We start from the raw sequence: 72,089 nt of genomic DNA on the forward strand, positions 1-72,089 counted from the left end.
TCTTCTCCAGATCCATTTCTAACACTATACAATGCAATATGTATCCCTCAGTTAGAATATGCTTCTGTTGCTGGAACGGCATCTCCAAATCTAGTAGTGAAGTATTAGGCAAAAGTGTCCGCGTGTACGAGATTTCGGCGCACGTTAAAGATACCCAATGTGTCAAAATTAATCCCGAGCCCTCCACTACGGCGCGCCTCATCGCCTACGTTGCGTCGGCGCGTTAAACCCTAGAATCAATCAATCAGTCGTGAAATATTAGAACGTGCACAGTCATCACAATCACAGTTTTCATCCTGATTCTGACTTACCCATAGTTCCTTCCATCCCTTCCTTGAACTGCAGACGTATGCGTGCCGATCTTACATTTCTTCACAAAATTGTTCATGGTGACCTTTCTTGCGCAGACCTGCTTAAATGTTTAGAGCTTAGTGTTCCACAAAGGCCTACCAGGTCGCATCGCCCTGTCTTGACCGCTGCGCGCAACTCCAATCATTCTCCTGTGCGCAGAATACAGAATTGTTACAACCGCTTCTCTGAACGCCTTGACATCTTTCAAAGTTCCTTTACAATTTACCGTACTGCGCTGTTGAATACGGTATGTTAAACATCTATGATATCTCTGTCGTTCGTTTTCTTTTTTTTTCCTGGCTGGGATTTGGTTTCTCTGGGGTTCTGTTTAACCAATTGATAGTGGCGTATTTTTTAAAATGTTTACTTATCATGTTTGCCTTATCATTTGTCTCTATACTGTTGTCATCGTTTTTGTCGTTTTACTGTCAAACTTTGTTCTCTGCTTGTTGTGTGGTCTTTACAATAAGCTGACAGAAAGGCATCTTTTTTCTTTTTTACCTGTACCCAGGCAACGCCTGTGCTTTATTTCTGTCATTTTCACTACTTCAATTTGTGTGTGTCTTGTCGCTTGTTTGTTTCTTGCAATATGTTTCTTGTATTTTGTTTTATGTAACTATCCCTGCGCCAGCACTCAGGCCTCTCGCTATTCCTGGGCACGTAAGTAAACATGATTGATTATTATTATTATTATTATTATTATTATTATTATTATTATTATTATTATAGTCCCGCAGCATGGCGCCCAGCCGGGATGCATGCTTGCTCTGCTCCTGCCCTTTTTTTCGGAAAACAACAGTTCTATCGCTGCGAAAGCTGTGTAAAACGTGTGCATGCAAAGTGTGTGACCTGGCCGGATGACCAACTGGAACTTTTGAGGGCTGGATCGCGCCCATTTTGCTGCAATTTGTGCGATTTGACCAAGTCGGGCGCTAAGCCTAGCGACGATATGGAGGTATCCCCGACGGAAACGTGTTCTCCGCAGCATAGCGCTTGACCGGTTCCTCTCTCTCCCCTCCGGATAACCTTTGTGGTGAGATTGCCGGTCTCCGCCGTCTTCTCCTCGACGCGCTCGAGGGAATTTCCTTTTTGAGCGACAAAGTGTCGCAAATGCGAGAAGAAAATGAGCGCCTCCAAAAAAACCATTCCCGCGGAGCCGAACAGCAGGCTCGAATCGTCGCCTCCCTCCGCTCCGAGGTTCGTTTTTACGTGAGGAGCTGGCCCGCCGTGTGACCCCGACGGTTGTTCCATTTGAAGCTTCTGTGATCCCCTCAACCTCCGACAACCCCTCGCCCTCCGACACGCCTCGAGACACCGAGACCAGTCCTGTTTGCCGGCGGCCGCTTTTCTGATGGAGGCGAAAAGCAAAAACGCCCGTGTGTTCGATATTTCGGCGCACGTTAAAGATCCCCAGGTGGTCAAAATTAATTCGGAGCCCTCCACTACGGCGCGCATCATCGCCTGCGTTGCGTCGGTGCGTTAAAGGGACACTGAAGTGATGTGTAAACAATGCGGGATTACGAGCGCAAATTGTAGTCCGGAGTCCCTACGCCCTGTTTCGACCACTCTGAGCGCGTTTACGCGAATTTATTTAGTAGAAAAATCAATTCGAAAATGCTGTCCTCCTCTCTGCACTCTCGCCCATTTTCTTTGGCGTTTTCGTGTGACGTCAGCAGGAGAGGAGCTGGCAATTGGATGCGCTACTGCACGGCTCGCCGATCTTCCGCGACCGAGTCATTCGGCCCAACGTTTAGTCCGCCGGCCGCCGCCGGGTCATGGAAATTCGCTCGATCAGTTGAAACTAAGCCACAACACGTTGGTGAATGGAAGAATGTGCCTTTCTTTACTTCGTTAGTTTGTACTCTGTATCTAGCTCCAAGTCAAGGTCGCTTCACACAAGCGCTGCACAAGCGCACATGCGACGCTTCGCTGACTGGTACGCCAGTAGGAAAATATAAGGCCTCTTGAAGGGGTGGAAGAGTCAGCGAAGTCAATATAGGTACTAAGGAAATAAAATCAACTGATATTTTTACCGTACAGCGTAAACTAGGGTGCGGGAAGCACTTTTTTTGCGCTGGGCGAACACGCACAGCGGTTAGCAGCACGACTACGCATCTGCGAACGCTTTTCCGTCTAAGAAATGCAATTGCTAGACGTGAGCTATTGTGAAAACTCGGGGGACGCTTAGTGCACGAGCACAATAGAACAAATAGTCACCTAAGCTGCTTGAAATACTAAAACTAAATAAAAATGTAAACTGGTTATACATTATATACCTTACATTTCCCTCACCGGAACTCTTCTCGCCCGCGCGAGAAAAGGTTCAGGCCCTGCATAGAGTTTTTGCAACATTTGTGTGGGGCTCTCAATGGGAACCTATGCGCAGGGACAACTTGTTTCTTCCTTTAAAGGCAGGGGGTGTTGGGCTCATGCATTTGTTTGTGCACCAACTTGTGTCTCGTTTTTTCTTCTACAAATTGGTTGATCACCCACTTTTACTGACTGTACTTCAGCAGCGCATAAGTTTCCATTTGCCTTTTTTGCTTGTATCTACGGGCGAGGTCAATACGAAGCCTCCATGGGGATTTCTCAAAGAGGTCGTGGAGTCATTTAACTTTCTTACCGCGCGGTTTTCCTTGGAATATCTGTTCAGCATGTCAAGGAAAACTATGACGAACACTCTTATTGAAAGTCTATTCCCGGTGCCTGTTTATCGCCAGCCTTACTTAGGCCACCAGAAAAGCAATGTTTTAAAACGCGTAATGAGCATGTGTATCCCGCCAAATGCAAAGACATTTTTCTTCAAGCTTCATTCTTCCACACTCCAAGTTAAGACATGGCTGCGCGAAAAAGGAATGTCTATTCCTTGGTCGGACAATTGTCGCCTCTGTAATCAACCAGAGACAATTGATCATTGTTTTGTGTTGTGCCGGGACGCTGTGTTCTTCTGGGACGTTTTGCAGCGGACACTAAAAAAGGACATCGACATCACCCCGTACACCATTCGCTTCCTGCCATTTGAAGATGTTAATCGGGTGCCATATGACGTTTTCGTTCTCCTAGGATTGTTTAGCTTGTGGAAGTGCCGTATGACTGATCGGCATGCGGAACCCCCTAGGCCGACCAAGTGCATTTTTCGGGAACAGGCGGCGTTGGTGCGGAGCGTTTATGCTGCGCAGAGTGATCCACCAGAGTGGCTGCCTCTTTTGGATGCATGCGTTTGCTTGCCTGAGTTTTGATCTTTGTTCGACTGTCTGTTAGTGCTTAAATTGTGTGTTAAGTGTCTCGTCTTTTGAAGTTTTCTAACATTTCCATGCATTAAAGATAAAAAAAAAAAAAAAAGTGGCCGTTTGGTCTGGAGCGCTAGGTATATGGTCACAACTGTTTTGCCCGTACAGGTTCTAATCCCCGCGGGTACAAGCTTTTTTTTTTTTTTATACGGTAACTTTTCCTTTTTCGCCGATGTTTTCTATACTGACTTCACCTTTTTTTGGGCCGCAACGTTCACTGCTCCACGAACTAGTCCGCGGAACTCGCGCAGCCTGGCACTGGCGCGCTAGCGAGTACTCGTTGGCGTGCTGTTGCCATAGCACTGACTGCTTGCGGGCAGTGGGCACAGGCCAGAATCAACAGACCCTTGGCCTGGTGCGAACACGCTTTTTACTATACAGGCATGAGTGAGGCAAGCTCCAAATATGGGGGAAAAGCGCATGCATTTGTGCGTCTGCGGGGACGCGGAGGGCGTTCATGCACTGCGTAGGCCTCGGCTAGTGAATGCTACGATTCCAAGCCGTCCTGGGAGGCTTATCTTATGCATTTTACAGCCGAAAACATGGCAGAAGCGCGGTACTACGATTACTGGGATATTGAGAATGCCCATCCAACGACGCCAGCGGATGTCAAACATGTTGTTTTACAGAACCGAAACCGAAACCGAAACTTGTTTGATTGCTAACCTTGGGCACCGTCCAATCACGGCGCCCCCTCCTCTCAACGTCACAGCTTAGTTGGTGCGGCCGCCGCAAACCGCGCATGGTAGTTTTTCTTCTTTCGCGCTTTGTAAAATAAATTACCGATTTGTCAACCGAATAAACGATGAAAAGTGTGCTAATTTGAGCGAGTCTACACAGTGCAAGCAAAAACGGGAGCTTGACAAATTCACTTCAGTGTCCCTTTAAACCCTACAATCAATCAATCAGTCCCGTTTGCCCTACGCCGCCAGCTCGGCAATCCCCTTCGGAGCAACGCGTTGACGATCCTGCGCGACCCCCTTTGACAACAATTGCCACAAAGGGTGAAAAGAATACAAAGAAGGGAAACAGGCCTGCATTCCTTGGAGCCATGGAGTCGTGTGCATTGTCGTTGGTTGAGCGGCCGCAGCGTCAAAGGGCACTATTTGCTTCAAAGTTGAGCCCTGACACTGCCACTGCTGACCTCAAGAAGCACATCAAATCTCAAAATATTTGTCCCCTTTCTTGCCGGCGGCTGAAAACAAAATATTTGTCGTACTCCTCGTTCTACGTCATGGTTGATGAAGAAAACATGAAGCGTCTGATCGACCCCTCAATGTGGCCGCGTGGCTGCATTTTCAAGCCATTCCGTGGGATTCCACATGATGATATTCTCCATCCTTCAGAGTCTGTAATTGACAGTGCAGGTGTGTAATTTGGACATCTTTTACCCAAACGCTCATGGTCTACGAACTAAGCCAACTGACTTTTTCGCTAATGTTATTTCGTCTTCGTTTCCTGTCATTGTGATTACCGAAACTTGGCTGTGCAATGAGATTCCCTCATCAGACTATTTTCCATCAAGTTACAACACCTTCCGCAGTGATCGTGACTTCAGTGCAACCAAACAAAAAGGTGGTGGCGTACTTATGGCTGTAGATAATTCTCTGAGATCTGTTCGCCGAAGTGACATTGAAACTGTTCCTGAATCAATATGGGTCGAAATTAGCCTTGATCGCTGCGAAAAATTGTTGATTGGGTCCTTCTATGTACCGCGTTGCATTACCCCAATCTCTTTTAATGACATCATCTCTTCCATTGAAAATGTCATAGCTTCACATTGGAAGCGCAGGATTGTTGTTATTGGTGATTTTATTACCCCTGGTATCGACTAGAGAACACTTAAATATTCTCATTACCATCAATACATAGAGAATAAGTGCGGCCTGCTATTAGATTTTCTTGCTTTTAATTCCCTTCAACAACATAATTCTATTGCCAATCCTTGCGGTAACATATTAGATCTGTGTATTTCGAACAATCAGCCTATTGAAGTGTCACTCTCTGGCGTTTTTCTTGTTCGTCCCGATAAATTTCACCCACCACTTAAACTAACACTCTCTCTGTCAGGAGAAAAGCAGAGCTTTCAAAATAACATCAACAAATCGCCCAGATTTGCTTTCAAAAAAGGTGACTGCGTTGGCTTACACCGTGACTTATCCTCCATTGACTGGTCTATGGTAACTGAAAAAACCAATGTTGATGACCAAGTAGATCAGCTTACGGAACTTATCTTAAGCAGTATGCGCAAATATATTTCACAATATACTCCTAAACTCCATACATATCCCCCCTGGTTCTCGTCTGAACTTATAAGTGCCCTAAAGCATAAAGATCGCCCACACAGAAAGCTTAAAATCACTCCATCTCTCGAGCGCAAGGAAGATTTCCGATGCTTTCGAACTCTCTGTAAACGCTTATATAAACGGAATCACAGTTCATATATTGCACACTTAGAAAAAAGCGCCTCTGACAGGCCGGCTGAGTTCTGGAAATATGTGTCATGAAGTGCCCGTGGACGAAGAGGAAGAGGGAGACCGAGCGCGCAGCTGCAACGAGTGCGTGCAGAAAAATCGAACCAGGCCGGTGATCAGGGGACGCCTGTGACGCGCTGGGCTTGAGAGCGCGGCCCTGTGATTGTTTCGGGGAAGACCCGGAGCGCAACCGCTGCTGTTCCCGAGAGCCGTCCGCCGCGGATCCCGACAACCCGTGGGCTGGCCGTGCCTGGAGCTGGTGAAGCGCTGGGCGAGAGAGCGCGGGTCCGGATTCACCTGGAGGTGGAACCCTCCGCTCACACCCGCTGCTACGCCCTCGAGCCGTGACTCATCGGAAAGGTCGACGATGCCTGCCCGACGTCCCGCGCCTGGTTACGACGAGGCCTAGAACCGGTCATCGAGCCAGCCTCGCCGTGCCGTCCTCGTCGACTCCGCGCGCATCGGGACTTCAACACCTCGAGGGGCTGCGACAAAACCCCGTAGGACGTTTACTTTCGTTATTGCGGACATTTCCGTTTGCCTCTTGCCTTTTTTAACGCTGATATCTTTCGTCTCGCGTAGTTGCTTTCGTGCCCTAACTTCTGCTTGTTTCGTGTCATGCATAAAGCAACGTTACTTGCGCACGCACTGGCCACTGACTCGTGACTTTCACGCCAATCCTTGGCCCATTCATTACAAAAAGTGGCGAGCCTGCCAGGATTTCTTAACATCTGCTGAAAGGAGTCAGTGAGCCACGAGTGTGCCTGTAACGTTAGCTGCAACAGCATGGATCTTGAGAAGTTAATGGCAATGGGGACTCAGCTGGGACTCTCGGGACAAGAGCTTAGGGCGTGGATAGAGAGCGAACGGGCTGAGCAACGCGCCGCTAGAGCCGCCGAGAGGGAAGCCAGCCGAGAAACCGCTGAAAGAGCGAAAGAAGCTGCGGAAAGAGCGAAAGATGCTGCAGAAAGGGAGAAGGAGTTGCTACTGCTAAGGATCCGACTCCAAGAGGGTGGTGGTACCAGCCAACCAAATGTCGCCGCGGGAGGGGAAGTTGTTGCAACTCCGCCTGCGATTAACCCGCAGAAACTTCTTCCTCTATTCGATGAGAAACGCGACGACCTGCACGCGTACCTGCAAAGGTTTGAGCGCGTGGCAACCGGGCAGCAGAGGCCTCAGGACAAATGGGCCCTAGCTGTAAGCATGTGCTTGAGCGGGGAAGCGGGGAAGCGGGGAGCAGCGCTGTCCTGTCTAACTCTCGTTCTTTTTTGTGCCGTGTTTTCGCGCGCTGGATTGTCAATCATGAAGCTCTGACTATCATAGGCCGTATGACCGCCGAAGAGTCCCTTGATTACGTCAAGGTCAAACGGGCGTTGCTGCAGCGGTTTCGGTTCACAGCCCAAGGTTACCAAGAAAAGTTCAGGAAGGCGAGGGCTGAGGATGGCAAAACAGGGAAACAACTAGCGGCGAGGCTTACCGGTTATTTTGATCACTGGATCGAGATGGCGAATGTGCAAAAAACATTCGATGCTCTTCGCGATCAAATGATCGGCGAACAATTCATCCGCTGCAGCCATCCCAAGCTCGTCATCTTCCTGAAGAAGCGAGAGTGTAAGACGCTGAACGACCTGGCCGAGGCTACAGATCGTTTCCTAGAGGCGCAAAACCTCTCGAACCTTGGAAAGGTGTCCGAAGACGACCGCGATACAACGGAAGTCGTAATCGAATCGCGGAAGCAAGCGCCACCGAAATGCTTTGTGTGCAACCGCCCAGGACACCGTGCACAAGAGTGCCGTTACTCCATGAAAGAACCGGCAAGATGCGCTACTTGTGGTCGCCACGGGCATAAAACTGAGCACTGCGGACATGGATTAAGGGGAACAGAGCAGGTTGGTGCTTGTGCCCTCACTGAGCCCCGGGAAGCTGAACAGCAGTGCATCAAGCTCGACGACCCGCACGATGAGAATCCTGCTATCAAGTATTCGTGTGGCATCGTAAAGGAACATTCTTGCCTAGGGAAAGGAATGCCGGTAGTCAAAGGAAGACTATTCGGAAAGCCCGTCACCATTTTGAGAGACACTGGTAGCAATACCGTTCTTGTCCGACGAGACTTGGTCGCAGAAAACCAGTTAACGGGAAAAACTACCCGATTACTGCTCTTGGACAGGACAGTCAAGAAGCTCCCGGACGCCAACATCTACGTCGAAACCCCGTACTTTGTGGGCGAGGTTACCGCAGCATTCACTGAGTCGCCACCGTTTCACAAAAGCTTGCCCAGTTACCGGTCGACGAGCCTGAAAGACTTAAACGCGGCCCGAAAACCGAACTTCCGCAGAGCAGTCAAAGGAGAAGGCAAGACCATCCCAGCACAACCCAATGCTTCATGAACTCAAGGGCAGCGACCTGACCGCAAGCGACACCGTCGGCGCGGAGATGAAGCGATCGGCTGCAGCAGAGTCATCGATAGCCAGTCAGAGGGTCGCCCGCACGAAACCTCTGGCGAATACAAGGGCATCGACAATCCGGGGGCTGACTACACGAGTGGAGTTTAATCCTCGCCTGTCCCCCTCTCTTTTGTATATAGTGTGTGCTATTCAGTGGTTTTTGACGCGTAATTGTGGTCCTACATTGGTTTAGTGGATTTTTCTATACCCTTCGTGCGTGTTCTGTGCGGTGAAGTGTGCCGGTAGGACTGACTGAGCTCTTGTGGACTGTGCGCAAGACCTTTTCCACCGCTACTGCGAACTTTTTCCAACTCCACCCTGCCTTTTTAACTTTTAGAATAGTTGTTGCTCCCCAACAACTTTCTTAGACCCGGGGTCATTGTCATGAAGTGCCCGTGGACGAAGAGGAAGAGGAGACCGAGCGCGCAGCTGCAACGAGTGCGTGCAGAAAAATCGAACCAGGCCGGTGATCAGGGGACGCCTGTGACGCGCTGGGCTTGAGAGCGCGGCCCTGTGATCGTTTCGGGGAAGACCCGGAGCGCAACCGCTGCTGTTCCCGAGAGCCGTCCGCCGCGGATCCCGACAACCCGTGGGCTGGCCGTGCTTGGAGCTGGTGACGCGCTGGGCGAGAGAGCACGGGTCCGGATTCACCTGGAGGTGGAACCCTCCGCTCACACCTGCTGCTACGCCCTCGAGCCGTGACTCATCGGAAAGGTCGACGATGCCTGCCCGACGTCCCGCGCCTGGTTAGGATGAGGCCTAGAACCGGTCATCGAGCCAGCCTCGCCGTGCCGTCCTCGTCGACTCCGCGCGCATCGGGACTTCAACACCTCGAGGGGCTGCGACAAAACCCCGTAGGACGTTTACTTTCTTTATTGCGGACATTTACGTTAGCCTCTTGCCTTTTTTAACGCTATCTTTCGTCTCACGTAGTTGCTTTCGTGCCCTAACTTCTGCTTGTTTCGTGTCATGCATAAAGCAACGTTACTTGCACACGCACTGGCCACTGACTCGTGACTTTGTGGGGATCCTGACGCCCAGGCCGTTGCGCGATCACTGGGTTTGTGCCATCACGCGGCGCTTTTCCCCTCTCTCCTCCGAAATTCCGGCTCGTCTTGGCGCCTCTGTGTAGAGCCGAGCCGTCTCTCAAAGTCTTGCGTGAGGTGAAGCCTGCAGAGACCGTTGCGGCGATAAAACACTGTCACGCAGCGGGCGCTCCGCCCTGGTAGCGGACCTCATTGGTCCGTTTGAACGATGCCCGAACCCGACTCTCGCCGGGGACGCGAACGCGCGCCCTGCGCGGGGGCCCGTTCGGGGAGACGCTTCCAGGACGCCGAAGGCGTTGGCCGAAGGTATGTGACGCTTTCTTTACCAGCCCGCTGCCTGCAACCCTGTTGCGCCGGCGAAAGCCCACCAGCCCTTCCGGCTGCGGCCCGTGCCTAAGGCTGCTCCTGTTGCCCCTACGCTTGCATATAGTAAGGCCGTACCTACCACTCGACGAACACGCCGTGCGGTACGCGCCTGTGAGCGAATGGGCCCCGTCTCCCTCGCTGCTGCGAGCCGATCCGGCCAGCACGGCGATGCGCGCGCGCACAACGTGCGAGCACCCCGGAATTTGCCCTGACAGAAGAGCCCACTGGCTCTGCGCCGACGAAACGTGCGCACTTGCGCGTGGCGCCCCATCGCCCTTTCACCTAACGGGAAGTACGCACCTGTACTGTAAATTATGTAATTGGGTCTGTAAAATATGTGGCTAGAATGTTAGTATAAAATAAACGTCTTCCCTCCGTACCCTGGGCATATTCCTTTGTCGCCCCTTTCTCCACCTGCCCAACAGAGGCGGTGTTAAGTTGGCGCGACGGCGTTTCAGTATCGCGAGCGTGCTCAAATAGCTCGAACCCGCGGTGGTTCCTCGCAGTGTGCATGAATGCCTGCCTTGTGCAATGCTAGGGTTATGCATATTGTGAGGTAGAGAGAGACCACAACTTTCACGCCAATCCTTGGCCCATTCATTACAGTATGTACGCAAACGGTCTAACAAAAGTGAAGAGCCTTTAATACTACTGGACTCCAATGGAACAGAACTACAAGCCGTCGCTGACTGTTTTGCCACGCAGTTCTCTTCCGTCTATAAAGCCTCTGACTCTAGCACTACTATCGAACAACATTTGGAAATCAACACACCCAATGCTCTGTCGCTAGATGAAAATCTCATCAGCGAATGCATTAAGCGCTTGAAACCATCCTTATCATGTGGTCCAGATGGTATCCCCTCAGCCATACTAAAAGCTTATAGCAGTATATTGATCCCAGTACTGACTAGCATATTTAATAACTGTCTGATTACTTCCACATTTCCAAGCATGTGGAAAATTGCTCGTGTTTTTCCAGTATTTAGGTCTGGCTCTAAAACTGATGTCTCGAATTATCGACCGATTTCTCTTCTCTGTGCCATGTCAAAGATTTTAAGTGCGAATGCACTTTATAAGCGACCCCGAACATTCCGCCGTCCGCATAGCAACAGCTGCGGGTGCGCGCGCTTTTCGTCTTCCTTAGCAACGGGGGGAGATGGGCGCGCGCTGCCAGGCCGCTGACATGGCACATACCCACGTGGGAGATTGGCCAGGAATAAGTGCGAATGCACTTCTTAAGCGAGCCTGAATCGTCGCGCTCGCATAGCGCCTCCTCTCCCCCCTCGCCTACTCTCCTAAAGCCCCTTTATTACTCTCCAGCTCGCAACACCCTCTCTCGGCGCGCCAGCCAGGCCACTACACTATATAAAAAAAAACAGCATCCGGCGCCAGGTTACGATCTGCGGACTTTGCGGCCGCAGCGCGACGCTCTACCGACTAAGCCACGGACGCGACGTTGTTATCAGTGTTAGTAACGCGCCTTATATCTTTAACGCATTCAAACTACGTCGTGAGCGGCGTGCGTTGGCGACTCAGCGGCGTTATAGCGGCTTGATAACTGCGTGGTGTACACGTGATACTACAAACCCGCTAGTTCTGCATTCTCTCACGTGACTGCGCCTCCTCTCCGTTCACTCCGGTCGGCGCTTCGCAGCTGCGGTGCGCTGCGGTGCGGTGCGCTCCTCCTCTCGAACATACACGTTAATTCACCAAGATTTCCGCAGAGGGACAAACGAGGCGTGTTAAGCCGAACGTGATCACGAGGGGGTGTTAATGTAACTAACGGGCAAAATGCCACCAAACTTCAACAAACTCCCCCTCATAGCATCACCCCGTGCTTCGCACTTCCTCATACTCCCCTTCGGGGAAATGCGGGGGAATTTTTTTTGAATTTGGCCCTTCACCACATACTGTCTTTTAATGTGAAAAACTCATTGAATAATAATCAACATGGATTTGTCCCGGGCCGCTCAACCGTCACTAATCTTGCCAGTTTCATGACGCAAATATCTACACCTCTATTCCAGAGAAGACAGGTCGACACCATTTACTGTGACCTCAGCAAAGCGTTCGATGTAGTCAGTCACTCAATGCTTATGGTCAAACTTGCTCATTTTGATGTTGACACCGCTGTTGTGAATCTATTGCATAGCTACCTTCGTGACAGATCATGTTATGTTGCCGTCAATGGCCAAACGTCCTCCTTTTACAAAGTGACCAGTGGTGTACCTCAGGGTTCGGTATTAGGCACACTCTTCTTTTTAATGTATGTTAACGACGTTTCTTCTGCCATTCGCAATTCTTCTTTCCTTTTGTATGCAGATGATATAAAGATATTTAGGGAAATTCATTCATTTAACGACTGTCGCTTGTTGCAGTCTGATTTGTGTTCATTTTCAGAATGGTGTAAAAACAATAATCTTTCTCTCAATATTTTAAAGACGAAAGTCATGAGTTTCACTCGCAAATCATCTAGTGTATCTTTTTTATACTCTGTCAATTCTGTGTCTTTATGTAGGGTTTGTGAGATCAATGGTCCCGGCGTTCTCTTTGATAGCACCTTGCCTTTTTCAGCTCATACTGAGCGTGTTGCTATGCGGGGTCTTCGTTCTCTCGGCTGTGTTTGTAGAATATCGAGATAATTCAATTCTCCTATGCCACTCCGCAAATTGTACACCGCAATATGTCTTCCTCAACTTGAGTATGGGTCTATGATCTTCAATGGCATCTCTAATTCCTTAAGTAACGTAGTTGAGCGTGTCCAGAAAAACGTTCTAAGTGTTTACAACCATCGCTTCGCTAAAAATGACTCTGGTTCGTGTTCAAACACCGTTGAACTATTGTCACTGCCTTCACTTCGCCGCCGGCGAAATCGCGCCGATCTCTTCTTTCACGGTACTCGTTCACGGTACTATATCCTGTCCTATACTGATCAATAGTATTAATTTTCGGATTCCGCGGAAGCAAACAAGAGAGAGCAGGCCGTTTCTTGCAACTACCCGCCTCTCTCAGCACTCAACCCTCAACAGGATACAAAGTCTTTATAATTTTTATTTTCTTGACCTCGGTGTTTTTGATGGGTCACAGTTATCGTTTTCCTCCAAGGTTTCTACCGTTAAAGATAACATCACATGTGCGATTTGTCCTATCCTTCTCTTTTAGTTTATCTGGCGCATTGTTGTATGTATGTATGTATGTATGTATGTATGTATGTATGTATGTATGTATGTATGTATGTATGTATATTATCTGACTTTTCGTCATTATCATTAGCTATTTCTCATACTGTGTTAATCTACTTTTGTCCTGTCGTCCTAATATTTCTGTGCGCATTGTGTCTGATAGTTTTCTTCTGAACAGTCATCTTGTTCTATTGTGTTATTCTTAGTTTTTTTGTTTCTTTTTTTTTTGTGCGCCAGCATTAAGACCTCTCGGTTGTTCCTGGGCACGTTAAATAAATGATTGATTGATTGATTATTATTATTATATTATTAATATATTAGGCTGATTGAGACAGCGCTTCACAAGGTCTTATCAACTTATGTACAAAACGTCCTTCTACATAACCAGCATGGTTTTATATCGGGAAGGTCGACAACAACATATCTCGCCTGCTTCATGGAGCAGGCCTCCGCAGCAGTTTCAGAGAGGGGCCAGTTGGACGTTGTATACTGCGACCTGAGCAAGGCATTCGATGTTGTCTGCATCTCGTTGTTACTTAATAAGCTATTACTGTCTGGTATTGATGCACCACTCGTGGCATTGTTGTGGAGTTATCTACACAATCGGTTTTGCTATGTGAGTGTTAACGGCAAGAAGTCCGCTATGTACAGGACAACAAGTGGTGTGCACCAAGGCCTTGTGTTGGGCCCTCTGTTGTTTTCTATTTTATGAACGATGTGTCAGCTGCAATCAAGAAGTCTTCGTTCCTAACCTCTCCTGACGACATCGAAATATTCAAACGTATTGAGTTGAGTCCGCCCAGGACTGTGTTTACCTCAACAAAGATGTGTCCTCGTTCTCTAAATGGTATTCAACCCGCCGCGGTGGCTCAGTGGCTAATTCCCGGCCGCGGCGGCCGCTTTTCTGAAGGAGGCGAAAAGCAAAAACGCCCGTGTGTACGAGATTTCGGCCCACGTTAAAGATCCCCAGGTGGTCAAAATTAATCCAGAGCCCTCCACTACGGCGCGCCTCATCGCCTGCGCTGCGTCGGCGCGTTAAAATCCTACAATCAATCAATCAATCTAAAAGTTATTCAGAGAATAGATTAAATCTTAATCCAAAGAAAACAAAGGTCATCTCTTATAGCCGAAAAACAAACATTCTTTACTTTCCTTACACCGCTGACGGCGGCCCCCTGTCTAGAGTTGTTAGTATCAGAGACCTTGGAGTGCTCTTTGACAGCGGCTTAACTTTCTCGCCCCATGTCGATCAACTTACTTGGCGGGCTCTTCGCACTCTTGGTGCTGTATGCAGATTTTCACAGGACTTTCGGTCTCCTAATTCATTCCTGAAACTATTCGAAACACTTTGTATTCCTCAACGAGAATATGCCTCTGTCGTGTGGAATGGAACCCGTCATTCTAAGAGCAAACGTGTAGAGCGTGTTCACACCAAATTTCAATCAATATACAGGCATTGTTTTTCCTCTACGCCTCCCGAAACTGCCTTAGCAGTATCCAGATCCCCATTACCTGTCTATCTGAGTTGTCGGAGAACCCGCTTAGATCTTCGTTTTCTATATAAACTGCTTCACGGTATTATCTCCAGCCAGGAACTACTTGCACTGGTCAACCTTCGTGTTTCGCAAAAAACAACAAGGTTTATCCCCCCTTTCTATAATGTTACAGCACTCAACACCAATGCACTCAAGCATTCAACACCCCCTCCAAAGAGTGCAGCGTCTCTATAACTGTCACTCTGGGAAACTTGATATATTTCAACATCCCCTTCGGGAGTTTGTGACTGGGTTGTTAGCTGCGATACAATAATTCTTTTCGGCACAGTTTTTTTGTTTATGTCGTTTTTCTCTGTACAATGTCTTCATAGTTCTTCTTTCTTGTTTGTAAGTCCTATATGTTCGTGACTTTGTGGCTGTAATTGCTTCATTGACTTGTCATATATTATGGCATGCTACTTGCCGTCCATCGCACCCGATTTATTTTGCCTCGGGGTGCCACAGTGATGTGTCTGGTACTTTTCATCTTCTGTTGCTGTAATTTAATAGATCAGTTCCTGTATTTTGTTCATACATTCATTTGTAATTGAAACTTAATATTTTCGCGTATATCTTGGAATATGTGTTTATGTCTGCTTGCTTCACCCAACTGCTGTGACCATTGCTCCACATACTTTTGCCATTGATCCACCATTACAGTTTCTCAATCGTCTAATGTTGTTTGGAATACCTTTTTATTGTCCTTTGGGTTTATTTTTATTGCTTTTTTTATTCGCTCGTCCTTCTCGTTGAATGTTTATATTGTGAGCTTCTGCTGTATATTAGTGCCGCATTTTGTCTTCCGAAGTGCTCCAGAACCAAGGCCTCGGCTGTTCCTGGGCACTCTAATAAGCATTGATTGATTGATTGATTGATTGATTGATTGATTGATTGATTGATTGATTGATTGATTATCATTTTGAGATGCCGTTAAAAACTACCTCTGCAAACAACCTTGATACAAGAGAGACAAAACCGGCGGGTCCTCAATAATTATTTTTCATAGCTTTCTCTGGGTAGAGTGATATGTTTTGCGTTTTTGAATGCTTGTTGGGCCTTCAAAGCATTCAGGCATCCTAAGAATAACTCCTCTAGCTTTTTATCATAAGGGTTGCGCAATGCATCACTGATCGGCTGTAATACGTTGTCACATGCAGCTTTGTCTTTTTTCATTCTTCCCAGAGCTACTGCCACCTCAGCTGTAGTTGGCATAGCAGTGAGCTGTCAGCTATTTTGCCAATACATCTTTACACTTTTGGCAATCTACAATTCTTCTGCATTTTTCTCATTCTATATCCCGTTCTCTTTCCTCTCCCTTCCTTTCTGTTATCCCGCCTTCCTTATCATTCATTCCCCTCTCGTCCTTCTAATTCCCTATCTTCCCCAGGATCCTCCTTCCCCCTCCTCCTATTCTTCCCTCATGCCCTTCTCACACTTCCTTCTAAACCCTCACCCTCCCAAATTTTTTTTGCCCCAACAGGCCCGGGGAATGTTTTGTCAGACAGTAGAAAATGGCCTAAGTCAATACGGAGTGCGGTCGTGGGCGCGAAACCGCGATATGCCCTGTAACTGATGTCCCTGTAATAAAATTCACGAGACGTCATTAATTGAGAATGGAGCCCCAGCCTTACATTTGCGAAGCGGGAACCATAACTACTGATTTGGAAGGACGATGGCGGGGTTGTGAATGCCCATTTTTTACGCTATAGAATGTCAAGCTGGTAGCGTATTTATTATTAAGCGCGGTGTTTTCAAAGTGTTTTCAAAGTGAAACGTTTTTTCCCATTTATTACAAATTCAGTAGCCGGGCTGGCGTTCTTTCCTCCAATCAAAAGGGCTATCCATTACGCATAACTGCTGCCGTTGGCTTAAAAAGCGCTGCGCGCACGACGATTAAAAAAAGTTATAGCGCGACTTACACAACCACAGTAAAGAAGGACAACGGGACAAGCGCTAACTTGTAACTAACATTTATTGAGGCATCGTCTCATATTTATACATGTATTATCAGAAACATGCGAACTTTGGTACACTACATGGAACGCACCAAACAGAGGGCATGATCAAAGTGGCGTTTTCAAAAACTCAAACTTGCTGGCACGCAAAAGCCCAGAAGTATCCCCGACGCACTCGCCCCTTTCTGCGTAATATAAAACGCTTCCAAGAGCTCCAACGTCACTGTATTATCACTCCGGCCGAGAATTCCAATCTAGTGAAAAAAATGTCTCCATTTTTCCGAAGGACTGACAGGCCTGCAATCTTCGCAACGCGCGGGTAAATGCGCGCGCGTATTATTGTTTAGAGAAGAACTGTGCTCGCGTGCCCGGACATTCACAAATCGGCCCGTCTGGCCGATGTAGGCCTCCCCGGATGAAAGCGGTATCTCGCCAGCGCGCACGAACACGCCCTTACGGCTCCACGGTAGCCCACGAAAAACCCAAAATTACCCAGAAAAAGTCTACGTGATTTCACCAAGGATCGTAATCTTGAGCTGGATGTGAGATAGCCACAAAAAATTCGTACGAAATATTTGGACATAGAATGCTTTGAATTTAAACCGGCCGATTCGAGAAACGTTCGGCTGCAATTGTTGTGCATTTATCGAAATGAAACAAAAGACCTTATTGCTACGTACATACACCTCGCATGCCATTTCTGGTAATGCCAAAAATTCACCATTCGTTCCTGTTTCTAACAACGAAGAACGCCCTTAAACAGTATTAAAGGCGAATAATTTCTATGTTAAGGGTCCTATTACGTTGATATGCGAGCGTGTTGGAGTATTCTATGTTGACGATGACTTCCAAGTTTGTTTTCTCAAGCAAACGGGAAGGGTTTCAGTTCTTGAGCCCGTTTTAATGAAGTAAGACAATTGGAATGAACTGAAAAGAGTTGCTGTTGCACTTCAAGCGGGGGCGTCGAACGACGTCAAAGCCGGTTTTCGAGAGCAGCTGCAAACCTAAGCTTTGCCAGGAACACTATGCAGGGTTCCCATTCCTCACAGGCGCCTTATCATCTACTCGGCGGTTTGGATGCTTGTTTTGTGGTTTCGAACGAATAATCAGCTCTACGTTGTATGTCTGATTTCAAAGAAACATATGCCGTTTGCCTTCAACTGCTAACCTGGGTTTTTTGCTTACAACAACGACACGAATGTCGGCGTTTGATTCTTTTCGATTCATTGGTGCTTTATTCATCACAAAGAACAACATACAATTGGCGTATACAGGAGGAGGTCCCGAAGTCAAAGACTGCAGGGGGACCTCCTATAATACAGGCATCAACAAGTAAATGTTTTAACAAACAGTGTTTACAGTATTATGTTGAAACATACAAAACATATATTACAAAACTGAGATTGCACAATTAAAGTAAAAAACCAAACAAAACACATGATAAAAGCAAACACGATGAACTCAAATTGACTGAAGATGAGCACGTAAGCTATCCTTCAAGGAGAAAATAGTTGAAGCCCTTTTTGCCAGGTGAGGCAAACTGTTCCATTTGTAAACAGTAGAAAAATGCACAGCTTGCTTACCGTAATAAGCTTGAGCTTTAGGAAGTAAAACATTGTTATGTAGGGCAAAACGAATGCACCTCTAAGTGGAAGCTGGTTAGCCGGGATAATTTCGATAGGAAGCCTACGGCTGAAGAATTTAAATATTATGATGCAAAGAGAATACTTCACCAAATTAGAAACCGATAAAATGTTATGCACACGAAGCAACGGTAAAGAACTGCAACGGAAAGGACTATGAGTAATGATTTGTATGGCTCGATTCTGGCTATGTTGCAAGGGGTACAGGTGCGTCGGGTATGTTTTGCCCAAAGACGATATACAATAAGTAATGTGAATATGAATGAAAGCATAGTACAATGAAGTTAGAGTCTTCAACAAAAAATATGGACAAACCTTAATTAATGTTCGTATTTCATATGCTGCTTTTTTTGTTAACAAAGATATGTGTTTTTGGAGATGTTTATCAAGCTCAACGCCTAAAAATGTGCCGCAGTCGGAGCAAAGAAGTTGAGTACCATTTAGGCAGATCGAAGAGTTTTCCGGGATTATTTTGTGTTGAGATCCAAAATAATAAATCGAGATTTGGACTAGTTAATCGTTAATATGTTTTCCCGACACCATGCAGCTAAATTATTACTATCAGCATTAAGCATCAGAATTAGCAATTCTAAATTCATATCAGTTGTAAAGATAGTGGTATCGTCAGCATAAAGTACACCAGTAGAAAATTTAAGGCATTGCGGAAGATCATTGTAAAGATTGAGAATAAAAGAGGACCAAGAAGAGATCCCTATGGTAAGCCTATATCCGTTAATTTGAATTCGGAGTAAGTACCAGAAATGCATACAGTTTGTTTCCTATCGAATAAATAACTTATTATTAGGGTTAGGTCAGGGCCGGTAATTCCATTTGCAATTAATTTTTTAAACAATATGTAATGGTTCAGAGAGTCGAAAGCCTTGGACAGGTCAATAAACAGTGTACCAATCAGATAACCCGAACAAATGGCTTCTTTAAATTTTTCAGTCAGAAATATTAAGGCAAGTTCAGTGGAATACAAAGCCCTGAACCCGAACTGATTCGGCCGTAGTATGCCAAGTTTTTATATATAACTTCTTTGCCTGAGAACAAGTAGCTTTTCGATATTTTGCTAAAGAAAGATAATGCGGCTATGGGGCGGTAGTTTGATATGTGAAGTCTGTCCCCTTTCTTAAACACCGGTGTTCGCTTGGCGTTTTTTAAACCGGCTGGCAATACACCAGTCTTAAAGATAAGATTCCCAATGTGGGCGAATTCTTCAGAGACGAGATGCGCAATCAACTTCAAGCAATATGAAGGCTTGAAGTTGTCTAATACCGGACCCTCGGTCATTTAAATTGTGGATAACCTATGCACTTCTTCAGGCGAAGTGGGTAAAAGAAAAAAACTGTAAGGCAAACGTTGAAAATGCCCCAGCAAACCACGTTACGTCGTGCAGATAACCCGGAGACGTCAGCAATCGACATTGCAGATTCCCAGGAGATGTACCGTTGGGGTCGGCGTTACATATATTCAACGTTGCTACAACTGCAAAAAAACCCATCTAAATCACACGAAGGATAACGTAAAATAGACGTATCATGGCACTTTTATATTCTTTTTACGGGACGTTACCTTAGTGGTACGTCTTATGGATATTCTAGTGGTAAGCGTGCAAGACGTATATAGTTGTCTGTTCTACATTGGTTTTCTGTCGCTGGCACAATTAGTTGGTTATATTCATGACTTGTGTACGTTAGTATGATATTGTTGAGATGAACCTGTATGCCTGAAATTTACATTCTTTATACATTATTTGGGAGTTTGGCCAGCCCCCTTTCCGAGGTTGCCTACGTGTTGTGGGGATTTATACTTCGAATACATGTCTTACTAGCTAATCAGCACTTCTTTGCTGTTACTTGTCACCTGGTTTCTAGGTTAATGTGTTTGTAATTATGAAGTGCTGCATACTGCATGAAGTCTCATATGTGAAGTTCCAAGCTGACCACACACTCTCGCAGAAGCACACGAAGCACAGCTCTAAACAAGAAATGTCGCATCGAAAACAAGAGGCAGTAAGTAGCAGCAAACCAGTCATGATCAGCACAAGCGCCCTGGACACTAAGGCAACCACAGTAGCGTCATCGAATTGTACCATACAGCACGGCTGTACAGGCCTCGTGCGAATAAACTATCACAGAAACAATTCAAAAATCAAACTAATTAAAATGACAGTCTCCCATCCTATCTGTAAGTACCTGCAGCTGGGTAGTAAGAACGCTTTCAGAGTACACATAAAACACAAGAGTTCAGGTAAAACAGTTTATATTGATTTCCAAATTATGTAATATGCTTTCGCAACACAACCACTTTAATTTTCATTCCTATCTGCCCCTGGCCCACAGGGTACAACTTGTACAATTACAAGAATAGTACAAATATTCATGACTATAAATAAGTCACACACAGCAGAAAGGTTGACCAAAATAGGAAGAAAAGCAAACATGTAAACCCAGGATACAAACACAAGATAGTTATGCAACTTGAAATATCCCACATTAAAAAAATTGGGTGAAAAACAACGCAAGAAAAGTGTTCAAACAAAGAAATGATTGAATGGTTGTTATAAAAACACAGCAAATTTACGAAACTAAATAGTTCACATCTAGTGAAAAGTTGTGGAACAATAAAACAAAAGTTCCTAGGAAACACAAAAGTGGTGTTGAGTGGTGGTTGTGAGTGCCATATAAAGTTAAGCTGCCTTAAACAAACCAATATCTAGGGAAATGGTTATGATCTATAGAAAAGGTGTGTATAAAGAAATGACTGTACGGCGGTTACAAGAGCAGTAGCAATTTACGTGATGAAATGATTCACACTTAGTGAAATGGCAGGACAACAATAAAACAACAAAAACTTTAGAGACAACTTATTGAATTCTGGTTAGGAAAACAAAAAGTTACTCTATTTCAATATTTCACACAAAGTGATATGATTTCGGAACAAACGAAGAAACGGGGAACACGGAAATGATTGAATATTATTTAAAAGAAGACAGATTTACATGACTACGTGATTCACACCAAGTGATACGCTCACAGAACAATAACACAAAATAAAAACGCATGGAAGCACGGAAATAATTCAATGGTGGTTCAATGGTGCATGCCTCCGTCATCAGTTATGGCAGGGATTCTTGAACAGTTTGCTTTCTTCATTGTGGTGCCAAAAACTGCGAAAATAGTTGCAGACCGGATGGTTGGAAAGTGAGTAAAAATGTCATGGTCCAAAGGCTGAAAGAAATTCAATACCGCTTCTAGGAATAAAAACTAAGAAGCCGAAGGTTGTCGACAAAGCTGATATTTGCGCAGGATGTGACTGACAACAAATATCTGGGCCCTATACAGTGTCTGGTGAAAGAATTTGATGTCTGTAACTACACGAAGATATCTAGATACACACAATGCAGGATGCCACTCGCAGGTGGAAAAAAGCGTGTTTCCTGTTTCCCAAACCAGGAGAAGTCCTGCGCCAAGTTGAGCGTCAACAGTAGCTTGAGCAGGCGCCTTGTGCAGACTGTTGCAGTAGCACCTCCCTTGGAAGCCAGTTCATCAATCTAGGCATGGGTACAGGAAAATCTGTGTTGTTATTACAGCTTTTTAAGACTGGTATAATACAGAATGGCCGCCTACCATTGTCCCTGAAAAAGACCGTGTGTGACAGCTGCATCCTACCGATACTCGCCTACGGGGCAGAAACTTCCAGGCTAACTAAAAGGGTCTAACTTAAATTAAGGACGACCTAGCAGGCAATAGAACGCTAGAAGATGGGTGTAACATTAAGGGAGAGGAAGAGAGCGGAGTGGATATAATTTAATGTCAGCACTGGCACTACTAAGGCAACCTTAACACTAAATATGACAGCTAATGTGAGGTACCACTATATATAAGAACTATATTTCGTGAACCATTTGAGGACATTTTAGCCCAACTACAGCTCCCATCTGAACTTGCAAAATATTTTTCTGTGTCTATCCTAACCGCTTGGTGAATTGATGTGACAATATACACACGGATGAAGCCATGTCCACAAAATGTGGCAAAAGGAAACATGCACAAACCCGGACAGCGTCACTGCCATGGACATATACTTCCTGCATCAGAATGGCGAGGTGGGCTAGTTGGAATATATGCATAACTAAACCTTCAAAAAGCACATCACTGAAAAAGTCTTCATGTTGTCCTGTTCGCTTGTCCTGCTAGGCCTACATTTTTAGTTGAAGTATACGTTGTACAGCAGGAAGCATCGAAGTAGTGCAAGACATTTTTACAGCACAATCACATTCACACATAGTCTAAGTTGCACCAGTCAGCAGCCTGCAACATGGAAGTTATTGGCAAACGACAGGCCCGGCAACAGAAGCATACTCTGCCATAAACCTGCGAAATCCCAAATGCTGTGTTACTCTGATCACCAAGGTGTGTTACACACTAAATTCATTAAGCTGAAAATTCTATAAGTGACAGAAATTTAACAGCCGTTTATGAATATTTTTACTAGATTCTGAACGGTTAATTTACGTTTGCGATGCAGCAGTAAGAGCACGAAGCACAACCAGCGCTGCTCATACTACTGTACCAGTTACGACATGCGTGTAGTTCTGACGTTAAAAATAAATGCGGGCTTCAGGCACGTTGTTCATTGCAACATTTCACGACCCAACTGAGCGTTCTAAAAGAGTGAATACTCAATCTAAACGCGAAAAAAGCATCCAGATGGCATTTTAATCTAATGCTGTAGACTCGAAATTCACTCGATTTATTATTTTGTTTTATTGCTACACGCACGGCAATCATTCAATTTATTGTGCACGTTTTTTAACCGAAAACTATTATGACGAAAAAAACGGCATCTGCAGAAACGAAACAAAAAACAATATCACGCTAAAAGTACACAATGTGCGTGTAACCTATACACGCTTATATTCGCACACTCCCCTATATTCGCACACGCACTTATATTCACACTCTCCAGCTTCACTTATTTCATTTCATATCAAAACATTCGCCTAGCAAAATAGGACAGAACACAAACACTTCACCAAACACCGGGCTAGAAATCGCGCGAGAATTGATTCGGTTTACAAACGCAGCAGCCAGGTACAAAGGTCTACCGACAAATCTCCGCAACGCATAAAGCGAGTCCCTCATATCGTTAGGGCTAACCGCTTACGCAAACCGAAGTTCGAGAGCAACTGTACTACGTTAAACACATATGACAAGAAAACAAGGTTCACTAGTACTCACTTACCTCCACTACTTGGCAGTATTTCTTCGTCCGGTAGATAAATTCATGGTAGTCAAATCACGAAATAACGAAAATTGAAGGCGTGCACACCCGTGCCGTCACCGGCCTATAGCACGCGTATCGATACGGAGTGCAGTTAATACAGCTGTCGAACGATCGGACTCACCTCGCAGCGACTTCCTGTCTCGTGTTCGTCCGAGGAAAAAACTAGTTCCTGAAGACACCCACCTTGATAAAGCGCGTTGCGAAATAGATGCCCAAGTTATTGGTAAATACTGATATTAGTTGCCAATTATATACAAGAAGAGCTTGAGCGTGGGTATTTTTTAAAGAAAAAAGAAATTGTACCGACAATCTAGATTACGGCGTTTAAGGCAATTTCAGGGTCTGCGGTGGTAATACAGCTGCCGTGGGGTTGTGGGTGCCGTAATTTTACGGTTTGTTCTGAGGCCGCAACCACTTGCAGCGTATCTTCCGCGCTTTGGCGCGTCGACATCGCCCCGCGTTGACGGCATCGGCAAAATGCACGGCGACGTGAGCTGACGCGGGAGGAGGAGGAGGAGGAGAAAACTTTATTGAACAGGTAGACCGAGCTTCGAAGTGGGCGGGGTCCTCAGTCCAGGACTCAGTTGGTGCGGCCTGCCGTCTTCGCCCTTTCAGCGAGCCAAAGCTGCTTACTTAGGTCCGAGCTGGCAAGTTCACTCTCCCACTGCTCCTATGTAGCTACGCCGATGTCTATGCTGCTCGCCAGATATTAGCGTCGACGCAGCGCCAGAGCATCCGAAAGCAGGCGAGAACGTCCGGATTCCATGTCCATCTCCTGGTTTGGGGTCATTACGTTCGCAGAAAAGAATCATTTTTTAAGTGCGAATGCACTTCTTAAGCGAGCCTGAATCGTCCGCCGCCGTAGTCCGCATAGCAACAGCTGCGGGTGCGCGCGCTCCTCGTCTTCCCTAGCAACGGGGGGAGATGGGCGCGCGCTGCCTGGCCGCATTTTTGTTGTTGTTCCTGCTGACATGGCACATACCCACGTGGGGGATTGGCCAGGAATCGGGCGTGAGAAGGGCTAATGCACCCGCTTAAAGGAGTACTGACACGAAATTTCAAAGCTGAGATCCGCTCTAGCAATCAAGTACAACGACAACACAAATAGGTGTCTGTGAATAAATGCATCTTTCTTTCTTTGTAGTTGTGTGTGTGTGTGTGATCTCTCTTTCGCGAACATTACCGAACCGCGCAAATTCAACTCGTGCATTCGCACTTTCACATTCTTCCCCTCGGGGAAATGCGGGGAATGTTTTAACGTGCGGTAATTTCGTGCCTTGAGGCAAATTACAAGCTATTTCTGTTCGAAAGTGCGCATCGGGAGATCGGGGGTTTGGGAGAGCTTTTTGCGAGTTAAATATGGGAGCTCTGGCTACATCGCTTCTAGTGTTAGCATGATGGGCTTGTCTGCAAGATCGGTGCGTAACGAGCAAAGTTTATCAACGCCAGAAATCTAGCGGTGCATTCAATTTCATTCGCGGCTAACGTAGCTTGCATAGGGGGAACGATGAAGCGCTATAGCTTTTCTTGGCTTAAATAAGGGAGCTTTAGTTACATCACGTGCAGTATTAGCATAATTGACCTCGCCTCCAAGATCAGTGCGGAAGAAACAAGGGTTAGCACTGCTGAAATTTGCCAAATACGATCAAAACGAATCACCCGACAATATTCGCTGGCAGCCCCTGCTAGTGTACCAAATTCTTGGGTCCACGCATTGTTTTCCGGCGTGGTCGAGTGGATTGGAGCTTAGGTGCTGGTGTTGTGTTTTGAAAGTCTATGGTTCGAATCTTGGCGAAACCTCACGGATTTTTTAAATGCAGAGCATTTCTTAGCCTCTCTCTTCCTGCGTCTGACGGTGTCAACAGTTTCGCGTCCGCAGCAGGTGCGCCTCGCCTTCCCTCCTCTCTCTCAACAGCAGCTGGCGCGCGCATGCTTCGTAGTCAGCCCGTTCGCTCCGTCGCGGTCTCGGCCTAACAGGTGCGTGATAGCAGCGCGGTGGGTCGTGGAAGGGCGCGCGCTGCTTGCGCATGCGCGCTCTCCCCCCCGTACTGCTCTCCCTCTACTGCGCGTGCTGCAAATATAGCGGCTAGCGGTCGCTCGTGTTTCAGTCACTGCGTTGCTCCTTCCTTCCTTGGTTGACGCTCGTGCCCACGTTTACTCGTGTCTGCTACTCCAGCATCACGGAAGAAGCGATGGAAGCAACACTGCCTTCAATCAGTACTGAGGCCCCAATGCTCTGCATTTACTCGTGTTCCCCTCGCGGGAAGGCGCGGGAATTTTTTTTTAGTTTTTTTTGCAATGAGGGTGTCAGCGAAATTGTTTTCAAGGCAAAAAAAGGCAGAGTACCTTGCCGTTTAACCTACAAGTGGCGTTTCACGGTAACCTTAGTTTCAAGGCCGCCCCGAAATTTGCTTAGCTCACACTTTGAATTCATGAAACGGCAGTCCGTACGTAATATCGAGGTTAAATCAAGTAGCAAGTAAAGTTGTGCTAATTGCGTCTTCGTTCATCGTCCTATCCTATTTTGTTCAGATTTGACGGCAATGGCCCCAACCCCACCAAAAAAAACCTTACAAGGCTCGTTGGACACGTTGGTTGTAAACCAATTCTGCACTACGTCCCTGCCGCTTTCCGTGAGGTTCGGTATTTGGCTACTGTTTTGAAGGTGAAAGGTTCAAAGCAATAGTGGTGGATTACAATACTTGCACAAAACCCCTCGGTACAAAACCCTTACAAAACACATACAAAACCCCTGGGTAACTTCAAAATAGTACGCCTGCGGAGAGTTTGAAAATAAAGTATAGCAGATATCGCTAAAATAAATGTAACTGCGATAAACATGTTCGAAGTAAAAAACGGACATACCAGCACCATCTGAACAACGTCAGCAAAATATGTCTAAATACCATCCCCAAATAAAGCAGCAGCAACATGAGAGTACGTCTTTGGCAAAGATGAAAGAACGTCCGCCATTAAGGTACCAGCAACGTTATCTCAACATCCAAAGATTTTCATTAAAATATTGCACGTTGTACGGATGTCTAATAGAGGTACTGCGGGGACATAGACGTTCGGATCTTTTTGGGACGTCGCCGAGATAGTAGTGGTTTGCTGGGATCGTGTTGAGCGATTTAGGCGGAAGTGGTTGTTTGGGTGTGCAAGAATCTAGAAAAGCGTTTGCGATGTCAGATGGGTTGTCAAACGTACTGTTGGCTCAATTTATTTTTGTTACGGAAGGATTCACCGATGTTTTATTTAGGAAGGAGTTTATAACTTTCCATTGCTTTCGCACGTCATTCCCCGCACTGGTTTCGCACTCATAGTAAATTTTTTCAGCGTATTTGAGCAGCTTGCACAATACTTTAGAGTACGTTTTGTAGCGAGCTAGCAGACGCCAATTAAATGGTTGTTTTTTAGTTTTCTTATAAAGAGCTTCTTTCTTTCTAGGACATTTCAAGAGGTTACCTGTTAGCCATGGACTATGTGGAGTCGCAAATCTTTCCTTGTACTTGACCGTGGTACATGGTATTTGAAGAGCATTAGACAAGGTAGAGGTGAATAGCTCGAATGCCTTTTCCGCGTCGTCCTAGAGCAGAAATGCTGACCAGTGAGTTTTCCCGATTTCTTCAAGAAATAAGGGCGCGTTTGGACTCTGTTTCGTGAACAGCATACGTCGTTCCGTTTAGTTGAATTCCTTTGCATGATTTTAAAGCATTGCAAAAAAAATTAGGGTCAATTTCCGTAAGAAATCGGTGCAAGGAACGAATAAGTTGAAACATGATCTAGTGTGTTACTAAGGACGCAAACACGCACGCACAATCTTCCTAAATCTGCTCTTCACATTTGCAGCTAGCAGACTGCTCGCCAAAGACCCTTGTTAGGAGCGGGGAGTATTAGGTGGGTCACGTGATCAGCGGGGTGACCTTTGTCAGCCCCCTACGAGGTCGTGCTGTCACCAATAATTTTGTTTGTCCTGAAATGTGGAGCTGCTAATACATTCAAAATGACAGAACAATGACAGAACTTGACAAATAAACGTCAAGGTTGCTCTCTATCACTCACAATAAAAACATGTTGAACTTTGTTGTTTTGCACCTACAAAGCGCCAAGTCTATCGTTCTAATTCACACCTGCTCCCTCGTGCCATCAGATCCATGATAGCGTAGCTCTCGACTAACATATATTCGTTCAGTGGAAAATTGCGGTTACGCTAATCCTGGTAGTTTTAAACATTATTATTTTGTTTTTGTGCGTCCGTGAGATATGCAATACGCCATGATCGTCTTTCCATCATTTTTCACCCGGGTTTCTCTTTGCGTTTATTTTTTTTTTTGGTCCTGTTTATGAGATTTGGTCGTGTTTTATGATACCACACTTAACGATGCCCTCAGTATATTATTCCAAGTTTTGCCATTTTTCTTGCTGACCCTGTGTAGCTTGTACACTGCTCTATGCTGTGAATCGCATTTTAATAATCATGATGCAGGATACAGATTTTCACGTAGCATTGGAACAGCAACAGCTGTTCCGAAAGTTTGACGAGTTAAATCAGCTCGCTGCGACCATTTTTGGTAAAGAGACAGCCAAAGCCGAAGTGTAACCAAACAGTGACCGTACGTTCGAAAAGCTTCAATTTATTGCGGACACGCTTAGATAGAGCTACGAGAGCTGAGCTTCAAACTAGCGCGATGAGCGTAAGTTGAGAAGCTCAGCTTCTCTTCGCCAGGTTCTCTTTGTCCCGCTGAGCTCCAAATAAGCAGTTTCTTCGTAGCTACACCCTTGAGCATGGCAGTAGCTTACCTTTCCAACGTCCAGACGTCAGTGAATATCATCAGCAAACCAGCGCGTAAGCTTACTCCTTCAGAACCGCGCTTGTAAAAAAGCAAAACTGGCAAACGCAGGCTCAGTATCCCTAGAGGCGTGCCTGACAACATCGTCAGGGGAAACTTCTCTGGCGCTCTCACTATTTTTCGTCTGGCTCTCTATGCCGAACCCATGTAGGCATAGGGCGCTGCCTGCGCCGGAAGTATCCATCATCCCCGATACGTAAGGGGCTACACTAGGAAGGTTCAACCATGCTAGGAAGGCTTCGAAAAACACAAACAGCACTCTCTCACCTGAGAACGATCTGGTCGCCCCCGGGTAGTAGTTGGCTGCCACCTCCCATGACTAAGCATCTCAACTCTCGGCACTCAGTCCCAAGCACCTGTAGAGCAGCTGTCCATGGTGGCGGTACAGCAATACAACGATACAGCAGAGGGTGCTAAGAATATTTGGGACCGGACAAGCCGCCTTTAGAACTTGATCCTGGCAACGTTCACCGCACGCACTCGGTTTAGCGAGGAAAGTTTAGCTGTACTAGAAGAGGAGCTCTGATCCACTAAATGGGATATTATAGGGTTAAGGAAAGTCAGAAGGACAGGAGAAGGCTTCATAAAACTCACTATCGGGCATACTCTGGTTAGTTGTTCGGCATAAAAATTTTAGCCTGCTCATTGGCGTTGTCTACAGTCCGCCCAATTGCGATATAGTGGTACTGGAAGCTTTGCAAGATTTTTTGCTCGAACAAAACAAATTTATACCCATATTCTTGCAGGTGGTGATTTAAATCTGCCAAACATAAACTGGGATCACTTTTGCGTTGCAACACCCTGCCAGCACTCCGAATTTCTACTTCATACAGCCTTTTCATGTAGCATGACCGAATATTTAAAGACGCCTACGCGTGTCACTGCAAGCACGAGTTCGATTCTGGACCTGATTTTTGTTTCTGAGGCCATTTGAAAGTTTAACACAATTGAAGTTCTACCAGAAATATCGGACCATGAACTTGTATTATTCAAAACCAACATGTTGTGTACACTTTCGGCTACCCAATTACGTAGATTCCTTGATTTCAATGCTGCTTCGGACGAAAGCATTTTGGACCTCCTCGAGGAATATATGACAAAATTTGCAATGAACATTTTCAAAATCACTGTGACGTTAACCAGCTATGGTCGCACTTTAAGACAACCGTTCACAAATGCATCAGTTCGCTCGTTCCGAAGAAAGTGAAAAAAATACACAGCCGAAGTCCTTGGATACCACGCGAAATACCGCGCCTAAAACGCAAGATAAAACTCCTGCCACGCTCAAAAGCACGACCACGTTGCACTGTTCTGAACAGCTTCCGCGCCGACCTGTGCAATAAGATTAAAATCTCCAAATTTCATTTCTTCGACGCAAAACACACAACTTCCTCACTACTAGCCCAAAAAAATTTTGGATGCACCTCGTTGAAAAAAAAGAGAAAGTAACAAAAATATAAAATCAAGGACGCGGACGTGACTGACGCCAGCTGCATAGCGGCAGCATGTAACGACTACGGGTGACACGCCTCCTGATTTCCATGCGAACGATCTCGAACTGCGGGACTTGATCATAACAGACGAAGGCATCTTCTGAGCTCTCCTTTTTTTTGACACACAAAAAAAAATCGGCTGGGCCGGATGAAATACCTAAGGCTTTTATTCATCAGTATGCCGAGTTGTGTTCCAAATACTTAGAATTAATATTTAGGCAAAGCCTGTTGCAAGGAGAAGTTTCAGTAGCTTCGAAGAAGGGCAAATTGGTGCGCATTCATAAATCGGGCGATAAACATGACGTGAAAAACTAGCGCCCCATTTCATTGTTATGTACAGCAGGCAAAGTTATAGAACACTTCCTTTTCAAACACCAAAGTTCTTTTTTGGAGAGTAACCACTTTTTTCATCAAAGCAACACGGTTTCCAGAAAGGCTTTTCAACCACTACACAGTTAATTCACACTACTGATGACTTTCTGAGAACACTTCGCAAAGGTGGACAAATTGATGCGATTTCTTGACCTCCAAAAAGCTTTCGACCGAGTTTCTCATTCTCACTTGATGTTTAAAATTCGCCCAATCCTAACCAATGAAAGGATTCTTTGGTGACTTGATTCTTATCTATCCCACCGATACCAACACGTTCAGATTTCCGATAGAAATTCTACCTCTGCTCCCGTGCATTCCGGCGTACTGCAGGGCTCTGTCTTAGGACCACTCTTATTTTTATTTTTATTTATTTATTATTATTTATTCATTCAATATTGCCAGCCGCCCTTTGGCAGCCAGAGCAGGAGTGGTACAGTGCAGAGTACGAACACAGAGTTTACACGCGACCAGTAACACGGCCCGCGGTTCACAGGGAAGCAATAATAATGCAGTAAGCTTACAGAGTGTTACGACACACAATCGCACGAAATCAGTACACGGCCCACGATTCGCAAAGCAGCAGTAATTCTCGTTAGAAATGAAATGCCTACACGAGTATACAATAAAACCGGCAATGCTAGTCTAATGCAAAACACAACAAAGTACACTACGCGCATTGCCCAGGAAGTGCGAAAAAAAATCTGACGTTGCTATGTAAAGATAGGAAAACACTGCGGAAAAAAAGCGTGCAGTGTGCGTTAGTGGCATGGTGGAATACACGCTAACACGTGTATTCCATTAGTTCAACAGAACAGAAGGGGAAGAAGACTAGCACTTCAATCATACACAATTTTGAACAGCCGTTGAAAAAACATTTTGATTAGTTGAGTTAGTAACGTCGCGTGGCAAATTGTTCCATTCTGCTATCGTTCTCGGGAAAAAGGATAGATGGTGATCGTTTGTTCTTGTGAAAGGCATTAGGATTGTTTTGTTGTGCTTGTTCCGGGTGAGGCGTGACATGTTGAATTTCAGGTAGGCATTAAAGTCAAGCTTTGAATAACCATTGACTATGCTGTGTAATAATTTAGGTCGATGTAATTTGCGGCGGGACTCTAGTGTTGGTAGGTCAGAATGCCTGCGCAGTTCTGTCACGGATACTCGCCTGCTGCATGCGTTGCGAATAAATCGCAACGCTTTCTTTTGTACCCGTTCGAGCATCGCTGAATCCGTCTTTGTGTGTGGGTCCCAAACAACGTCTGCATATTCCAGCAAGGGGTGGACCAGCGTAGTATACGCAACGGTCTTCGTTCTGCTTGTACAGTGCTGAAGTCGGTGTCTCAGTAGCCAAAGTCTGCGCAGTGTTGATGATGTAATGTTTCGTATGTGTTTGTTCCAGGTGAAGTTTGATGTCATGGTTACACCCAAATATTTGAACTCGTTAACAACCTCCATTTCAACATTGTCAATTTTATAAGCATATTGAAGCGGCGCTTTTTGCACGTTATTGTCATTTGGCGGCACTTTGTTGTATTGAGGCTCATGTTCCAATCGGCACACCAATTTCAAACAGCTGTTAAGTATTTGTTGAGATCTTTCTGGTCATTTGCCGATTCAATAGGGAGATATACAACGCAGTCGTCGGCAAAGAAACGGAAACGCACCAGGCAGTCAAACTGTAAATCGTTTAAATAGATAATGAAAAGCAACGGACCTAAGACGGAGCCCTGTGGGACTCCAGAAACCTTCGTACGGGGAGCCCCTTCCGAGTGCAGACGAAGGGCTAGGAAACTTCGACGAAATAGTACAATACTATAAACTAGCGAGGAAAGTGTGCTACCCCCTGCTCACCTTCACCTTAGTAGGAAAGAGGAGATATTAGACCCGCCGCGGTGGCTCAGTGGCTAAGGCGTTTCGCTGCTGAGCACGAGGTCGCGGGTTCGATTCCCGGCCGTGGCGGCCGCTTTTCTGATGGAGGCGAAAAGCAAAAACGCCCGTGTGTACGAGATTTCGGCGCACGATAAAGATCCCCAGGTGGTCAAAATTAATCCGGAGCCCTCCACTACGGCGCGCCTCATCGCCTGCGTTGCGTCGGCGCGTTAAACCCCACAATCAATCAATCAATCAGATATTAGACAGTTTTAGTTGAGCGCACGCAGCAGCTCTGCGCGCGCAAGGAACTTGAGGAGGAGCGAGAGCGCATGCGCAGTACGTAAGCGGTAGCCGCGCGCTTTGCGTGCGCCCGCAAGTTTTGGATTCTTGCGTTGCGGGTTTTGCGGGCTTAGCGGGCCGTGCGCGAGCCCCCTCCCGTCCTCTTTCCGGTCGCTCTCGCCCGTGAACGAAAGGAACAAAGGAACGGCGTCTCCCCACAAACTGGTTTACGGCTCCTTCTGGCTAGGTTTACGTCTGGCGCTGGCCGACAACCACTTCTTTCGTTCGCCAATCTGACGTTCAGTGGCGCTGCGGGACACACAAAGCGCGCATTTCGGCGCTACTGGTTTATCCACGCACCAACTTCTGCGTGCGGTCAACTAAAACTGGTTCTTCGCGAGAACTTCGCTGCGCGCGCTAAGCTGCCCCTACGTGAGCGCGCAACTCTGTGCGTACGCTCAACTGAAACTGTCTATACTGGAGAAGGTTACAGACGGGGTATTCCAAAACCCCGTATTCTACAGTAAATGGCACCCCAAAGTATCCGATTCCATATGCAAAGAATGTCAGGGCAGAGCGGATCTCGTTCACATGGTCTGGACGTGTCCCTCCTACAAAAACCTCACAGAAATACTGCATCACCGGAGGCCCTGCTACTCAGCCAGGCCTCCAGCACTCAGAGAAAAGTCATCGCTCTCGCCCTAGAAGCCGCCGAATCGCAAGGCATTCTGGCTGACTGATGGGGGGAGTAGAGGGTGGAGGGAGACACAACCTTTTGTGCTTTTGACTGGTGTAAATAAAGTTTCCCCTCTCTACTCCTCTAGGCACACTTCTGGCAGATGGGAAAGTAGGCAATTTGCTTCGAGAAACGTTTAACAGATGGCGCATTAATCGCAACCGCAATACAACCGAAAAATTTGCTGTTCCTCGCTGTTTCATAGATGGCGCCACGGTTTTAAGCCGAATAGTAAAGGCGAAAGAAAAGCCTAGGAGGGGCTCTGACGTCACTTTAACTGAAGCCGGGAATGCAATTTTGTTAAGCCTCTCTCTTTTGCTTGTATTTTGCCCGCTCACTCCACATCCTCTGCCTCTTTCCAGTCTTTCGCGGGCGAATAAACGCTGAGAGGGATTCAGGGCAGTTGAACTTTTGTCTGAGCCCAAATTGCTATTTGCCTTCAGTGTCCCTTTAAACAAGCGGTCTCAGCTCTTTATCTCTGTTTCAAGAACGGTACTTTAACTTCGAACAATGCTGCGTTTTAGCGAGCTGCATTAAGAGCGGTCTGCAGTAGCACAGTGCAATATTTGAAAGCAAAAGCCTTCTATGGGGGAGCCATGGCGTTCTGCCAGAAAACTATTTCATTTCCCAATTGACCGGTTGGCCGACCGGGAAGCTCTGGTAAGGTCTCTAGGCTCATCGAGCGTAAGTGAAACAAGGCTTTCATTGTGCCAAAAAGATGACCTGTAAACAGGAAACGGTTCTAGATAGAACAATACTACTTCTTCGGTCGCGAAGAAGGAATATAACGATATACCTTTATCTCATAAACCACGCGTCGAAATACATTTCTATCATTCGTAGATGCACTTTCTTTCTGCGCAAACTGTCGTCGCACGGTTTCATTCATCGTTTGCGCTTTGGGTCTTTGAAGGTATGACGATCGATTGGACGCACTTTCATCGAATGTTTGGCGCACTTTTAGCTTTCCCACATCTCTCAACTTTCTTTATGAAGGGATGGTTACCTCTAAATAGCGCATTACACTTTTGACACTGATGTCGACTCCACGACACGTGAGAACGTCACCAGTCCCAGCGCACTGCACGCTGTAGGAACCCACAGTGCAACCTACGTGTGCGGGTGTTTACACACGTGCGTTTTTTTACGTGCGAGCGTCGAAGCAGCGCGGCCGGCGTATCTTGTGGATCTCGCGCGCCAGGGAGGCATTGCGCGATTTCCCCTATGCAGAACTATGCGCGTTGGCCCAGACAATTCTTCATAACTGGCGTGTGCACCGGACCGGGCGTTTTCTGTTTGCTCGCAGAGACAGCGGCTGACGACTGCGCCGGACACCACCCCCGCGGAGAGCGAGCCACGGACGTGACCCTGCCACGCGTAGGCCTTCTGCAAGGACCCCCGGGTCTTAGGAGGTCATCTGTGGCACCGGTCTACCGCCACACGGGCTGAGCCGTGGGAGCCGCTGTGGGCAGCGCCCCCCTTCACGCACGGGTCCTAACGAGACTACTGGCGACTGCAGCTGAGGGCAGCCAGCGCCGCCCTGAACGCACCGCCGCCGATACTCCGGGAAGGACCACCCGTTCTTCGAAGAGCGCCCCAGGCGCCGAAGTGCACCCGTAAAGCATCAAGCGTTGTGAGCAAACCGCTGTGGTGCTGAACAACGGCTTCAGCGTACACTCCTTGCCGGTAGCAGCAAGGCCGAACTGCTACAACGTCTAAGGGTCATGCTCCGTCTCGGTTGTCCAAAGTCCGCATTGAAGAAATGGTGTCATATTATTTTCTTGAAAGTCAGGTTTCGTGCGCTCAACGATGACATGCCCGTTGTTATAATGGAAGATTTAAACGTGGATGTATATGGCTTTCAGCGACCTGACTGCCGTGCTCCGCGGACGAGTGGTTTGAGCTGGTGTGTTACACAGACAGTAGGATGCCTACGATGTGGGAGGGAAGCAAACAGCACCATTTTCGCCAGCTAAAATAAAACTGCAGTCCTTCCATAATGAATTCAGCTAGTTCGCGAAGAAGAGTCCTGAACCGCAAATTACAAACAAGAGTATTTTCTTCCGTGCACAACGTTTGACGGCGCTCCGCTGTGCTGGTCATCCTTGTTCGGAGAGTGAAGGCACTGGTTTTTTGTTTACACCAGGCCGCACTCATGGCGTTGTGGGTAGGCTTACACGAAGTTTTAACCAGAAAAGGTGGGCTCGAAAGAGGCGTTCTCGGCGCACCCTCATTCTGATGATATGCTGACGCTGGTAATAACTATGTAATAGAAAACCTGATGGGTTGCATGACACCGAAAGTTAGCCTTTTGAAACTCTGCAATCTCTGTTTGAACAACAAAACGCCCATATCAACCATGTAATTGGAGGAGACAGAAAGAGCTTCATAAGAGTTCAAGCGAGCATGGTCGTATTTTTCTGGCCGGAATTTTCAGTCCAAAACTCCGCTCGTGCGACCGGCAGTCCTCGCCATTTGTGCTAGCGATAGGTACGTGTCGGGGCCAAATACCGTCTTCTTACCTTCGCTCTTGTCATATAAAGGGTTGACCAGTGGAGTAGATCTGTGTTTTGTAGACATTCCTAAATAATGAGCTACAGTGGGGCTGAAGCTTGGCAGTTAGACAGATGAGGTAATAAGGAATAGGATTTGGGGGGGGGGGGGGGGGGGGGAGGCGGTAGAGGCATGTTGGGTTTCCGCTCTAATTTTTTAAGCCTGCGAAAGCGAAAAATATAATTGGGGAGTAGCCGGAAAATAATACGATAGCCAGCGAGATAAGCGCGGCCGTAGCGCAGTGTTTCATTTTCGCCACTTCATGGCAGTCAAAGAAGCCTCTGCATGTGCAACAAATAGGTAACAAATTGTTCTTGAACCGCACTGTATTAAAACTTAGACAAGAGAAGAGCACACAAGGACGAACGATGCGCGAGCTATCAACTGATTTATTTTCCACAAGACACACTAATATACATAAAACAACGCTGGTGCAAATCAAGGCTATAAATTTATAACAGGAAAATGCCAACCCGTTAACATCCCTCTCGTCTCGGCGGCTCTGCGCGGTCGTACGCACTTCTACCTCGTCGTTTGTGAGGGTAACTGACAGCAGGCTTATGCAAGGGCGTGTTTTCAAAATGGCGAAACCTTCTAGTATCTCCCTTTCTATGTTTTCCTTGCCTCGGCCGATGACACTTGTCTAGGTGAAATCTGGAACGCTGAGGCATGGCGGTAGTGATGGCAATGATCGGCAAGCCTTCTCGGTGAGTGATTTGCCGGCAGTTGTTCCTATGCACGCTGAGCCTTCTGTTGACGCAGCGACCCGACTTTACAAAGTAGTTCTACCCGCATGGGGATGGCAGATGGTAGTGAATTTTTTTTTCACATTCTACAAATTTGTGCTCGTGGCTAGTGCAGCAGGCGTCTCGGGGACTTCGCGGATTGTTGAACTTTTTACAAAGACATCAATTCGCTCGACGCTGGGAACACGACTGAAAGGTCATGTCTTACAGCAATCTTTTTTAGCCCATGCGCCACTTTACGGATATACGGTAGAACGTCCGGCCACGTTTTCGTTGACTGCTCACCTTGTACTGTCATTTCCTGCTGAGTACAGTTTTAATGTCTTAATTACGCGGGTTAAGACTCGCTCTGTAGAGCTTCGCAAAGAAGTCGGGAAGGGGGAAGTCATCAATATCTGCTCTCTGTAGAAACCTTGTAATAGAAAGCTCCGTGGGCTGTTCCATAATCGATTGCGCACGTATGAAGAGCTAAAGATGGCAACATTATATCCTGACTACGTTAGACTCCAATGTCACTGTGATGAAATGCCCGCTGCGAGCTGCCATCCCAGTCTTTGCTAGCATCCGGTTTCCGGCTTCCGCCTCAATCATTCGAGTGCAATTCCGGTCAGAGACGAACCGCATCTTTCTATTCGGGCAGACTTTTCGTGGCTCCAGACGCGTTTCACTTTGCTTGCACATCATTCCTTGCCACGTGCCAAGCAGGAAGGTGCTGGAGTAGGCACTCGTACCGCTTATACAAGCGCTGCTGACTGATTAAGTGTCTAGGTGTCGCCTACGTATTGTTGCTCCTGTCTAAGATGCTTGATATGTTATGGGGATATTAACCCTTGTTTTCTGTTTATATAATCGAGGTTACATAGCCGATTATGTAACCGATATTTTTTTTTTAAAGAGCCAGCTATCGATAGCTTTCTAAAGCCCAATGCAGCCAGGAAGGATGTTGTTTTCACCCCCACCCTCAAAACCACAGGAAGGATTTCAGATAATGCCAAGTGTTGAAGTGTCCCGTTTAACATCGTCAGAAGTGGCGTAATTGGTCACGTGATAACTCAACTTCAGTAATCAACTGGCGCGATCTAATAGGGGGAGTCGCAACAATACAAAAAGTCAATTCCTTGCATTTACAGTTGCTTGTGTCGGTGAGCAACAACTACACAGATTACTTCTTTTAAGCTCCCAGGGACTGTTCCAAAAAATGGCTTGTCAGTACTGATGTCTAATCTCTTTTTTTATTACAGCGTAGAATCGTTTGACTTAACACTTAAGTTAGCAGTGTTCTGATTTTGACGTAGAAACATTTCGAATAAACCAAAGTTGTTTTGCATTCTTGGACCCTTTTATTCCTGCGTGCACGCGCTATGAAAATAGTGTTTTTTTTTTCGTGGATAATGGTTTAGACTTTACGTTGAGTGACTGGCATTGACGGCAGATTACGCAGATTAGTATCGGCCATGTAACGAAGACTTGCATCCCAGGGTATTGGCACAATAGCTTGATAGTGAGGCAACAATGGGGGAAATGAGTGCTTACCGCTTGATCGCGATATATTCGACCACATCTCACATCACCACCATCACTCCTAAGCGGTTCGGGTGTCTGGCGATGGACAGCAGAAGTGGAGTTGTGCGTTGCGCGCAGCTACCAAGATGAGCTGCTCACAGGACAGACGATCCAATGTCGTTCTTGGACGGCGCCGGCTACTGTTTCACTGTTTCATCTTTTCGGGAGGCAAGCTGGGCGGGCAGAAAAAAAGAGGTAGACTACGTACGTCGTCTATCGCAATCGGAGATGCTCCGCTCAGTGGTGATATTTTAGTGCCGGGAAGGACACATCGTTTCGTTACTGCTGCTACACCTGGCTGTGTATGCGAGACAAGGCTAACGTGGCGTATGTGTTCGGTGCTGAGGGGCCCGCCGGCGAGTTCAATACTGACGGCGTGCGGCATCATTTCACGAAGGGGTGGCTGCAGTGTTCGGCCAAACTAGGTTCGCGGTAGGTACGTTTACCTCGTGCGGAATTCCGCTGACCAGCGTCTGTCCAATTTCAGTGAGTGTTCACTGCTGGTCAGCTTCTTTCACTCATACTGAGTGAACGAGAATCCATACCAATCTGAAAAAAAAACGCGCTTGTTAGCTGGAGCGCGTGATGTATTTGTTCTGTTGTGTCAGAAGGGAAACAGAGGCGCATGTTTTCGTGACAATTGGGCCCTCCTTGCATTAAACCTTTTTCCGCGGTGAGAAGCATTGAACGGTAAACAAGCTACTTGGAGCACTGACGCCTTCGAAGGATGAAACAATTTATTTCCTTTGGCGAAAAAACAAAACCTGGTGGGGGTCAGCGAGGGCTCGATATGTGAATGAACTAAAAAAAACACTAAAAGTTGGCCTCGTTGGTACATATGGGAAGTTCAAAACTCACAAAAGGCGACGAACGGACATCGATAACACAAACAAGTGCTCACTTTCAACTGCAGGTGTATTGAAACATACAAAATTCATAAATAAACCAAACTATAGATAAGAGAAAGATAGTGCTACTGAGCAAGGCCTTTATCATACAGAATTATAGATGGTTTGCTGACACAGTGAGCATATTAGACATTGATAGCAAACACCTCTAACAGTTCTCTAACTGGTTGGCAATTAGGCGGATACCAGTTATCAGTCCTGTATAGGTCTAAGTACTACTCGACAAACAGCCTAGCGCACACTCCTTAAGCACACCAGCTTACGCAACACTTACTTCCGGGAAGAGACGGACTTGGCTGCAATACTTCCGCGCGGGGAGTATTCCGCTTTAGATGCTCAAAAGTCGGTCGCCAGTTAGTGAATGAACCTACACAATAACATAAAATATGTAGCGCTGAGGGCGGCTCCGCTTGGCAGAACAACCATAATATGCCCTATATACTTCTCGTCTGATTATGGGCTGACGACCACCGAGTTTCAAACTGGATATTAACTCGCCGTGCAGTTCAAGCTAGAAGCGCTCGCACCATCATAACCAGCTATGGGATTTAACGTTTACCCTTCTCCGTGGTCGAATGGTCCAAAAGTCCAAGATCACCAGCGTCCACATCATCCTTCGAGATGCTTGACCCTGTCACCTCCTAAAAATGTGTAGTCACTGGCGCTTCTCTTACGACATGCGTGCGTACCTCTGCGCGGAGTCTGACGTCTGGTGCTTAAAATACCAGCGGTAATTTTTAGCTTTCCTGAATGACACAAGAGTAGTTCTAATGGCAAAACACCATGTGACATTGTCAGAAGTGTCAAATAGGCCAGATCCTTGCTCTCCTCGTTTTCACAACCCTTTTTTCCTGCAGCCCTCCCCGAGGCTCCGAAATGCTTCAAAACTATCTTTTACTCGTTTTATTTCTCCTTGCAAACTTTTACCTGGGCGCCTGAAGTGTCATTTGCCAGGATGAGAGAGAACGGAGCCCCGTTACTCCAGAACAATACTTATTGAGCCGGCAACACCCGCATAATTTCCCACAGAGGTAACGTTAGCATGTTTTGCAGTATAAGGCCCCGCTCTGGCACCGAACTCCTGCACTTCCTGAACATTAGAACCCAACACAAGCATTCTGTTTGTGGAACAAGTTAGAGCAAGCGAAACGCCTGAGTTTATAAGTTTGCAGATTTCCTAGATGCCATAACATCTGCCTTCTGCCAAAGGTCATACGACGTTTTTTACATGAGAAAGTCAAGACAAATGCATCTGCATGTTGAGATTGACGTCAAGGCCAGCCGCCACACAGAAGGGATGTCGCAGAGGCAATCGGAACAGCGCGTTTGTTCTTAGCGACAACCCAGAACTCCAGCCTTAGGAATGACGATGTGGATTGGTACGAGAAACAGATGATGTATGGCATGATGATGATGATAATGGTCCCGAGAAGCGAACGGAGTGCAAGGTGGATTAAACACAGAAGTTAAAGGCATCTTTCATGTGTCCTTGAAGCGAGAACTATCGCAGCGCCCACTGCTCACCATATAATTGATAGAATAAACATATCTGCCAGGTTCCGGTTGTATTTTCGTAGTCTATGAAATGAGGTTGTGTCAGATAGAAACGCAGCTGCTAATGAGTCTCTAAATAATGTAAGTGTGGCTTTTTTACTTCTTCAAGGTTTCAAAGGATTCAGTAGAACGAAACATCGTGAACGATGGAAAGAATAACGGCAGACATATACAGAGCAAACGGACTGCAAATATACTCAACAATGGTATATAGGCGCGCAAATAAATCCCAAATTTGGATAAAAACAGCCACTCAGTTGACCACCTAAATGCATTTCTTAAACAGAGCACCATGGCGAGCGTGCGGCGGACGTAGTGAAGTACACTCCATCAACCATCTTGCTTGAATGTACATTGCGTCTTCCTTCCTTGGAAAGCTTTATTTCATACGTAACACGATGTCACTTTTTGAGAAGAAAACTCGCCCGCTACGCCTCATTTCAGCCTCTCCCTCAATGGCAATGGCCGTGCTGAGGAAATACCATCCAGACACTTGGAAGCTGGCGTTCGTTAAGTGCTCACTTGCATCTCTCCCTCAGGAACTATGATCTTCTGGCTAATTAACGCGGCAGAGAGAGACCATAGCATAGCTCTCTACTACTGGATGAATAAAGTTCTCTCTATCTCTGTCTGTTTCTCTATATTTTTTGTGTGTGGGGACAAGTAGCTTTATTTTGTTTACCAAACATTCGTCTCTGGTTCCTGAGCCAAATGCTGCAATAGCAGCTTGACGAGGCCCAGTAAACCGTTACATGGCAGTAACGACAATGACAACACCAAAGCTCTAGGCAGTTTCATGGCAGAAGAGAACATATTATACACACACCCAATATACGGAAATCGCAAGCAACAAAAACGTAAATCTGATTAAATGCACCGTCTTTCAGTTCAATGGCAGGTTACATAAATTGGTCGGAAGGAGCTGCTTTGGGGTGTAAATTATACAATATCAATCCCAAACACCCGAAGATTACAAACAAGAAATAAAAAAATCATGCCGCACAAACATCTACAAGTTGCAGAGAACAAAAAAATACCTTTCATGATTATTAAAAATTCATCAACAAGGTTGCAAAATATTTTCGCAATTCCCAGGAAATTAAACTTTGCCGTGTGCTTATAGCTGTTTAGGAGGGGCGGGAGATTGTGTTGTAGCGATTGTAATTTATAATTGGTTCGGAAATGCGGGATGCACCAAGGACCAGAACTGCAGGCGCTAGCCAAGTTTTCGCTTTGTCGCAAACAAACCAGGTGATTAATATATTCTTTGTATTGGCAGGAAGAAAATGAAAAGGAGCGCAAAATTCGATATTCATAAATGGGGTCCACATTCGCAATGTTGTACATGGGAAAGAATTTCTTTGTTCGGCATAGATAAGGCACATTGGTGATTAAACGGATGACCTTTTTTCGCAAGGGAAAGTTTTATGATATTCGTTTTCGTTGTGGCAGACCATATTAAACTACAATAACTGATATGCGACGCAAAAAGCGCGTCGTATATGTCGAGTTTCACCCTTGTTGGGAGCAGCGCGCTACAGCCAGACAGCGCTCCAATCGTGGCACACAGATTTTTACATATGCTGCCTACATGAGCATTCCAACTGAGCTGAGTAGGAAAAATGACGCCAAGAGATCTGTGCCGAGACACTAAGTCAACTTTGTTACCTGCATATACAGGGGAATGTTGAAACTTGATTGGTTTATTTTTTGCTCTGAAAATGATTGCTTTTGTTTTCGCTGTATTAACTTTCATTCTATTTAATTGCGACAAAATAAAGCTTCTCTAGCTCGTCGCTACATTTATCAATTAAATTACTTTAGTCTTTGCCAGAAAGTAATGTGGCGCTGTAATCCGCATATATGATAAATTTAGCTGTTGTATCTATCTGATCAATATCATTATTATACGCATTAGAAAGTTGTCGCCCCAATCCGCTCCCTTCAGGCACACCGGTTGTTATTGGTAAAAAATATGATCTGAAGGGTCCTCTGCATCACTCATTTATATCGCTTAAGTATGACGGGAGTAGTGCAAGTGGTTTGCCTCGAATTCCAAAGGACGACAGTTTATTGCTCAGTATGCTATAATTGAAGCAGGGAAATGCCTTGATAAAATGCCTTGGGAAAATGCCCCAAAGTATAAATATTATTCTCTATGTTCTGTAGAAGGTTCTCCTTCAAGGCTAATAGAGCTGCCTCTGTTGATTTATTTCTTCTAAATCCGAACTGTCCTTCAGAAAGGATGTTATGTTTATCGAAGAATTGAGCTACCCGTCGAAACATTAACTGCTCTAATCCCTTGGAAAATGTAGTAATAGCAGATATTGGCCTATAATTTGACGGCACATTGCTGTCGCCGCCTTTGAATATAAAAATGACTGGAATTTTTCATAGCACTCAGACATACGCTTGTTTTGAGTATTAAATAAAAATATGTGCAAGAACGGGAACGATAAATTCTAGCACATATTTAATTGGTTTTACTTACAACTTATCAACATCTAAAGCCTTTGTATTATTTAGATTTACAAGTGTTTAATAGATCTCGGCTTCATCTGTTGGCTCCGAAAGCATACTTTCGCGCACGTTACCGACTGGTTTCTCTGCGACTGCAATACCAAAGTCCCGAGGGACAGTGCTGACAAGATATTCATTGAAGTGTTCCGCAAGCCCAATACCTGTTATTTCTCGGTCGTTACAAGTTATCTTCTCAGGAGAATAACCTTTTCTATCGGGGCGTAGCACACTATTAATAACTTTCCATGCAGCGGCAGGGTGCTTCTGGGTGATATCAGTGAACAGTTCTTGACAGTAAGTAATCTTTGCTCTCCTCAGTTCGGCGTTCAGACGGTTTCTTAGTTTTTTAATTAATCTAGCGTGGCGGGGTGGCGCGTGCACAGAAACTAGGGTATTTTTTCTCTCTGATCATGCGGACATGCTTAGTTCTGACCCAAGGCTTTCTGGTTTTTTGGATTGCTGTATAAGCCTAAAAGGAAAGTGCTTGGTGTATATTTGTGCGAAGTTTTTAAGGAACATAGAATACGCCTCTTATGCATTTGAATTTGTAAATACGGAAAACCGTCCTGAAGACCAATTTCCTGTTTAAAAGATTCCAACGCTTTTTCAGTTATGTGCTGCACGCGAATGCTCTGACTTTGAGCGTTAAGGCGCCTCCCTTCTGAATAAAAAAAGATAAAAAACCGGGCAGTGGCCCCTTATGTCTGACGTGATCGTACCAGCATCCCAAATGACAGCTTGAACATTCGTAATGAATAAATCAAGAATAGATGAGGCCGAAAACGTAACTGTTGTTACAGTTTTTATGACATTTCTAAAATCAAGATTCAAGCTCCGGAATGAAATTTCTAACGGTGGAGTTATCTTCACCGATGTAAATGTTGCAGTCTGCTCCGAAAACAAGTTGCAGTTCGTTAGAGGAAACATATTCTAGAAACTGCTCCAAAAAAGTGACAAAGCTGGAAACATTGCCGTTTGGGGGCCCATATTAAAATGCAGCTACATCCTGCTAGTTCCGTATTTGTACAATTTTGTAATCCCTTGTAGTTTAGCTAAATTGTGAGATCATTTCATAGTTTGGTCCTAGATTAACGTAAATAGCCACCCCACCTGCTCTTGATATAAAAGCTATTGTTGCCATTAACATCCCGGTACCACGTTTCTTTCAGCATTTTTATGTCAAATTTAAAGAAAATTGATGAAGAAAGTTAGTAATATACTCTTGTTTGGGTGCTGAGCGAGCATTAATTTGCGATGCAGAGTTTAGGATTGCTGCTTAGGGTGTATGTTCTGCCAAAAAGCGAATTCGTGTCAGCAAATTCACGACACATTTATGGAGTCCAAGTGGCTGTGAGCGCCCTTAGCAGATTCTGTAGTGATCATTTTCATGACTCATGTGAACAGCGTCCATGCCCTCTGCCTGTTACGCATAGATCTTGGCATTGTTGGACCACACCGACTTCCGCTAGGATCCATGTTCTCGTTTGTTCAGCGCGGGAAAAAAAGTGCTCGTTCACATATACAGGGTCTGTGTTATCGACTCCTGCGTCTTTGTTGCTGAGCCGTAACTTCTTTGCCCTGTATAGCAGCAGTTAAATTCAAGGTACATCGGTCGGCCGATGATCGAAGAGAGAATCCGAAGGAGCGACGACTGGCTCTTGGTCGACGACACTTGGAAAACGATGAGCTACTTAAAGCAAACAAAATGTACAATATGTACACTTTATTTACACTACGTATGCACAACTCTCAAGGCTCACGATCGCATACAAGATGCCGGGCAAAGCTCGCTCCGAACGGAGCTTGCTGCGCTCTCCTCTTCTGCCAAAAACATCAAAATCCTCGGTTTTACCGCCCACAACAGGGACGTCAAAATTTAAAGGTGAGAATGGCTCATTGATTAGCCCACATTAGGGCACTGATTGGCCACAGTGACCAACAAAGCTAGGTGGGTCCAAAATATAGCCAAGTGACCCACCTCTCTCACTCTCGTACAGAAACCCAGAGGTAATCCGCAAAACAAAAATATAACATACATTAAAGTCACCCAACTAAAATCAAACCTAGCACCGGCCATCGGGTGTTGGGCGGCTCGTCTTAAGGTATTGTACATACCATGCGCACCTATAATTATGCCCCACGCCGCCAAAATTTTTTTCCTTTAAAAACACGTCGAGTGCCTAACAGAGCCTGGTCGCCTTGATGCATCCCAGTCGCCGAGTCACCAGGGTCAGACGTGAGACAAACGGAAACTTCGCCCAGTAGCTTTTAGCTGTGTAATCCTGGTAGACAGAACGTCTCGTGACCCTTTCATACTTTTGACCCCTTGACTGACTTTCAGCTCCCGTCCGCGTCGGGCTTTCTCATGCCGGTAACCGCGGTCTTTAAGATGTCAATGGTCCCCTGCCTCCGGTCTTTGAAAGGAAATTCTCTTCAATTGTTCGCATCGTCTTTAACTACTTTGGAGTGAACGACGCGTTTGTATACGTCCTCTGTGGGCCCCCCCCTCGTCAGGTGAACACAATAGCGCGGCGAACAAAAATAAGCCTCCGAGGCCTCTCCGCACGCCCCCGCGTTCAAGTCATCTCGGCTGGCGCGAAAACAAACAGAATACAGGTAAACACGCTTTACCCAATGGGCGATACCTAGTTGCCGGGTGGTAGTAATTAATCGAGTGAGGTACGCGAACTTACCAGCATCGCGTCTCTTTTTGCACGGGACTTGAACTACAGAATTAATGTTGTATTACCAGGACGTCGGGTAGGTACGCGATGGCATTTCTCAATTTCGATGGCATTACTCCTAGAAATCACGGGCTGAGCACATTTTTGTTTAGGCAAGACCGGCTGCCCGGCACCTTCAACAAAACATGCCTAGTGGTCTTAAGCACTTCTAATTGGATTAGGTATTTCAAATCGAGGCTTCAGGTTGTTCGACATTTATGCACCAATTTTTAACCGTCCCAAATTTTAGCAATATAGCACGGTATACTGTCCATACACGGCACCGTTTTTTGGGCATTTTTAGACAGGTTAGACCCGGCGCCATTAACGCACACAACGAAGAAGTCGAGGAACGATTGCGGCGGGAGATAAGTTATCGGAGCCTAATTTCCCGTGGCTTCTGGACAGCTTTAATAAGGGAGTGTCTGCGCGGACTTTTCCTATGGGCCGCCACAAGCAGATTTTTCTCCAGAAGCCCTCGGGTTAGACGAGTCCATAGAGATTAGACGTCATGGCGTCACAGGGTTAAAACTACTAGCCTTGGTCCTCGTGCCCTCTTTTGCAACGTCGCAAGGACAATTAGCATCTCATCAGGCTCCTATCGCTCCTTCGCAATGACGCCGGGAATTGCGACCTCGCCAATTTATGCAAACGAGAAGCTCCACCGGGAGTCAAAGTCTTGAGGGCACAATCTTTCAAGGCGAAACTCAGGCCCCGCACGCTGTTCTCCTCTCGCCCAGAGTTAGCGAAGATGTTCGCAGAACGGATGGTTAAGTATTTATGCCCACATTAGTAAAGTAAGATAGGCTGTGGGAGTGGTCTTAAGGCTTGCCCTCCCGTAGATATATAACGCGGTGCAAACGACCCTGACCCTCTGGCACAGCATTTAATCAATGCAAAGTCGAACTCCCTCGACGTACATCTCCTATATAAAACGCAGAGAGGACCTTTGAAAAAATCTCCTTACGAGAGCGTTACCCGTAGCGATGTTTCGCAATATGTCCGTAGAAAAGGATCGACAAGTTAAACTTATTTATCACGAATTTGCATAGAAGAATTTAGGCTAATTTTGGAACCCAAAAGTTTCCTCGTTCCATATGTTGGCCCGCTCTCCAGGGACAAGAATGGATACCGTTGCAAGAATTCGAATAACGATGGCGCGTAAGTTTTGGTTCCGTCAATACTTGTTCTAATGGGCCTCGAAGATCCAACACGAAACATCTACTTTTACCGCGGTGTGGTGTCTCTAAATGAGGCAAAAATTTACGCTAACAACGAAGTGCAAATCGCCTCGACAAACATCTATTGGCGGCAATTTTGTTTTACATGTCAAAAATAAAACGACTGATAGGGACAACGAACTACAGGAACTTTTTACAACAGCGGTGATGACTTCCCTGCTCGAAGGATCTATCGACTGCCGCGGTCTCCCTCATGGTACGGCATCGAACCAGCGTCCCTCCGGGGCTCGTCGTCTGGCTCAGGGAGTGATTTCTTTCTATGGGGGCGTTTTTGTCTGTAGGCTTTACACTCCGCTAAAGAAAAATAATGAAAACAAGTTCCTCAAAAATGGTTTTCTAAAGGGCTCACTTTTAAGGACAAAAAGGAAAGTGATGCAATTTCTGTCGTTGGGCTTCCATTTTCTAGTCACAAAGCATGGTTGGACCAACGCACACAAACAGTGATCGCGGGTGCAATGTTGTTTAAAAGCTTCAGTCGAGATTTTCCACAAATTTGAGCGAGTTCGGACGGAATATTTGTGGTGAGGTTGTTTCATGCTCCAAATAAAGCGAGATTGTGTCGCCTCGGACAACAGAATTTGTTGTTAACCTTTGCTCATTACCCCGTTTCACATAAATCTTTTCAACTGATGTCGATAGCTTGTGATAACCCGAATAGTTAAATGTTAAGTCGGTTTCAAAGCAATTGAGAGTGTAGATCTAAACTAAGTCACAAAGAGGCCATCTGCCTTATTGAAGGTTCAACAATTTGGAGGGAACCGCTTGTGCAAGCTATTACGTCTTGCAAGCGATTCATTTCATTGAATCATCTCATCCCATACACCTTTGTCCTTGAAGGACAAAGGTGTCCTTCTTGTGTCCTTGAAGGACACAAGAACTCTAAAAAAATCCAATTGAAAGAATCGGTGCTTCTATATAATCATGTTATGTATGTCAGTTAAATTCTCTATGGTTGCCTGTAACTGTAGACCGCTTGATGTAACGCACTATAGACGAGAGATAGTGACAGAGGGACACCTTTCAGGGGGAGTTGTTAAAGAGTACTCACGCATTACAAATTTTGTTCACTAATTCGCAGTTGGCCGGCTAATAGTTGCTCATGGAGTTTTGTTAAAAGTATGTGAGCGAGAATTCCCCAAAATCAGTTTGCCTGCTTTTAGACTGACTGCTTCTACAAGCAAAGCTGTATAAGGGAAAATTGTACCATTCCGAAGAACTCCAACAATACGAACAATGCTGCCAAAAATTGAATCCAGAGGGGACTTCATCATTTCGACTTCTTTTCATCCTTGGCCTACAGGTGGAGAAATTACACTTCAGCGACGCCCTCTTGGATCATGCAATAGACCTAATGCAAAAACTGGCGCCCTCTCGCGGGAACCGCGTGCGCTTCCGCCATGTTGGGGGATTCCCGGATCTCAAGATACCGCAGTATACATGATAGCCCGGGGTTAGCGACGCACACATCGGCATTTATCGTTGTCCAAGATTCTTAAGTACTGCCGTGTAACTTGCTGTGCACAAAGATGATACACGAGAACGACCACGGAAAAACCGTACACATCTTTTTTTTTATTTCTCAACGGAAGCGTGATTCGAGCCCTGCGTGAAGTCGCTTGCGGGTGTCGACTTCTTAGCGCAGTAATATTATAGCTAGACGCATGAATAGTCACGAAACGAATAATATGTGCAGGACTAAAAAGGTGCCAAAGTTAGCTATTTTCTAGCCCTGTATTTGCCGCCGAGCACTCCTGCCTGCTAGTAGTTAAGGCTCACTGCGTCGGTCAGCTCGTACTTTATCGAGATGAGTTTTCAGTCTGCCGTTCGTGCTTTGCGCACCCGTGTTTTCTTTTTATTCTGGACGTTCGCTGGGCTTTTATGGAAGTACTACGCATTCTTTCATTTGCCAAACATTACAGGAAATAAGGGCTCGGCGCCTTCTGTTCGACCATAGCCTATTTTCCCAAGATCAAATTTTTCGAGCGGAATTTTCTAAGCGGTAGTGTGCACCCAGTTTTGTTGTCCAGGGCGCGAGCAGGAGACGCTCAGTGGTCGCCGCGAGGCACGCGCTCACGAGCGCTCGGAATTTTCTCGCTCTCTAAGGTTTTCGCAGTTTCTTTTTTTTGCTAAAGCTTTTGCGTGTGCTGGGCCTTCTCGGCGGTCGCCGCGAGGCATGCGCTCACCAGTGCTCGGCAATGTATTGGCAGATTAATTATTCATTGGCAATTTATTGATAATATATTGGCAATGTGAAACGCGTTACACGCCACACAGGTTACGTGCCACACATTACGGCCAGCTACAACAGCTCCGCTGTTAAAAAAATGCAAAGTATGGAGTTTATTTTCTTTTGCAGGTTTTCTCTGCGTCCCAGATGACCCTTAGCGTATAGCTATATCGCGGAGTGCCCCCTCCCCCATTTCAACCTCAGGGCAGCCCGCATCGGCTCGAAGCGTTTCAGGAATGACCTCCTGAGAAACCCGCAGGATGCGAACCAACACGGATGTACTTTCAATCGCGTTCTCACATCCAAAAGAAAAAAAAAAGGAGAAGAAACGCGACAGCCTCCAAAAGCTTCCCCGCCGGTGCCTCCCTTGACTGTTTTTTCGATGCATAATGCGTATTTACGAAGTCGCTCGCAAATGTGGGCAACAGATAAAGGTCCACAGATCACGCGTAGCTCATTCTGCTGCGCTTAAATCTGAATATAAAAGGATTGCCAAGCCCAGAAAGCCCCTCACACGCTCCGTACCAAGCAATTCCACGACCGGCATCCCCCAACATGGCGTCGCGGGCTCGTTTCGTTTTTCTCCCGGTAGATGGCGGCACTTTTGCATAAGGTCTATATGATAGTGTCATTATTTCAAGGCTACTATCAAAATGTGCCTACCACGCTTTATGGGAGGGGCATCGACGGGTTCAGTGGGACCAGAGGTTTGTGAACTTGGGGTCGTCACTAGCCACGAGGCAGTACCTTCTCACCAAAAGTCTCAGTTTTCCTGTTGTCGATTGGGTATATGTAGTTTGCACGGGAAAGAAAAAGCGCCCAAAAAACGCTCGTTTGGCAATCTGCCCCTCGATCAGTCACTGTCCTTCACGTAACAAGCTGGAAAAACGTGCGAATATTTGCCAGCATTTCTAGCCTTGCGCCATAAGTGGACGTCATCATCATCATTATGCCTTTTATCTTTTACGCTGATCTATCGATTTTTTCTTCGCTATTTTCTTCTGATGGCCCCGTATAGGACATTTCTGCCGCTCAGTCACCTAGCTAGCAGTCTATAGACACTGCGTTACCTCTCTCATTTAGCACGTGCGCACCTAATGGACGTCGGTGGTTCTTTCATCTCATTAATGTTTGGAAACCTATTCCGAAAGCTTACGTGATTCCCCTTCTCTAAGGTACCGATAACGTTCAGCCCGTTCCACAAAGAAAAATGCAGCCTCGTTCGCACTTTTACAAAGAAAGAGATGAACTTACTGCCGCCAGCCAACCTTCACGATGCAAGGAAACGCGCACTTTAATCCAGATATGCTATCAGAAGATCGTAGCGCAGGCACCACGACCCCATTTCCGAGTGATTCATTTCACCTGGTAATCGTACTTCTATTTGGTTAACGCTGTGTTTCGTTGTCGTTTCCTCTCATGATGTTCGTAATTGTCATTTTTTAATAGCTACCTTTTCCTTAGTTCCGCAGTTAGCGACGCAACACAATTGACCGTTCGCCAATTGCTACGGATATAGAAAAGTACTTATTGTGTGCTGACGAAACTCCAGTACTGTAACGCTAACTCTATGGTGAGACAACACTGAATTGTTCTACAGCAGCACTATATTACACGGTGATCTATATAATGCAGGGCCCTGACGAATACATTATTCTCGATTGCCGACTGTCCTGAAATTGTGAAAACATTCCTATCAATAATTACCTAAGGGCCTACGGAAAGAGTGTACAGGGCTATTAAAAGTACTATAATCTCGATTTTCGACTGTCCTAGAAATGCCAATACAGTCGTGTCGATATCGGACTAACAACGTACGGCTATCCACGGTTATACTACTAAAAGGCCATACTACACGGCTATAATAAGTACAGTACTGTATATTGACTATTGTAGAAATAGCAACATATTTTCATGTAAATTCATTTAGATTGAATCTATGAAGTCCCTAATCCCACTGATCGGTGTAATCGCTTGTAGCAATGACCGGTGACCACAACAAAAATGAAATGGCTCTACTCAACTGTGTTTAAAATCCTCTGTAACATCAAACGCCTGAAAACATATTTCACCAGAATGAACAGCTGGGAGAAAAGGGGCGTGGCTTATGAAAACACATCTTGACCATCCTAAGAATAAAGGCATGGATCTTTTTCTCTCCTGCATTCTGCCAGCTCTTTATCTTTCCTTGTTTCGCGAACAGGTTTCCTTGCTTCACAAATGGTTTACTTGCTCTACAAGACTTTTCACTCTTTCACAAAACAATGCGTCAAAAGTCAAAAATCAGGGGTTTTCGTATAATACGCGGTAGGCTTCAGTGAAGCTCTTGGCTGTAATCAAAACTTCGTGATGATTTTTTGTGCTGAAGGGAGTGTATGTACCAGCGGTCATAATTACATTCATGTTCTTCAAAACATGTCTCTGCTCGCATTCGCGTTTCACAAGCTGGACATGCCTGCAACGCTATCACTTTCTGCATCTTTTGAATGACTAAACACAGCTGATGCCTCATCAACGTGATTTTCCACTATCTGTGCACTGGTCTACATCGTCAGGAAGGGAATAATAAGGTTGTAAACCTCTTCCGCCGTCAGATGCTGAGCCATACAAAACAAAAAAGTAAACATTCCCATGTATAGTATAAGGAACCAAGAGTACTGGCACATTCCATTTTGTCGCACTGAATATGGCCGCCAAATGCTTTCTTACGCTGTTCCTCACCTACTGAACAGGTTAAAGGGACACTGAAGTGAATTTGCCAAGCTCCCGTTTTTGCTTGCACTGCGTAGACTGGCTCAAATTAGCACACTTTTCATCGTTTATCGGGTTGACAAATCGGTAATTATTTTACAAAGCGCGAAAGAAGAAAAAAATTTTGTAGAATTCAAATTTGGCGCCCTTCGAAGACCGCCTCATAGTCTCTACAATGGCAGAAAGAGGGCGCCAGGAGTCCGCTAGAAGTAGGAGTTCCTGTATAAACATCCCCCTCGCGAGGGGCACGATCAAATGCAGAGCATTTCCGGGGGCGCACGACGTTAAGTAGTTTGCGTTACGTTAATGTTGTTGCACTTGTGGCAACTGCTGACGAGAGAGCGCTCGTCAGCAGTAATTTGAATGAGTCAACGATATAAGGCGCGTCCGTAGCGTCCCATTCTGTGTCGGCTCTGTGGCGCAGTGGGTAGAGTACCATGTACATTGCGTTCCGCCCGCAGGGTCGAGGGATCGAAGCGTGGCGCCGGATAGTATTTTCTTTTATGTAGTGTAGGGGGAGGGGTGCGAACAGCGACGGTGCGGACTACGACGAGACAACGCGGGTGACATCGTCAGTTACTGAAATGCTCTGCATTTAAAAGAAGGTAGTGCAAAATTATTCAAATGCACTGAAAGCCACTAGGGAAATATGTTCCCATATGGTACATTTGATCCAATCCTTACGCATAGTACATAAAAGCAAGAAGTGGGATCAAAAACATGCTAGTACGCAAGCTAAGACATCAACTTATGATATCAATAGTATTTACTTACTTTGCCCGTACTGGATTTCTTAGTCATCCCTATCTCGTAGCCGTTATGGTGCTGAATGTGCGCAAGTCAAGACTGACAGAAAATTGCGGCATATGATCACAAGACCTGCTGCGGCAGCTAGTGGAATGAAGATAAAGGAACGATTTTTTCCTGTCGTGGTAGGAAGGGGTCACGCTAGATGGCGCCATGGTACTGTGAGGGAATATGCGACCCAGCGGGCTATAGAGGAATTTGAATTAAGTGAGAATTAGCTTCCCTGCGGGCGTTTAAGGCTAACTGAGTGGCCGTTGCGTTTTCTTGATGCTCTCACCGTATTTAACTACTCTCTTGCATCATATATTTCAAGTTCGCTCTTAATAAGGATCGCCAACGTTTCGAGGTGTAGTGTATGAAGGCGACACGGCGGAGGGCTGGACGGCAAATCGTGTGGGAGAGGGAGGGGGGGACAGGATGGCTTTGAAGGAAAAAAAAAATCAAGAAATTGCTAATAATATTTGACAATAGTATGCTGGCGAAGTGTGAAGATGGGAGACAATGCTACTGGAAGCGATGAATTCTGATCTGTTATTGTCTCGCCGTCAATTCTCTTTTGAGGACACCCGCCGCGGTGGCTCAGTGGCGAAGGCGTTGGGCTGCTGAGCACGAGGTCGCGGGTTCGACTCCCGGCCGCGGCGGCCGCTTTTCTGATGGAGGCGAAAAGCATAAACGCCCGTGTGTATGAGATTTCGGCGCACGATAAAGATCCCCAGGTGGTCAAAATTAATCCGGAGCCCTCCACTACGGCACGCCTCATCGCCTGCGTTGCGTCGGCGCGTTAAACCCAACAATCAATCAATCAATCTCTTTTGAGGACAAAACTGGCTTGTCGCCGTTCACATTAGCGACGACCCCTGCACTAGAAAATAACCAACACAGCCAGTGACGATCTTATGTAAATATTTGGGCCGTGCACCGTGTATGCGACTGTGTTTTGTTACACATCTAAGCAGGCAACAGACTTGCGATTCGGTGCTTGATTCGCGTCCTTTAATTGCGCTCAATTTGTTTATTTGACGGTATTGCCTAACCTACTCGCTAGTATACGTGTACCCCGCCGTTCGTAAACCGTGTGGCCTAAAATGTTAAGCAAGAGTCATTTAGTTTGCGGAAATACAAAAGAAATTTTCCACTCTTTTTCGAGGCGTTGACAGGCCAGCAGCGTCTGCTGAATCAGCGGCGCTCCTGGCGCTGGCATGCTCCTGCTGAAGCGACCATTTACAATTACCTCAGGCTCAGCAACGTTCTGTTTATGCTACTTGCGAAATTTCTTTTGTCGCCCTCACGCAAGAAGAGCAAACGAAATTATCGTCGAGAACTGAGACCACCCGACCTGGCGGTACTGCCCCACGCCGGGACGACTGCAGCTCGCTCAAAAAAACGCCGATAAATAGGCCCGTTGTAGGGGATATTATTTTGTTTAGCCTCTGCAACTACTTTTAGGGCATTTTATTCGGTATGCAGTCAAGTAAACTCACCACAATGTGAATAAATTAAGTACAACCAACTTTCGCTCTGGCTTGAAATTGAAATCACATGGAGGGCGGTGAGGGTCGTCTACTTTTGTACTACCCAGAGGCGTCGGCCGCTAGGGGCGCTGCAGGTCGCCAAAAGAGCAGGTGATGGCCCAAACAGGACGGCGTTTTCCGGGTTCTGACCACGGATTGTGGGCGCTGCCGACTGTGCCTGAGGACTCATACTTCGCGTGGTGCCGTGCCGAAGACCCATCCGAGCGGCAGCGGAGCAGGGCATACCGCCTAGCCACCAAGGCCTAGTGCTCGCCTTCATCGGTGCAGACAAACAGATGCGACTCGCAGTAAGTAAATCCGTGTTTGTTTTTTCTTTGACGCGAGTTAACCGCTATGAGCATTTGTAAAGCACTCTGTTCACCGTTGTTTACCATGCAAATGCTTAGCGGAGACCCTGCTGCAGTAACCCCGAAATAGGAAAGCAACAATTGCCAAATCATGCCGCCGATGGGTGGATTAGTTATTTTCAAGTGCTCTACACCGAATTCACTGGATATGATTTTTAGCAAAGCTGTTTAGAGAGAGGTTGCGGTCGTCTGTCCGCGCGTTTGCAGCAAAGCACTCTCGCTTTGCGGCGAAGTCAACTACAAAAGGGCACAATCGCCTTCAATGGTTTTTTTGTGTGTGCTTTCATTATTTATTGCGCTTATTCTGCCGAAAAATTATGTTCTGTGCCTAGCTTCTTTTTGGGGGGGGGGGCGCGCGGGGGGGGGGTTGTGTTTGTTTCTAAAGCGCATGTTTTCAGTGTGCGCAAACATATAATACAGTAAATCCTCATTAACTCGAACTGACTTAACTAAAAGGTTTTTTAAATTCGATGGGTCATCGGTATAGCCTTAATGTTTACTTGTTTCTCTAGAAAGGTTTTGTAAGTGTGCTCCAGTTCAATCACAATATTGTTGCTGAAGTTATGACGAAGACCATTGTGCGGGGTTCTGGTATCATTACCCAAGGTGAGGGTTACAATTAGTAACCTTCCTTCTCTTGAAGGTACATTTAAAAAGCATGCAGCGATACTTGTATACGCGAAATTAAAAGACAATTTTGATATCACTGCTGTTTAAGGTGTTGCGACATTGCCCTTGCCACAGTGTTAAGCCATACACAAAATCTGGTCATTTTGAGTCTGTTCCTTGCGGCCACTGTTTTCTGCTCTGTCCCTTTACCATAAACAGTAGCCGACTAGTCCTGCTTGTCCCTGAGTGCTGTTTATTGTTACTCTCTCTGCCCTTGCAGGTTGGGCATCATCCATGTGGTCAGCAGCTGATTTCACTCCCAGAATAAAAGTGGCTGGCCCTATGTTCAACTCAATTCAATTTAATTTATTCAGCATTCTCAACAGAGAACAACAAGAATGCTAGGCGAAGAACAAAAAACCGCCATACAGCAGCTTGACAAAGGTCCTTGCCCCTGAGTTTGACGATGGGCACATTGGCAACGAGCACTGAACACACAAGAAATGAAACCAAAAATTTCTAATTAGACAACTAGCAAATAAATATACAGGAATACATAGTTCTACGTAAACAAAGATACCAGGATATACAAGTACAAAAGGAATTTCACATCAATTTCCTCAAACAGAAATTACACAAACTCTAAAGACTGGCAACAAACAAAATTAACGCATTAACGTCACGCAGAAAGCAATGTGCAATATATCAGAGTATCGTTAGCCAAATACCCTAGAAAAAATGGTTATATGTTACAAAAATAATTCCTCAATTCTTTAAGGTTGTAATTTGTTATATGTTTATATTCATTAAGAATGTGTGGCAAGTTGTGCTGCAGTGACTGCAATTTATAGTTATTACGAAATTTAGGTATGGACCAGATATCACTATTCCGCGTACACAACGTGCTTGTTCTATGCTTAAGGGAGGCTATGGTCGTCAAAAAATGTTTAAGAGAATCGGAACTAAAATAAAAGGCGCGTAAAATTCGAAACCGGTACATGTGTTCTACTTTGACTAAATTGAGGTCTTTGAAGGCTGTGTCGGTTGAAGCGAGATATTCCAGGTTAGCAATGTGGCGGACTATTTTCTTTTGAAACATAAAAATTTTACTAATATTCGTTTTGCTTGTCGTTGCCCATACCAAACTGTATTAGTTAATATGCGACATAAACAAAGCATGGTAAATTTGAATCTTCGCCTTCACAGGCAAAAGTCGTCTACAGCGAGATAACACTCCGGTAACTTGAGCGAGCTTTTTACAGATAGTTACTACATGTGAATCCCAGTTCCGATGAGAAGTAAAATTAATTCCTAGAATTTTGTGTTCATGGGTAATGCAAATTTCATTTCCATGGTATTCAAGGACATCATTAAGTTGTACTGGTTTATTCTTTGCCCGAAATATCATAACTTTTGTTTTATTGGAATTGATTTTTATGCGATTTATTTCTGACCAAATAGGAAGCTTGCGTAATATTTCATTACATTTTTTTGCTAAGGTATTAACATCAGGCCCAGAGATTAATATACTACTATCGTCTGCATAAATTACAAATTTTACGGTGGCATCAATATTCACGATGTCATTAATGTACACATTAACTAGAAGCGGGCCCAATACGCTTCCTTGGGGTACGCCATGTATGACCGGTAAATAAGAAGATTTATAACTGTTCAACTGAACAAATTGTTTTCTGTTATTTAGATGGGATTTCATCAAAGCGAGAGGTATACCAAGAATTCCTCTTAATAATAGCTTATCCAATAAAATGCAATGGTTCAGATGGTCAAATGCTTTACTGAAGTCTATAAAAATACCAAGAGTAAAAAAGATTGTTTTCAATGTTTTCTAATACGTGTTCTTTAAGTGTAAGTAAAGCTGTTTCCGTTGATTTTCCTTTTGTGAGACCAAATTGTGCATCTGATAACATATTTTTAACATCAAAGAATTTTGATATGCGAGTAAACAATATTTTTTCTACACCCTTAGAAAATACTGGGAGGACCGATATTGGTCGATAATTGGAGTGGTTATTTGGATCACCGCTCCTGAAAAGTATAGTCACCCTGGATTTTTTCATATCATCTGAAATGCGCCTGACTGAATAATCAAATTAAAAATATCAGTCAAAACAGCAGTGATAAGCGGCAAAACGTATTTTACTGGTTTTATTTGTATGCAGTCTGCGTCTAACGCTTTACTATTGTTCAAAGCCATAAATGTTCTGTATATTTCTATTTCATTCGTTGGATCCAGAAATATGCTATCAGCAGGGGTATTTGGCAGTGTTTCTACAGTTGGCCCGGCAGAGACGGGCACACCAACATTCGTGAAATGACTATTAAAATGCTCGGCAAGTGCTACGCCGGACAACTCGCAGTTATTGTGAATTATCTTTGTGGGGGAAAGGCTTTTCCGTTGGCGTCCTAAGAACTACAACCAACTTCTATTTCGGCTTTTATGAATGGCATTACCATCACACCGGAAGGAATTGAATGTGCCATTGATCGACGTTCGAATAATTCCTCCCCAGGACCCGATGGCATTTGTCCAAAACTGCTCAAAATGACTAAACCAATTATACCTTGTATCTTAGCCGCCATTTTTCAACAGTCATTCGACACCGGTATCATTCCAGATGACTGGAAAATCGCACGCGTTGTTCCTGTATTTAAATCCGGCAACCGATCAGAACTTTCAAATTACAGACCGATATCCTTAACAAGCGTACCATGCAAAATTCTAGAACATATCATATCATCAGCCCTTATGACATATCTTACAAAGCACAACTTTTTTTATATTCATCAGCATGGATTTCTTCGAGGGCGCTCGTGCGAAACCCAATTATTTGAGCTTGTAACCGACCTACATCAGGCGGTTCATGACTCATCCCAAATTGGTGCCATATTCATCGACTTTGCAAAAGCATTTGATAAAGTACCTCATAAACGCCTGATGATGAAACTTGCCCGGCTTAACATAAACAGCAGCGTTTTCAATTGGATTACAGCATTTTTAACCAAGCGCTATCAATACGTTTCAGTAAATGACCACGATTCCCCCTTAACAGAAGTCAAATCAGGAGTGCCTCAGGGCTCTGTACTGGGACCAATTTTATTTTTGGTTTACATTAATGACGTAAGCAATAACTTAAGTTCTAATGTTCGGTTATTCGCCGACGATTGCGTAATTTACAGAAACATTAACAGCCATGAAGATTCTAATGCTTTACAGACCGACCTGGGAATAATTGTTAACTGGTGCGAGGATTGGCAAATACAAATAAATGCTTCCAAAACAAAAGCTATGACATTTACCAGGTCTACTAACATGCACATAAATTCGTATTCTATTGATAACACAGTGATAAAAAACGTTTCTACGCTAAAATATCTGGGTGTCTATTTGTCGTCCAACCTTACGTGGAATGAACATATTGATGCTATAATTTCCAAGGCAAGTAAAACACTAGGTTTCATCAAACGAAATTTGTATTTAGCCAGACAATCAACTAAACTTTTAGCTTATACTACATTAGTTCGATCCAAACTTGAGTACGCGTCCATTATTTGGAACCCAAACCAGGCATACTTAACAGACAGACTGGAGGCCTTTCAAAATAAAGCGGCACGTTTCATTACTAAGAACTATTCCCGTACATCTAGCATAACTGCCATTAAAGAATCTCTACTGCTGCCCTCCCTCGAAAAACGAAGAATACTAGCATTACTATCTCACTTCCACCGGCTTTATCATAGTGCGTCGTCATTTGCTGCATCGCATATCAAACCTGCCCATCGCATTTTCCCCCGTCTAGATCACCCTTTCAAAGTCCTCCCCTTGTTTGCCCGTACTAACCTTCTTCGTACATCCCCGTTGTTCTTGGCCATCTTTCATTGGAATCGATTACCAGAAGATATTGCCACAATTCATAATCACGATTTGTTTGTAAGCCGTTTGAAGCGTTTTTTATGTATAGATAGCTAAAATTATCAGAGCCATGAACCATGTATTATGTGCGCTTGCTTTGTATTTATTTTCCATTTACTTTTTTTTTGCTTTTCTACCTTTTCCTGTTACATCCCCGCTCTTGACTGTTTGCTCTTGAATAGAAATGTATCCCACACTTTGTTCACCCCCCCGCCCCCCTATGTAATGCCCTTCGGGGCCTTTAGGGTATCTGAATAAAAAAAATGTTCTGCATATTTCTATTTCATTCGTTGGATCCAGAAATATGCTATCAGCAGGGGTATTTGGCAGTGTTTCTACAGGTGGCCCGGCAGAGACGGGCACACCAACATTCGTGAAATGACTATTAAAATGCTCGGCAAGTGCTACGCCGGACAACTCGCAGTTATTGTGAATTATCTTTGTGGGGGAAAGGCTTTTCCGTTGGCGTCCTAAGACGTCATTTATCAGCTTCCAAACAGCGTCAGGGTGTTTTTGCTTGATATAAAAAAAAAGTTGTTGGTAGTAGGCAGTTTTTGCGGCTCTAAGTTCAGCATTTAATTTGTTTCTAGTTTTTTTAAACTTTGAAAGATCTCCCGGCAATCGAGTGCGCAAGAAGGTATGAAAAAGCTTGTTTTTGTTCCGTATCAATGCTAGCATTGAGGGCGTAACCCATGGTTTTTTTATTCTTTTTGACTGCTTTATGTTTCTTAAGGGAAAATTTGCTGTGTATATTTCTACAAACGCAGCGATAAACTTCGAGTAGGCCGTAGTAGCATCTGTTATTTCAAACAAGGATTCCAGTGAGCAATCAGTTATGTGTTGTATGGTCAACGGCTCATCTCGATGATGCCTAGTTTTGCCTTCAGTGTAAGACATAAAAATAGAACAATGGTCACTGACGTCTGATGAAATTGTACCGGCTTCAAGAACGAGAGTATCGATATTTGCGATTAAAAGATCAAGGCAACTGCAGGTGGTTTGTGTTACGTGGATAGGCGTATTAATTACGTTAACAAAACCGGCAGAGCATAACCTATTTGTGAAGTCGTGTACATTAGGGTTACTGTCAAGAATATTTATATTAAAATCACCTCCGCAAACCAACCGATATTTATTTGAGGAGACGTATTCCAGAAAACCTTCGAAGAAATCGAGAAACCGCAAAATATTTCCATTTGGAGGCCGGTATACGACCGAAAGAACGTCTGCATTGTGGCGTATTGTTAATATTTCATAATCATTCGATTATGCAAAACTGTGATACTAATTCATAATTACTACTTTGTTCTACAAGCACAGACACACCACCATCACGCCGATATGGCCTATGAAGAAAGAAATGTCTGTAGCCATCAAGGCGCATAATATTACTGTCTTTACTGTACCAAGCTTGAGTAATCAATATTACATTAAAATGGAATGAAAATTGCTTCAGAAAATAGCTGATGTCATCGTCTTTGCTTTCTGCAGAACATGCATTAAAGTGTAAAACAGTGCTTTGCGATTTGTAGGGAGGTTTAATATTATGAGGTAACGCAAAATCGTGGTATTTCATTTCAAGCGGATAGCTGTGAGCGGGACGCTGCTAGATTGCAGGCGTTTAGGAGCTTATCACTCCCTGTTCCGCTGCAGAAGTACTGGGCGGAGCAGCCGTGTTGTCTTTTTGTGTGCTGCGAATTTTTCCGAGGTCCCTTTCGCAAGAAATGTGCACAGCATCAGAGCTGTCGTTTTTCCTTGCAAAGATTTTGCCGTTGAAGGTCCAGACTGACTTCCAATTACACTCGTACTTCCGCTTCACGGCCATTCCTAGAAATTTTTTTTTGCGCAGGGCAAAGATGCTCATTCACGTACACTGGGCTGGCGTTGTCTATTCCTAGATCCTTGTTAGTGAGCCTCAACTTCTTTGCTTTCTTCAAAGCACTGTCGCGCTTCGTTCGGGACTTAAACTGAACAACTATGCTAGATATCTCAGGGTTGCGGGTAGGAACGCGGTGGCAGGCAACGATGTCAGCTTCTGTGATGGTTTCACTGATTGCCGTTCCTAGGGTTGACACAATTTCAGTGACATTTTCGTTCTCTGCTTTAGGGACTCCCTGAATTTCAACATTTGCGTTACGAGAGTACTGCTCCATTTGAATGAGCCGTTTCTCGAAGTCAGTGGTTGTTGCCTCCAGTGTCATGTTCCTTGCCTCAAGTTCTCGGTTTTCACTTTCCAGTTTTGTATTCTTCGCTTGCTCTGCACTCAATTTCGCCTTTAAATCTTCAATTTCCTTGTGAGCATACTCTAGACTTTGAGCCTGGGCACGCTGCTCAGTGCGGAGTTCTCGAATCTCCACGCGTAGTTCACGTTCTTGTGTCTCTTTGAATGTCGTAAGTTCCTGCTTCATATCTTCCTTCAGTTTCAAAAACTAAGCTTTCATGTCATCTCTTAGTTTAGCAATTAGTTTAGCAAGATCTTTCGCCATGCTTTTTCAAGAAAAGTCAAACTCGTAACAGTCACCAATACAACAGGGCAGACAAAAAACATGCAAGCACGTCCGACAACTTGGCGGTAGCGACGATCCGCAGTGTAACAAATTGTGACCCAATAGTTACGTAGACAGAGCACTAATCTGCGGCAAAAACAGCAGTGGTTAGGCCTCCTTCCAAGCGTCGTCGCCACTGCCAAGTGAGGCGCGCAGGCGAGCCAGGCTCCCTTTTGTAGCTGCGCCGGGGCCGCGATGCTGAAGATAGCGCTGCGACTGACGATAACGGCACCGAACGGCAGCTCATTTCTTGGCTGCCTTCTGTGCCTCACGTTTGAGACGGACAGTGGGGCGATTGTGGAGGCAGCCTGCGAGTGCCCGGCGGGTTGCAGTGGAGCATGCAGTCACATCCTGGCGGCGGGGAACCTACTCATCCTCTTGCAAGCCCTGGGTTTTAAAGAGGCGCCACCGGAGTTTGCGTGGACAGAGGTGCCATAACAGTGGGGACGTCCGAGAGAGCAGGGCATCAAGCAAGGGAGTTTCGAAGACATTGACTGCAGAAGCGTATTTTCGGAATGCGTCTTTTCGACGCACGTCGAGTGCAGGAGCAATACGAGCAGCGACAAAGTGCCGTGGAGGCACTTGGGACAAAAATTAGTAGCCATGGGAACAGTTTTTTTTGCCTACGTTTTACTGGCCTCACCCCTCATAGTGACAGAAACAAGGACGGGCATGGCACCTGAAAGGTTACCTATGACCTACCAGCAAGCATTCAAGCCACATGGCTTTGAAACACTGCTGTCCGAGACCATAAACACTGGTGGCGAAGTTACATGTGCTGTGCCTGACCTGGAACTTTTTGGCAATGCTGTGGCGCACACGTGTCCGGATGGGTTGACTGCTGACCAGCAGAAAATCGTGCTGGTATGTTAGTACAGATTTATATCTTTTCTTGAACTCCATGATTTAGGCTTTTGCCAGCAAAAAATTCGAGTTGCATTCTGCTATGAAAGGGGCATTGAAAAGGAACACGAGTAACGTTTATGGAAAGCGCAAAGTATCAAGAGGGGTAAGAGAAGAAACGAAGAAAACAAGGACACCAAACAATTTCCGTCGTATTTTTTGTTTTATCTCCTGTCCCTGTCACTAGTTCGGGTTTTCCACAACCATGATAGGAACCCGCCCAGCAACCACTCTTGCAGCAGTGGCGTAATACAGAAGTCAACCCGTCCCTCTCCCTCTAATTTTCGCTTTGCTAGTTGTGCGTCTGGTTGGGTCTAATGAGAGTCCAATGTGCTTTGTTCATAAAACTCTTACCAAGTTTTCTTTGAGGACACAGGCTACCGTGAGGGGTGCCTCCAAAGATCAGAGAGCACCCAAAGGTTACATTTTGTTTGTGTGTCCATGCTGTCGAGTGGCAGAACCTGCACCCGCTTTCAGTACCGTTTCCTCCGTGGAAACACTTCGGTAGTTATGCTCTCAATGTTGCTACAAAATGAACCCGGCAAAAGGTACTATTACTCAAGATCCTAGTGAAATCCGTAGCAGGCAGAATGCCTTCTAAAAACTCTCGCCTAATATTGGGGTTTGATTCTGAGAAATATCTCAGAAGTGTGGGAGATTTTAGGGTGTGTTGAGGTTCGTGATAGTTTAAATTCTTACGTGAATCGTGAGCCCTGTGCTTCTCTTAGCCTTGCCCAGCTGCAGATCCTGAACCTTGAGAGTGTATTTCGCAGCATACACATGTAAGCTCTGGAGCTGTTTGGTTCCGAGGAAAACAATGCACGCGACAGCCTCGATTGGCCGAAGTACACTGTGGTTGCATTCAGTACCCGAGGTTCGAGATTTTTTTCAGTACCCTAGGTTTGAGAGTTTTTTTACAACCCGGGATGAGGTGGATATAATGAATGACATTCAGTGCGAAATAATGCCACCTGTTTATAATGAGCCCCATGAAGAAAGTAGGGAAGACGTATCTATGCTATGTGAAAAGGAAACTGCACAGCTGGGCAATTATTTTTCCATTCTTCCTTGGAACCTGCTTCTTCAATGCCTCCCTTCATCACAAACATGAGGTGCAGTGTGGTGTCATCATGCGATTTTGCAAAGCAAGACCGGACATGGATCAGACTTTTCCCATGGTAACTCACAACGCGGTTGTGTCTTCAAGGCGACTGCACCTGTTCGCTTGGGCTCGGCAGGTTGATGGGAAATAAATATGTGGACGGCCATGCAACGATAATGCAGTTGCATCGTGTATTCCCTCACTTAAGCTATAGGGCCATTGTTTAAGCTACTGTTAGTGTGGTCCTCACTATTTTAAAATTACTATCTGTCAATTTTGTTTGTACTAGTTATAAGGCTTCCTAAAAGTTAAGGTAATCATTATCAACTGCCTTTTTTAGGCAGAGCTCATCTGCTAAGATTTCATATATTTTTTATATTTACGGAGAAAAACGCTCCATGATTCATGTGCCTTTGAAACGCCAGGTATTCTATAATGCAGGACATTGGAAAGAAATTTTCTTGTATATGCGCTATTACCGCATGGTCATCACAACAGTGCACCCCACTTAAAACATTGATTTGGATCTCAATCTTATGCGTCTTATTTCTTGGGTATGCTTTTAGAGTGGATTAGTCAATAGTGGCAAAGATCCATCGAATCAAAACGAAAGAGTGTGTGTATGTGTGTGCATTTTTTAAGGATGTCTGCACACAAGGCTCTAAAGAAATAAAAGTTGATCGTTCATTCTCATAAAGTCTGTAGAATCTTGTGCTGAAAAGCTTTGTTGGTCATCCACTTTCCCAACGTTAAATTGCTCCTGGTTCTTTTTTACAGCCTATGCACATTGTAAGAGTGGCAAGTTGAACCAGTATGTTCTGGTGATGTTGTTTTTCTTTTAATAGGACCTCGGTCTCACTGCAGACGAGGCATGGCAGCTCGAGGCAAGTACAAGACAGCGATTCAACGGTCAGAAGTTGCAGGCTTCTCGAAAGCACCGTCTGACGCCAACTTTCGGTGCCATTTTCCAGCGACATAACTGGGCGGAAGAAGGTTTAACGAACCTTTTGAACCCCAAGGATACCTAGCGTGTTCGGCCTGTGCAGCATAGCATTAAAAACTAGACGTGTGGAGTGGACCGTTACCGAGCTGTATTGCGCAGTATGGCACACCACGCTTTCTTGAGGCACTGTGAACTGGTTGTAACCCAAAGCTGCCCACGGTTGGGTGATAGCCCTGAAAGACTAGTGTTTGACCCCGAGGAGGGCACCTGTGGTGTTGTGGAAATTAAGGGCCCCTATAAGTTGAAGGACGGTGATCCCAGCACTGCAGCTGAGGAAACATTTTGTTTATTACTGGAAGATTGCGTTCCTCAACTCAAGAGAGGTGACGTGTACTTTTTCCAGGTGCTGGGAGAGATGGCCCTCATTGATGCCACTGGGCAGACTTAGTTGTGTTCCCAGAGGAGTGGGTGGCAGTAGAGCGAATTTGCTTTGATCAAGAGGAATGGACCAGGGCTAAGGAATTACGGCACAAATGTTTTTGCTATTGGTCTTGCCTACTTCATAAGTAGGGACATGCAAGCTGTGAGAAATGCACAAGGTGTGAGCAACGTGCTTAGCAAAAATTTGGTTTTGGCAGCTTACCAAGTTTTCTTACTTTTTTTATTGTTTCAGTTCTCAGTTCTTAGCCAACTGTTCTACATTACAGTTGGCTAAGTTCCACTTTCTAATCTATTCTTTAACGTGTGTTATTAAAACAGCATATTCAAGTAAAAGATGCTCTAGAAAAACATGGGAGTAATGTAAATACTTTCTTGCGGGGGTTGCTTCCAGCTTGTGCAAATACTTTTTTGTAATTAGGCAGGGAACGCAGCTGTATGCTGTATGCACCCATACACCCATACACCCAGATGTATGCACCCACGCAACTTTGAGTGTTGCTCGGCTAAGGCCACAAAACAGTTTTTTTAACTAGCGGTTTTGGTTCAGGTGCTCCAATAACGTTACGGCATCGTCCTTTATCTGTTTAAGCACAATCTGATCTGAAGATGAGAGGAAAGGAAGTTTGCGGCTCAAATATGGTCACCTTTCAAAACTTGCATCTTCTTCATAGCTGTGAAAAATTGTCTGGAGCAGCTTCACACCAATGCACATGTGTTTGTAAGAAGCAATACGGGTTGCTGGGTGAGTTGGTTCATATTTACAGAAAAAAATTAGAAAATTTGTAAGCAAAAAAGCAAACTTTAGGATATTGCCTGTCTGCCGATAGGCTGCTGCTGAGCAAGTTTATGCAACAGATTTTTTCTTTGTTGCAGAGAGCTTTTGTCGTACCCCCAATTACACATTTTTTGTCTCAATAAACTTTTTCCTTGTTTTTTATCTCGCCAGGAAACACTAATCTTCAGCTGAAATATTCAGTTTGCTTTGTGTATAAGAAATGTGTTATTCTATTGTATCTCGTAAGTGGATTGATAGTAGGGTTTAACGCGCCGACGCTACGCAGGCGATGAGGCGCGCCGTAGTGGAGGGCTCCGGATTAATTTCAACCACCTGGGGATCTTTAACGTGCGCCGAAATCTCGAACACACGCCCATTTTTGCTTTTCGCCTCCATCAGAAAAGCGGCCGCCGCGGCCGGGAATCGAACCTGCGACCTCGTGCTCAGCAGCGCAACGCCTTAGCCACTGAGCCACCGCGGCGGGTATCTCGTAAGTGGGTACTTTTGTTACAGTTGTTTACCTGAAACTTGTACCGCAGGAGCATGCAAACTGAAACACGTGTGCTCTTTACTTTGAGATTCTGGCGCATGTAAAGCTAGTCAGACAATGTACCTGTGAAAATTTGAAGAGATTTTTTGATGTGCATGCTTTAGTTGCAGATTTAACCGGCTTAATCTGCGTGCGGCAACATAATCTAGATTCGCAAGACTGCGTGCTAATGTATCATGTTATGCAGTACGACAGCTGGGTACCAATTTCAACAATGTCATCTTGTCCTTTTTTGTTTATTGAGTTTGTAATTTATGCACACATTTCTTGAATGCCTGTTCACGTGCCTTTAGAAAACTTGTTTTATTCAGCAGTCTTAGTTAAGGCAACTACAGATAACTAGTGGAACATAATCACATTCTGTTGGTTACTTTGTGTTGGGTGACTGAAAGCAAGGGCTTATTAGCGTTTCGGTTGTCATCGTGCGCATCACCCTGTAAAAATGCAGTTGCTCATTTTGTTATGAACAGTGTTGAGGAAATATGAATAAAACCTAGTAATTGTATAGTTATCTGAGAAAGGCTGACATAACTCCAGCGTGCATGTAAAAGGCTTTTGGAGCTCTTTTTCATTGCAGTGTACAAGTCACCATAGGCCTTATTTTTCTGCTTGTGAAAGATGTTCCTAAGGAGCACAAACGTTTAAAGTAAACAATATATTTGTTTTGGTAAGCATCGTTTCAAGGAATGCATCGTTCGAAAAAAACTGTTGATTAAAATATATTTAAATACTGTTGCGTGCTGCTCTGCAATGTCTCAGGCTTCTATTTATTTATTTATTTATTTATATTTATTATTTTTTATTTATTTATTTATTGTACCCTCAGGGTAAAAAGAGAATGTAGAGGGTACGGGCAATAAAAATCAAGAAGCACAAAAATACTTCGAAAAGAACATTGGTGAAGAACATTATGTTCGTAGGAGCTATTTTGACTAGATTACAAGTCAGTGCGCAGTTGCCACCTAAACAACAACGACAAAAAATACTTGGCATTCAAGTAGAATCCTCTGTACTTCATATACCAACGCGAACACCCTCCAAGTATCGAGAAAACAAAGCACTGGCTAATCTTTCACTGACAACGCGAAAAAAGAAAAAAAGAAGAAAGAAAGAGAAAAGGTGTTGAGGCCTTAATTTCGGCAGCGTATCCGCACACAAGAACAAGAAGCGGTACCTGCAATAATCTCTAGTGTTATCGTTTACAATAGGTAAAAAAGAACAAAATCATTTTGGCAATTCCAGTTTACAAATACTTTTGAACAGGGCCCGCGCATGCTCTTAAAAACAAACAAAAACAGCAGCTGAGAAGGACATAAATTCCATTCCATCACGCTCAGTTTCCGCACGCTGCATATCACACTGCACGTAGCATAGCGGAAACCAGCATGAAAAAAGTTAAACAAAAGTATGACATTACGACGTGAGTGAATTGCTCAATGCATTTTTAAAGAGAGTTGAATTGACTATGCTGGTAATGGAATGCGGAACACAATTCCAGTCATTGCAAGGGTTGGGCAAAAATGAGGTTGAGTGCGTGACGGTGTCTGAATGAGGAGCATAAACTTTCTGGAGATAGTTTTGACTCGATGAGATGTAACATGGAGGCCTTATCAAGATAGCGCGCAAAGCAGGATTATCATAGTAGATTTTGTGAAAGAGACAGAGACGTGCGTTTTTTCTTCGGGTAACTAGTGTGAAAAGGCCCAAGTTCAACTTCATCTGCGTTACACTGGACGTGCGATGATAGTTACGAAGAATGAAGCGGGATGCACGGTTCTGAATTTGCTCAAGCATGTCGATTGACGTGGAGTGATCAGGGTCCCACTCTGAAGACGCATATTCAAATTCAGGGCGGATGTACGTCTTGTACAAGAGAAGTTTTAGAGCTGTGGGAGCAAGGAAAAAGTTTCTGCGAAGGTCCCCGAGTGTCTGGTTAGCTTTTTCTGCGATTTTTTTGACATGAGTATTCCAGAAAAGGTAGTTAGTGACGTAAACACCAAGAATATGGTACGATGTTACAGGATGTAACGGGAATTGTTTAAGTAGTACGTTAGGGGCACATCAGCTCTCCGGATTATTCACATGACTTTGCATTTCTTAATGTTTAACTCCATTTGAAAAGTTTTACACCAAAATGATAAAGTGTGCAGATCAGTCTGAATGTTTGTAATATCCGAGTTGCTAGTAATTTTATAGGAGATGACACAGTCGCCAGCAAATTATTAGATTTCAGAATAAATGTTACTAGGCAAGTCCTTTATATAAATTAAAAAGAGTAAAGGTCCAAGAACAGGCCCTTGGGGGACACTTGAAAGAATATGGCTGTGGCGAGTTGGAATCATTGGCGTTGACAAATTGTACGCGTGAAGTTATAAAGGCATGGATCCACCCGAGTATTAAGGGGTCGATATCTAAGTTGGTCATGTTGTGAAGGAGGAGTGAATGATTGACCTTGTCAAAGGCTTTCGCAAAATCCAAGAATACGCAGTCAGTTTGAAGCCATTGTCTAGATTTTTATGTAGCTGGTTGGAAAATTAACTGGCTGGAAACTAACTGAGTTTCTCAGGAGAACGTTTTGCGCAAACCGTGCTGAGAGACTGTGAAAAAGTTGTTTCTCTCAAGTAAATGGGTAAGCTCGGAAAAAAATGACATGTTCCGTTGTTTACAAGGCGCAGGAGTAAGTGAGATGGGTCTGTAATTGCAAAGATCATGCGTTGCTACAGATTTGGGTACAGGGTTATTTCAATTTTCAACATGGGTTATAAAATAGACCACGTATATCGACACGGGTCACGCCGTGGTAATCTCGCGAGCACGCAGAGGCTGGGCAGCGTCGTGTTTACGAGACTGTGGCATGCAGGGCTGCGGGAATGCTTCCCTTTGTTTCACTGATATCCACAGTTCGCTATACTGCACGGGCTTTTAATCAACGAAGTAATTTAATTTACGAGGTTTTCCAATAGGTCTGTGGATAAAGAAAAAAGCAAAAGCAGTGGAGCTGATGTCCAGCGTACTAATGCAACTCTGGCCGGTTGTTTAAAAGAAAACGTAAAAATTGCCTCAGATACCTACAGCAGTGGCCACTATTATTATGTTGGAAGCATGCATGCAGCATGTGACAAACTAGAGTATTTTGTATGTTAGTATCAAAATATTCGACAGCAAATACATCGTGGCTGCAATGACAATGGGCAACAAGTTAACTTTGCGTAACAACAAACCTGCAGCCTGGCAAATCTGGAACTAACTGTAAAAGCTTAAATTTTACAACGTTAGATCGTCATAACACTGTGAACGCCACTTCCGCAACCACACGCGGCTAAATGCTATGGACCTTATTTTTCTGTTTGTGAAACATGTTCCTAAGAAACAAAAACTTCTAAAATAGCAAAAAATATTTGTTTAGCTGCAATAGAAAAACTGTGCACTGCACTTTCTTGAAAACAGGCTAAAAGTACATGGCATAATATTGTTACAAGACGACGACAAGGATGCGAACAACGAACGTGGTGCAACGTGCGAAGACGAAGAAGCTGGGTAGGCGCGCAGCCAGCGCCCGTTCTGGGTCATGGCTGACATCTTGTAAATACTGAAAATACATCGTTCGCCCATCGCATGGTTCACGTCCTTTGTCCTGCCACCAGGTAACAATATCATAGGCGCACTCTCCAGTGTGGCACTGAATACAAATAGCATAACAACTTTGTGCTTCTTACCAACATCAGGTATTTGTTTAAAAAGTATTGCACTTTTCTTAGGTAAAAAAACTGAGCGTCTAGCTCTGTAGAGGCCCACTAGGCATGATTGTCTTAATCTCTGCACTCAAGCTTCACTGCACGAAAGGTGGTTTAGAGTCATTTTTCACGCGTGCTGGAGGCTTAAAAACTGAAAGCACAATACACTTTCCTATTCGGTTTTCCTTCGCTGCTACGTTATAAGGTGAAATTAGGCCGTCTTGAAAAAAATACCGTACTGTTTATATGGGAGCTCTGTTGTTTCACTGGCTAACTTGTTTACAGCAAACTAAACATTGACAGTGAAGCACCACTCAGTCTTGATGTGCAGTCATAAGAAATGTAGTTACGGTCATTGAAAAAATGTTTTGCAGAGCTGTGTAGCTTTTCTATCTTGTGATAGCCACGTTTGTGTCAACACAAAGACCACAAACAAAACAGTACATGTTGTTTTGTAAATCAGACGCTGCTAACGCCATCGGCGTGGCTAGTGCTTTTCTTACTATTGTAAGTCGGCCTTCAAAACTAGTCAGCACAGCAACGACGTTCCAAATCTGGTTGATGACAGGTGCGTCACTTGGAGAAATTGGGCCGTCGAAAATATGAAACGAATTGATTCTCGTTATTCTCCTTTCGACGCGTATTCCTAAAGATGCAATGTCTTTCGCTTACACGACATGGTCTTCAGAAAATTGTCTGCTTCTAAGGAATGGTTGGAGGTTGAGTTTCACCGCCTTCTGCTTAAGCAAGCCTTCAATCAAAAACCCTTGTCTGACATAACAGAATCATTTGGACCAAGACTTAGGTCTAAAATTGCACTGCGGATCACACACTCTCTGCCTGATATGACCCTGTAAAAAGTTCGGAAGCAAAGCTCACAAGACCATTTGACGAAATGCCGATAAGCCCTTGAAGGTATTTGAGGTCTTGTAGGTAGAGTGGGAACTTGACTGGAGTGCAAGCGAAAACGGTACTTAACATTTTATTTCCGTTGCATCAAGTATAACCTGTGTCAGGGGGTATGTTTCCCTAAATGCTTCAGGCATGGTTACATCAACGACTTCTCGTGGTGCCCAAAGTGGTAGTCTAGACAGCTTAAGCTACAGAAAGTTCATCCATGATGTGCATATACGCGATACCGTTGACTGCGCAATGTCAAACCTGTTTGCAAGATAAAGATTTACTGCGCACAAACACGACGACACACAAGGAAGAGAAGACAGCACAAGCGCTGACTACAACTGATTTTTTATTTTGCCATGAAAGACATAAACCAAGACACATCCAATCGCAAGGCCCAAAAAATATGACAAACACTTATCTCGCGCCCCGTCTTCTACGAGCGTTGCTCCAGAAACTGTTTTTCTTTTTCTGATAGTTTTTCTTCTGCACTCTCAGAAAAAGAGAAACGGTATCTGGAGCGACGAGCGTAGAAGGCGGGGCGCGGGATAAGTGGTTGTTATATTTTATGCCTTGTGATTGGATGTGTCTTGGTTTATATGTCTTTCATGGCGAAATAAAAAATCAGTTGTACTCAGCGCTTGTCCTGTCTTCTCTTCCTTGTGTTTCGTCGTGTTTGTGCGTTGTTAACCCTTTATGATGCTAGACCAACTAGCCCACGAAGCCATCCTCGTGAATCTGTTTGCAAGATCACACTCAAAAAGACATAAGCGTTGCCGCACGAGAACCAAAAACAGTTCATTGTCCATTCAGAGCTTTTTCTTGCGTCCCAAAGACGATAACGATAAACTTGTAGAGCCGCTTCGTCGCACATTCCAGCCATTTTCTCCAGGGTGAAAAAATTGCTTCAGTGCCAGGAAGTGTTCGTAGTCCGGGAGGCCTGTGTAGGCAGCAAAGTTTTCGTTAGAATACTTAAATAGCTCAATGCAGAACGCCGCTGTTT

The 72,089-nt window shown here is 45.1% G+C and overlaps 1 protein-coding gene across 1 annotated transcript; it reads left to right on the forward strand.

Moving 5' to 3' along the window:
* The first annotated feature begins 7,659 nt into the window (after positions 1–7,659).
* LOC144158101 (uncharacterized) lies at positions 7,660–59,305 on the forward strand. The gene is made up of 2 exons (XM_077688755.1): positions 7,660–7,833; positions 58,497–59,305. The coding sequence occupies exons 1-2, from the start codon at positions 7,660–7,662 to the stop codon at positions 59,247–59,249; spliced, it is 927 nt and encodes a 308-aa protein (XP_077544881.1). The 3' UTR covers positions 59,250–59,305.
* The last annotated feature ends 12,784 nt before the right edge of the window (positions 59,306–72,089 follow it).

This window comes from Haemaphysalis longicornis, unplaced genomic scaffold (assembly GCF_048455015.1).
Source record: "Haemaphysalis longicornis isolate Haplotype H1 unplaced genomic scaffold, Haemaphysalis longicornis Haplotype H1 scaffold_10, whole genome shotgun sequence".
Lineage (NCBI taxonomy): Eukaryota > Metazoa > Arthropoda > Arachnida > Ixodida > Ixodidae > Haemaphysalis > Haemaphysalis longicornis.

Coding starts and splice junctions, on each gene's coding strand:
- LOC144158101 (XM_077688755.1), top strand. CDS start 7,660: ATGATCGGCGAACAATTCATCCGCTGCAGCCATCCCAAGCTCGTCATC. Junction 7,834..58,496: donor ACCGCGATACAACGGAAGTC/GTAATCGAATCG, acceptor AATGCTTTACAG/ACCGACCTGGGAATAATTGT.